The sequence below is a fragment of the Chlorocebus sabaeus genome, chromosome 5 (assembly GCF_047675955.1).
Source record: "Chlorocebus sabaeus isolate Y175 chromosome 5, mChlSab1.0.hap1, whole genome shotgun sequence".
Classification (NCBI taxonomy): Eukaryota; Metazoa; Chordata; class Mammalia; order Primates; family Cercopithecidae; genus Chlorocebus; species Chlorocebus sabaeus.
The window spans coordinates 82542305-82612800 of NC_132908.1; the positions used below are offsets into that span (position 1 = coordinate 82542305).

The window sequence follows — 70496 nt, forward strand, 5'->3', positions numbered from 1 at the left end:
GCTCCATCCCACATCATAGCAAACATATTAAAACACTCTTATATTCTCTAAAGACTCTTAAATAATATGAGTGTTAAAACAATAGTTTTATTTAAAATTATTTGATGATGAGGAACTCACTTTATAATGACTTAAAACTTCCCGGCAATCATGGCATTAGGGAACTCATACCAAGTGATATCTAACTTACAGTTTCAAAATATAATGAAACATTTATCCATCAATACATTACAATTATGAAGTTAACATGTTTTGGGGACCGTCATTTAAACATTGATTAATTCCAGATTTGCAGTGTACTTTTTGTATTGTGCAGCCAATAAAAGTTTCAGTCTCATACATTTTCACAGGTCCTTGAAAAGCTCAATGCAAAAACAGCCCCGATATGTGATTCTCCACGGGGCAATAAAAGCCAGTTACGACCTTCATTTTCCCCCTATTCCAGGGCTTCCTCAGGACGGAACACGGAAACACTTCTTTTTCCGTTTCCAGGGATTTCTTTCTTTTTCCAGGGTTGTTCCCCTTCTCCTCCACTTCATTTTTACAATAAATGTCAGTGCACACCCAGGAGCGGCTGGTCCCACAGGGGACATCTTCTTAACGCCCACCCAGGAGCGGCTGGTCCCACAGGGGACCTCTTCTTAACGCCGACGCTTTCTGGAGAAAAGGATTTATGATGAAAATTTCCCCAGGGGGACCTTCTAGTGGCGAGCACGTTGGATGCTCCTGTTTCAATCGCGGTCTCAGCTGGCAGTGGCCTCCTTTGGAGCTGGGGTTCACCTGCCCCTCCTGGGCAGCGCAGGCCACCGCCGACCCGGGACGGTCTGTAAACGGCCTTCGTGTCCTCGTCCCCGTGGAATAACGCGTGGCGGGAGTCACTGCCCAACATCCAGCGCTCGTGGAGGCGGAGACTGGCGGGGCAGCCAGGTTCTGGTTCTGGATTCTGATTAATGGACCGCGGGCACACGGTCTGCACAGTGGCTCGTTGCTAGGGGCTCGCTCGCTGTCCGCCCGAGCCGGCCTGGGAGGCAGGGGACGCCTCCAGATCGCTCCGCGGGGCCTCCCGAATTCCTGGGAAAGCCCCCCTGCAGCGCCGCCCCCGGACCCCAGGTGTGAGGAGCGCAGCTCTCCCAGAGGCTCCAGAAGAGGCCCGGACCCACGGCCGCGGCCGCCGGGGGAGGAAAGTGATTTCTCGGAAAGCCGAGCGCTTCAAAGAAGGCGGGCCGCTCGAGCCGAGATGACGCCATTGGTCGGTGTGGCTGTCGCTCTGCGCGCCGGGCCCGCCCCCTACTGCCCTTTTTAAAGTCGCGCGCCCGCTGGCGCATCGCCTGGAGCGCGGCAGCAAGCGTGGGAACGCGGGCGGCGAGACGGCGGCAGGGCGGCGGCAGGTAGGCACACTGGGCAGGCAGGGAGCCCGTGTCCTGCGCGTTCGGGTCCCGCGGGGTCCCCGACGCCAGGCGGGGCGTGGGGGTGGAACTACCTACCGTAATGTCCCCAGGCGCTGCTTAGTGGCCGCCCATATCCCTCTCTGCTTTTTGCTTATTTTGCAGCCACCTAAGTCCAATCTGAATGCCCAAGTCGTTGATGATTGTTTGCCTGTTTCCAAAGATTGGTAGATAGTTGCCTTTTAAAAAATATCATTTTTCTTTAAATCTGGTTTACATGGAAAACGTTAGGAGAGCTCATATGAAGGGCAATAGCAACCCCGTATCTTGAAACTCGCTCTATCATTCCACTGAAATTCTACCACGTGGAATAATGCTTGAAGGGTCAGAATTCTGGAACTGCCCAATAACCAGTCATTATCGAGGGTTAGTTTGTGAAGGTGGGAACAGACTGGTTCTAAAATTCTGTTTAATGACTGTCAATTAAGATTTCTGAGTCTGGCTTGAGGTCCTTTGCTTCCATCACAGCCCAGTCGTCCTTGGCAAGAGAGTCTGTATACGGGCCACAGCTCACAAAAATATTTGTTTGAAAAAATTTATTTAAACATTGTTTGTAAGATGAAGCTCAATACATAGGACAGACTTTCCTAAGGTGAGATGTGTTACTTATCCAGAGCTGTGAAAGGCTTTATGAATGGAAACTAGAGACTGAATTTTCCAGAATTTTAAGAAGTCTCCCCAACCAATGGCCCCCCACTTTCTTTTTTAAACCAAAAGTAAGAGCTAGTAGTTAAAATGACAGTTCTAAGTTTGTCCTTTTGGGTTATGGCAGCTTCCTCTATGAAAAGATTTGGGAGTGATTCAGTCACTGAAGAAAAGTTGGTGCCAGAGAGAGAAATGGCTTTGGTGCTTTCTGGTCTAGTGATGAGGGTATGCCAGGCCACAGCGAGTGCCCTGGGGCCCTCTGAGGAAGGGGAGAGGCTGGGTTCTGCTGCTGCCCGCTCAGGTGTGTCCTGTAATTTGGATTAGGTGGGCCCAGGGCAACCTCTTATCACATCCCGCCTGGAAAGTCTGACTGCTGGGTACATTTATAGGACTGCAGATAGGGCTTGGCCAATAGATTACCTCCAAATCAAGAAGAGGAAGTTATAAACATGTGACTAGACTTATTAATTTTTCCTGCCTGGGCATTTGGTGGAATTAATTTGTTAATGTTTAATAAATCATTATGGATCATAATTGTAATAGAATCTCAGGCTTTTGATGTTACTTAGAATCTTGGAGGAGACCACGAAAGACACTCAGACGGGGCTGCACATGCGCAGAGATCTTGTAATGTAACCATGGCTCTTCTCCGCACCATGTGCAAAATAAGCTGCTGCTGGGGTTGGGGCGCCGGCATGGGTTCCAACACAGTCTGCTGATTGCCTTGGTATTTGCCGTGCCTCTCTGGGCCTCAGTTTTTCCTCTGTTAAGTAAAGAGGGGGCTGGATTAGATGATTTCTAAAGTATTTTCCAGCTTTCAGATGCTATGACTCACTCTTCTCTTTTTCCTTTTATTTCTTTTTCCTGTAAATCACCAAGACAGTTGTCCCCAACAGTTTAGATGTTATGAATCCATTAGGAATCCTGATGACAAAGTTTTGACCCTCTTTCTAGAAAAATGCCTGTACTGACAAAATTTTGCTTTTGGTTGCAGGAGGCTCAGGGACTGTGGATTCTAGTTTAAGAAACTTGTAGCAAGGAAATCAGGGGAACTGTCTCATTTAGTTGAAATTCTCAAATGCCAACCCCTCTGTTGTGTTCTGGCCACCTCTATGCAGCTCATTCCTCAGTCTAGGAGAAATTTTTCTACCTTGCCCCGGGAAAGAGCTGCTAACTTTCCGGGGGGGGAGGGGTGCGGTCTTTGGTCATGGTGTTCCAGTTCTCTTCTCAGGTACCCTCTCCTAAGTCTGTCCCTTCTTTATGATAAACACCGTGGCCTGCTTTAGAATTCTGGGTCTCTTGAGATATAGCCTCTCAACTTACAGGTGAGGAAGCCTCAGGGAGAGGCTCAAGTGACATCGCAAGGTCTGGTTAGAGAAAAGTCTTTGCCAGAGTTCTGAGTTTTCAAACCAAGGTCTCATTTGTATGGGCGCAGTGGCTCATACCTGTAATCGCAGCACTTTGGGAGGCTGAGGTGGGAGGATCACTTGAGACCAAGAGTTCAAGACCAGGCTGGGCAACATAGCGAGACCCTGTTTCTAAAATATATATCTGGGTGTGGTGGCACATGTCTGTAGTTCCAGCTACTCAAGAGGCTGAAGCAGGAGAATCGCATAAGCCCAGGAGTTCCAGGCTGCCGCAAGCTGTGATAGCACCACTGCACTCCTGCCTGGATGACAGAGCAAGACCCTGTCTCTAAAGAAAAAAAAATTGAATTCACCCCCTTTTAAATCAATAAATGCCCAACTGAGGTTGTTGGATGGAGAATTTAAGAAATCCCACCTCCTCCTCCCTAGGACCTGGCCCTGTTTCCCATCTCATGGCCACCTGCAGGGTGGCTGGAGTTTCCAGAATGTGTACTTCTTGTGAAGGTTCTGATTGATATTTTGCTTTCTAGACCAGCATGGCTCTACCATATTTTGGGAGGTTATGTCTTGTTACTGCTGATTGTTTCAAACTCGTTTGCCCAAAGAGGTCACATTTTAATCAGAAGAATAAAAATGCTATATATATATAATTTTTTTTTGGGTGGGCGTCTATCCAGCTGTCTTGGGGATTTCCAGCACTGTTCTTGGAAATGTTGGCTCTAAGTCGATAGGTCATGCTAGTTCTCTCTGTCTTTCTCTGTGCTGTTGGGGAAGCTGTCTATTTGGGTAAGAATGTTCTTCCAAAGGATGTCTTTGGGTGCCCTGGGATGGTTAGGTCCCTAGAGTGGGACATCTTCTGGAAGAGGAACCCAGTGAACTTTGCCCTGTTCTGTAGCTGCTGTTTATTCCCTCACGCTTGTCTCTGTCTTTCAGTTGGTCATAGAAGTTGCCCAGGAAGTTTGGATAATAATAATGACATCTGGTGTGTAAGGTCCAGGCCCTGTCTCAGTTGCTTTCTGTATACCATCTGAGTTCTCCCTACACCCAGTACTGGTAGTTTTTCCTGAGTTTCATCTGGGACTGGGTAGCTGATGCCCTGAGATTAAATGCTGATCCAGGGTCTCCCAGCTGAGCCGGGCAGGACTTGAATGAGATTGCGGTTCTGTCTCATTCTTAAACTCCTGCTCTTATCACTGTGAAGGAACAGCTGTTTAGACGGGCTAGCCTGAGGGCCTCCTCTTTCTCAGATGGCACAGACGCTGTATTCTATCAGGGAATATGGGGCCAGCTGGGCATCCAGTAACCCAGTCGGTTCTTAGGCTAATAGGCTGCTCAGTGAAGGGACCTGGTGCTGTAAAAGTGATTTCCCCTTCCCTTCCAGTCTTGTGCTAACACTGGAGCTGTTCCCTGTGGCTGTATCTGCCTGAAAGGAAAGGGCCAGTGAAAGCTGGAAGGAGCACAGCCAGCACAGTGGGAGGGGCCCGCAGGGGGCTGCTGGTGGCTTCAGGTGGCTGCAGGTTTCCCACAGAGCTTTCAGTTTGCATTCAGGGCTGTGAGGTCACGGAGGCCAGCATTGCCTTCTCATGGCAGGTGTCCCGGAGTCCCTGAATCTGTGGGTTTCCCCCAAGCCAGCACCTTTGCTGCAAACCTCTGAGTTTCCTGTTAGCAGTTTTTGGGTTGCTGTGATGAATGAGACAATATCCGTAATATCGCAGCATGTGTTTCTGTCTTTCCAAGGATGTGTGACCGAAATGGTGGTCGGCGGCTTCGACAGTGGCTGATCGAGCAGATTGACAGTAGCATGTATCCAGGACTGATTTGGGAGAATGACGAGAAGAGCATGTTCCGGATCCCTTGGAAACACGCTGGCAAGCAAGATTATAATCAGGAAGTGGATGCCTCCATTTTCAAGGTAAAGACCCCAGCTCGCTTCCTCTCTGTGGGCACAGTGTCTCCTTTCCCTCGTGGACTGGTGGAGATGTTTAGTGACGTCTTTCTCATTTACTTAAAAAGTAACCCAGTTTTTAAAAAAGCAAACATTGGTTCAGGAGTGCAGAATGTGTCTCAAAAATGTACATGAACTGATTTCACGTCTCTTGAGTGACAGAGTCACTTTTGTGGTCACTTGTATTCTGATGAGGGGATCGAAGCCTCTTTTCTTCCCTTTTCTGCCGCTTCCTTTTCCTGATGAGCCAAGTGGGAGAAAAGACTTCTTGGAGACCCTCACGCTAAGACCTTTTCCCCGCGGGCTTCCATTAGAGGTGATGCATATACCAGGGAAGGTTTCAGTCCTTGTTCTTTCAAGCTGATACTTCTGCCTGGCATTGTAGGGCCAGCTCAGGAGGGTGACATGCCATCTGTCATTCCTTTGGGGGCTGGGTCGTGTAGGGGTTGTGAGCCTGCAGCAGATGTCTAAAAATGGTCTCACCTCCCTTGAGAGTAATGAGTTCCCCATGTGTGGAGAGATGTGATGGAGGGTTTGTTCTGTGCCAGGCCTGGCCCACGGCTTGTTTTCTGCTCACACGATCCTGTGTGGTAGATGCTGTTCCCACTCTCATTCTCTAGAGGCGCTGAGAGGAGAAGTGACTTGTTGAGGTCTCACAGTTCTTGTATGATGGAGCCAGCATTCAAATGCAAGATGGCCCGACTGTGAACCCTCGGTCCTAACTCCAGAATAGCTGATCAACAGAGATTTCTTGCCATTACACCTAGATTCAGACAGAGGAACCAGGAATTGGGACAACCCAACTCTGCAGACCAGCTGGGCTATTGAGTTCCTTGTGGGTCATCAGAGTGCTGTGTGGGCATCCCTAAGGCTCCAGATGTCCAGGTTTCACCTCTGGGAGATTCGGAGCCCTAGGTCAAGGTCAGCCTAGACTTCCACGTTTGCAAATGTGGACACTACACGTAGACTGAGTCATAGCCCAGGTTATAAGCCATTGCCATGTGTGCTTCTTCTCTTGCATTTGGGGGCCAGGGATGGGGAGAGGAGAGTGGGTGTGAGAGAGGGGCGAAGGGGGCTGAGTTGTTGGGGGCCAGAATCAGACCTGAGACCACAAACAAGGTGTGGAGGGAGTCAAGGCTGTAGGACCCCATGACAGTGCTGGACTCCCAGCCACAGATGACTGTCCCCTGACACCAGAGAACAAAAATGACAAAAGATCACACCTTAACCCCAGAGTGGACCATAAATAGGTCAAAGGTGGCTTAAGATGCATTTTGGTCCTGCACATCTTTGCCTGACCAATGTTTGCAGCGGGGCTGTGCATTTCAGTAATTCTGTTAAATCTGCAATTTGAGGTTGCTGGTCTTCTTGAGAATCTGATGCCCATTACTGACCACTCCAAGGAATATGGGGACAAGGGAATGCTTTGCACTCACCTTTGAGGGAGTCCCTTGGTGCCCCCACATCTCCAGATTCTTTCTGATCAAGGACCCCAGGTCAGGGAGCCTCAGCACCAGTGAGTTTTGTGATACCACTGCCTGCTTCCTCACCCTTAGTGCTGTTGTGGATTTCTCTCTTGTTTGATTGCAGTTTTTTTTTTTTCTTTTGCCTTTGGCATCATGGTGACCTTCTCTTGGGAAGGACTGCAGATTTAAACAGTATCAGAGTCCCATCCAGTCGATTGGGAACTCTGCATTATAGATTACCCCAAAAGCCGGAATTTCTCTGCTTCGCCACTGTTGATGCCTGGGTCTGGGCAATTCTTTGTTGTAAGGGTTCCCTAGGCCTTGTGGGATGTTTAGTGGCATCCCTGGCCTCTACCCACCAGATGCCAGTAGCATCCCCTCCCCGACTGTCACAATAAAAAATGTCTTGTACATTTCCAAATGTCTCCTGAGGGCCAGAGTCTTCCCCTCCCCATTGAGAACCCTGATAAGAGCTGGCCACTGCCAGGATCAACAGACTTAACCAGAGGTGTTGGGTGTTGAGGGCACAGTTGCAGGTTGGACATCAGTAAAACATCTTTAAGACATGGCACAGGGTGCTGGACTAGGCTGTGTAGCCCTGACATGTGGCTTGCTGACAGAGACTAAGCTTCTCCCTTCACCCCATTCCCTGCTTCAACTTGTGCTCGGGGGGTAATGAAATAAAGCCCCAGATTTATACATCTTATGCAATGTTCTTCATGGCCGTTTCAACAGTGTTGAGAAAAATGTGCAAGATTCCCAATGTTTCCGTTGGTTACGCAGTCGCCTGATGTGGCAATCTGAAATGAGTCTACAATCTCAGCAGGAATGGGGCCAGGAGGGAGATGTGGGTGCCCACTGGAGCAGGGAGGCCGTCGGGAGGTCCACCAGTGCCAGTGGAGACATGGCACCAACAAGAGCCCAGCAGGTGCTTCCTTGAGCTATGCTTGTTCCCATCCGTCCTCTGAGAGGCCTGCCTCTGTGACATTGGCCGGATAGATCTTTGGCTGTTGGATGAAGTCAACCTCGGTCAGATAGAGCCATCTTAGGGATTTTTCGGTTATGTAGACTCTTGTTTGTTTCAACTGTTCAAAGAAAACCTTTCAACAATTTAGGAGTTAAGAAAGAAATTTATGAGTTTGGTTTCTCCATAATAAGTGAGTGGTAAAAGAGGCCACTTATACCAGTGGCCCTGGGATTCGGATTTAGCTACCTAAGATCCCTCATTGTCTGCAGGCGTCATCCTGAGGCCGCCCTCATGGTATAGATCACAGAAGAGAAATTGAAAAAACATTGAACTCATTTTGTACCAGCCCTGAGTACACTGATGAGGCCCTGATATCAGCTCATTTAGTTTTTACAAAGTACTTCACCTCCTTGACATGACGAGAAGGGGGAAGATCTAGTTAAGTGAAGGTTACGATTCATGGTTGTATCAGGCATCGTAACAGGCCTGAATGAGTTAAAACTCACTTAGTAGCACAGTTATTTCTAATTCAGCAGGCCTTGAAGGGAAAAATAGCATTTAATTAAAAAAATACAACATGAAACGATCGTATGAAATTAGGAAGACCTCCTGGTCTGAGTTCAATGCTGTCAGCCTGAGTTGTGCGTCAACAGGAGGAAGAAGTTATGGCGGAGGCTGAATGAGCCATAGTGACTGTTGCTGGCTGGGGGGAGCCTTGAAATCACTCTCGTGTCTAGTTTTTGCTCTAGCTCAAGAAGGATCTTGAGAGATCATCAAGCTAAGTTGACCTTTTAATGCTGGCTAGAGAGGCTGGGAGAGGGCCAGGTGCCTGCTGTGTCACAGAGTTCAGGGCAGGCTGCAAGCCACATACCCAATGGTGGTCCTGGATGCTTCCTGGCCATGGGCCCTGCTGCAATGGATGATGTGGCCTGGCCTTGCTCTTGGGGTGAGTGTGAGCTTGGCATGAACGAGTGAATATGGCAGTGCCTTACAGGCACCGCAGTTGTGTATGTGTACCAGCCGATCACAACGTTGCCATGAAATCTGTGCATTTCAAGGCCCGTTTGGGATGTGGGTTAACTCAGTGGTTCTCAGATGGGGGAGGTATCATGATTTACCCTCCAGGGAACGCTTGGCCATGTTTGGAGACATTTTTGGTTGTCAAAGCTAGGGGAGGGGTGCTGTTGGCATCTGGTGGGTCAAGGCTAGGGATGCCACTGAATATTCTACAATCCACAGGACTACCCCACCACAAAGAAGGGTCCCAGCTGACATGTCAGGCTTGCCACGGTGGGGAAACCCTGATTTAAAGTAATAAAAATTGGAAACTACAGTTCATTTAGTACATGGTTTGCTCTTTTATTTCTTTAAAAATAAACAACAGCAACAAAACCCAAAGTAATGCCTGGTCAGTGAAGCAGTTAATGAAGGAGAACATTAAAGACCGTGTACTTTAAGAAATATTTTTAGCGGGGAGTTTTACATCAGTGTCACATATGGAAACTACCACTTATGCTCACTAATAGGAATGTTCTTCCAGTTTCTTTACCCTAGGTAGAGGTGCAACATTTTGCATCAACAGAGTAGACAGCATTGGCCTTGAGCAGTAAGCATTCTTGTCTTTTTTGAGAGGAAAAACAGTCTGGCTATTTTATTTTATTTTATTTTATTTTATTTTATTTTATTTATTTCTTTTTTTTTTTGAGACGGAGTCTCGCTCTGTCGCCCAGGCTGGAGTGCAGTGGCCGGATCTCAGCTCACTGCAAGCTCCGCCTCCCGGGTTTACGCCATTCTCCTGCCTCAGCCTCCGGAGTAGCTGGGACTACAGGCGCCCGCCACCTCGCCCGGCTAGTTTTTTGTATTTTTAGTAGCGACGGGGTTTCACCGTGTTCGCCAGGATGGTCTCGATCTCCTGACCTTGTGATCCGCCCGTCTCGCCCTCCCAAAGTGCTGGGATTACAGGCTTGAGCCACCGCGCCCGGCCTGGGCTATTTTAAAGGAGCTGTGACTCATGGGGGCATGATGGAGTTTCTGGAAGTGTGGTCTCTTGGGTAGCTAAATCCGAATCCCTGGGATACTGGCTAAAGACAGCTACCTGGGCTGGGTGCGGTGGCTCACGCCTGTAATCCCAGCACTCTGGGAGGTCAAGAGATCAAGATCATCCTGGCCAACATGGTGAAACCTCGTCTTTACTAAAAATACAAAAATTAGCTGGGCATGGTGGTGCGCACCTGTAGTCCCAGCTACTTGGGAGGCTGAGGCAGGAGAATTCGCTTGAACCTGGGAGGTGGAGGTTGCAGTGAGCCAAGATTACGCCACTGCATTGCAGACTGGTGACAGAGTGAGACTCCGTCTCAATAAATAAATAAATAAATAAAAATAAATAAAAAAAGACAGTCACCTAGACCCAACCCCACTTCCCCAGTGAGAATCTTGAGGGGCAAGGCCCAGGAATCTGCATTTTTCACAAGCTTCCCAGGAGCAGGGGGTTGGTATATGCATTAGGCCTGAGAACACTTGCAGTGGTGGAGAAACTGTTGGGTTGGAAGTGGGTACAGCTGGCATTTAATCTCAGACTGGGTGACCGTGCGAACGTTACTTACCTCTTGGAATTGCATTTTCCTGAATGGGATTGGGAATTCCCTACAGATCTCCTATCATGTTAGGCTGGAGGACACTGTCTGATTTTTCCTGGAACCGAAGATAATTCTCATCTGACTGTGGTTTCCTCCTAGTTGGTGTGTCTGTATTCCCGTTTTGCAATCTTAAAATCTGTCCATTCACCTGTCTTGTTTTTTTTTTTAAATCTGTACTGCCCCATTCTACATTATGACTTTAAGATATCTGCTTTGAATTTCTGGTCCTAGTTCAGATCCTAAGGCTTGGAGAAGTCAGAAAACAGACCTGTTTAAAAAACACACACAATGAAGGGAAAATACTTCATTACATTTTAAACAGCACCTGGGGGGAAAAGTCTAGAATAAATGCAAAAATGCAAAACAAAATTTCTATTAAAAGTAACAGGGCGATGGATGACCATTTTGACTTTTTGCAAATGTTCTCTTTTCATGCTAAATTTTAGGGGTTGATCCGAAAAAGCAACAAGTTGTTCTTTGTTTTGAACGCTCTGGTGAAACCATATGCAACTTCCTCTTTGTGCTGTGTAAACCTCAGGTGTCTCCAGCTCTTCAGCCAGGGAAGGGCTTGGCTAAAAGGCACACTCCAGGGTTGGAGGAGCCTTCGGCCTGGGTTTGACTTCTGACTCAGCTGTGTGAACCTGGAGGACCCTCTCCCTGGCTTGGGTCTTTTCACATCTGGTCTCCAGACATCTGATTGGAGTCGCCTTGGGTCCTGAAATTGAATGAGAGTTGATGGTCAACAAAGACTCGTGGGAAGGGAAGGATGTGTGGGGTCCTGGTCATGGTGACAGATACTTGTGATTGGAGTCGGCCATGAATTTAATGTGCTTCTGTTTCTTTCTTCAGGCCTGGGCAGTTTTTAAAGGGAAGTTTAAAGAAGGGGACAAAGCTGAACCAGCCACTTGGAAGACAAGGTTACGCTGTGCTTTGAATAAGAGCCCAGATTTTGAGGAAGTGACGGACCGGTCCCAGCTGGACATTTCCGAGCCATACAAAGTTTACCGAATTGTTCCTGAGGAAGAGCAAAAATGTAACTATCCTTTATGGGTATCAAACCTTTCGGAAGCTGCCCTGGCCTGCAGCCTTCACCACAGAGCTTGGGTCTGGGGTAGACACAGGGTCTGGGGCACATGGTTTCAGTTAAACAAAGTAGTTCTCTCCTTTGCATAAGCAGAGATTGAGATCTCTTTCCAGTGACCTTGGAGGGAAGGGCGGAGGAGACTGGGTGCAGCCCAGCCTGTACCCCACTTGCTGCCAGACCACAGACATGTGTAGGGCCCCCCTGGACAGGAATAAGCACCCTCCAGCAGTTTCTGATGAGGAATCCTTTCATTTTTCAGCAGCTTGCACAGGAGGCTGGGGGAAAATATGGTGGCCACAGAAGGACTGGATCATGAGGGTTGAGAGTAAAGCTGTCAGATGAAGTCGTCAAAGATGGTGCCATGGGCTTCATTGTTGGAGATGGGATATGCCTCAATGTGTTATTAGATCCTGATCATTATTTGGGAACTCTGGGATGTGATCATTCCTGAGGTTTCTTCCAGCTCTCAAATCCCAAGAAAACATTTGTGACAGATTAAAGCAGGACAGCAAAAACATGCCGCACCCTGGTCCTACATCACTAAAATCAGTCCCAAAGTACTGAGCTGGGATCTGGCCTCAGAATCCTTCTCAAAGCCCTGTGCTGTGCCGCTGCTGTGAATTGTAGCTGATTTATGAGATAAAACCTAATTACCAGCGCTGGTTTACAACATGCTTTTAACACACTGATTTTCTGAGCCACTTAATGGGGCTTTTAGAATAACCCACTCTGACTTTCTCCTTTTAAGCTTCTGAGTAGTCCGTGAATGCCTGTAAGAAATAGAAACCCCCAAAACTTCTTGGGGCTGTGCAGAAGTTTGAAGTTTTAACTCTTCCCACTGTGCGGATGTTGACTTAGAACTTTTTTAAAAGTTAAAATTGTGACTCAAACAAATACATAGCGAATCTCTGTCAGAGAGTTGTTTAATCGTTATGAGGGAGGCAGCATGGTGGTAAAGACGGTGGACAGAGAACCCGAGGCGCTGGTGAATGTGGCCCATGAACGAGAAAGCTGAGCCAAACCTGATGCCCGACCCGGACAGTACAACTGCGGTTTGGGGCGTTTGTAGCCTAATCATCCGTAGTTAACACCTAACTCTACTGAGCCTGAACCCTGATCAATACTAAATAGTAAGGCCAACAAACTGACCTTCCCTTGGAGAATCGGGTGCCTCCAGGAGGAAATCTCTACATAATAGTCTGGGGTGGCCCTGAAAGGCTAAGCAGTCATCTTTTTGCCTCATTTCCCAGTTTTGGGCAATTTTTTTTTTGTCACCAAAGAGTAAATTGTGATTTGAAGGAATGGAGAAGTTTCTTTTGGCCCCCACTCCCACCCCCAAGATGAGTCAGGCTTGAACCAGCAGGTGACCCCGACTTGTTTATAGCATGGGGTGTGGCCAGAATCACCTGATAGTGATGTTAAAGAAGCAGCAGGAGGTTCTCAGGGGTGAAGCAACGTAGCATTTGCATAATTGCCTACAGGGGCCCACTCTCCTCTGAACTTCAGTGGTTTGCAGGCTCCATGGTGGGCGCCCCACCTGCTCCCTACTTCCCCATCAGTAGCTTCTCAGTGAATTCTTCAATCTATCGAAATGGAGTCAAAATTCAGCCAGGAGGAAACAGTGGGTAAATTCCGTAGGTCAGTGGGAATAATGAATTTTTGTGTTTGTTGGTTGTGATACGTCTCACACTGGTAAACTTCATAAGGTAAGTTGTCGACTGAGGAAGCGGCATGAGAAGGGAAAGAGCAGAGGCTGGCCCAGCGTGCTCCTGTGGACGCTGTGCACCTTTAGGCGGTTTGTGATTACGGCTGGTGCCCACTGGGCATCAGTGAGGGTGCTGTGGTGCGTGTGTGGGCATGGCTATGTGCACTGATGCACATGTGTATATTTGGAAAGGCCATAAAGAGATTTCCTGCCAACTGGCAATACGAAAAAGACCCCAACCTGCCAACACATTTTGCCAGGAAATCTTTGAGTGTTTTCAAATGCCGTGGCTTATAAATGTAACCTTCTTAGGTTAGCGAATGCTTGCTGTAAAGTATATCTGATACAGATTCCTTTTGGACTTCAGAAAATAGAAGAAAGAGACCAAAATGCTGTCTTTATCCTTTAAAAGTGTTAGCAGAAACAACCACCACCACCGCCACCAACTTCTCTCTTTTGACTTTGCTGATCAGATGACTGAAGCATGGGAAAAAAATTCTGCGTCTTTCCCAAACCAATGAAGACGCTCACTAACTTAACGTTTCCTTAAACTCAGCATTTTCAGAGTGCATCATGGCTTCAGCGAAGGCTGTGATGCCTCCGTGCCGTGTGTCATGGTGTTTGTCTGGTTTTCTATAGGCAAACTAGGTGTGGCGACTGCTGGCTGTGTGAATGAAGTCACGGAGATGGAGTGCGGTCGCTCTGAAATCGACGAGCTGATCAAGGAGGTAAGCAGAGGCAGCGTTTCAGGGGTCTGGCCCTGCCAGGGGGAGTCTCATGTCATCTGTCAGGGACGGGCACTGTTCTTGCTGTATGAAGGCAGCCAGAGCCTCGGGCTCTCTTAGGAAGTGGCATCTCCACCTGTGCAGAGCTGGAACGGAACTGGCTCGGTGCCCCCTCCCCAGGTTGGCCTCTGCTGACAGGTCAGTCCCTCCTTCATCCCTAGGGCTGGGCCTGAGCTGCCTGTTACGTGTTAGTGAAGTTCTTTCCAGCTCCAAACTGTTCAAACATTTTGAACATTTTGGACAGCAGCCTTTTAAATGGCATCGTGAATTCCCTTGCCTTCCTAGCAGGCTGCAGAGAACAAAATGTAAACTTTCCTTGCTGCCTGTGCTTGTCATGGTGGCGTGGTTTGTTGTACCAGCTCTCATGCCTATTTGATTGCTTCCTTTTTAATGTGCAGGTTTTATTCCTTAACGAATTAGAAAACTGGATAACCAAGCATGTTCAAATTGCACATAAACTCCTAATAGGCTACAAGGGAGAGGGTAATTGGGGCCTCCTTAGGCAAGAACACATGGCTTTTGTATGCCCATTTCAGCTATTGGGATGCCCTTTTCTTCTGTCTTTGGCCTCTTAACTATGCTTTTTATGGGTATTACAAGCTGGACATTTGCATAACTAAACTTCACGCAGCCTTTGCAAAAGGTGGTGTGAGTACTGTATAAATTCTTCTTCTTAATAACATAGCAATAATGGAATCCTTAAGAGTAGCTAGGCTGTCAGAGAATAAAGATAACAGAATGTCACCTACCCGAACGGCCTTGCTCTTCTGCAGAGGCAGCTGCCAAGTGTCTGGGTGGTCTTTGGCAGCCGACTGAGTGAATTCTTGGCTTCGTGGCCCTCCACCAATGTCCTGTTTTCTGTAGAAGGCTTTTCTGCTGACTCAGCCGAGAGAGTGAGATAATTGGATTGCTACACCGGGGTCACAAGAAAAGCAATTTCAAAACATTTCATAATTGGATTTATCAGCCTCCTTTAAGGAATGGGCCAGAGATTAAACATCTGCGTGTGGCTCATTGAGTGAGATTCTTGAAAGCATGGCAGCCTTTGGCCCGCATCGCCGTTCATTGGTGTCTCAGAGCTTGTCTGTGTGTCCAGGGCTTTGGGGGCAGTTGGATAACTTGGAACGCTGGGTCTGCAACAGGCAGGTCCTGCAAAGGACCAAGAAACTTATTAGTGGCCCCCAGAGAGCCTAGTAATTTGGCCACATGGTTTGAATGCTAAGCCTGGTAGATTTAAGGCCTAGGGCCTTTCAGGTTGCAAAGTGAAGCTTGACTTTTGTGTCCTGAGATAAAGGTGACAATATGGTTTTAGTTACACATGAACTGTTCATTTTTACAAACACTGGAGCTCCAGGTGGGAGATCAGTGACTGAGCTGCCCTCCTCTCCCTCCCTTGACTGTGCAGCCTTCTGTGGATGATTACATGGGGATGATCAAAAGGAGCCCTTCCCCGCCGGAGGCCTGTCGGAGTCAGCTCCTTCCAGACTGGTGGGCGCAGCAGCCCAGCACAGGTGAGGGTGGGTGGCCCAGAGTTGTCACCAGGCATGGCCTGAAGGAGTTTACGGCATTCCCCCAGCCAGGGATGGAGTGGGGGTGGTTGTTGCCGTCATGATCCATGTCTCATTGAAGGTAGCTGAGCCCTGAGAGGTGAAGAACCATGGCCCTGGTTTCCCACCATGAGGGCAGAGCCCAGCTGTGCCTTTGGCCCTGTTCTCCGCTGCTTCTCAGGAGGGCACAAGCTGCTTGTTCCTTAGATGATGTCCATGCCAGCTCTCCCCACGCTCCTGGGAAAGTCCAGTGGGGAGGGTCTAGTGAACTTGTGTAAGGCTAGAGGGAAGATGCAGCTCTTGGCCACACTGGCGCCCCCTCCCTGGGCGCTCCCTTAGTCGGCCAGTCTGTTAGGACATTAAGGACCCCTCAGAACCAAAGATAGCCCAGGGCATTTGGAGGAGAGGAGAACTCAGACCAGGAATAGGAAGTTTGCTCAGAGCCCTGGATTTGAATCCCATGCTGGGAAGTTGCAGATCTTGAGCCTTAGTTTATTCATCCATAAAACGGAGAAACCAGGACTTGCGCCATGGGGTCACAAGGGTTAAATGAGGCTTTCATCCTTTGATGCTCTTTTGATGAGCCACTCCGAGCCCCTAGCTGCTTGAAATGCCCCCGCCCCCCAGGCCCAGGCTTCTGCAGCCCGTGAATGTGGTTGCTTCCTCCCTCAGCGTCTTCCCCACAGCCCCACATCCCTTGTGGGAGTCTGGGAGGTGGCAGCTGGCCCTGGAGGCCTTGAAGGTTGCCAGGCCGTGGGTGTTGATTGAGAGGCCCCTGGAAAGGCGCCTCTGTCTATGCTGCAGGAACACCTTCTGGAAAGCTAGCTTGCACCCCCAGGCTCTCCCCGAGAGAGAAGCCCTGGGTGGTGGGTGTGCAGTCCAGTGGTATTCTGGGGGCAAGAGCTCGAGGTGGGAAGGAAATGTGGCCCCACAGTGTCACACTGACACATGATCAGAAATCCCACAGCATAGAGGAAGTCCCCCCGACTTGCCACTCTGGTTTTCTGCATTTCTGAAACAATGGCTGTCTGCTCTGGTGGGGAAAAGCACTGAATTCAGCGGAAGCCTGTGCTCCCTGGGGCCTCTGGCCCGCCATGTGCAGCCTTTTAAGGGACTTGGAGAAGGAATGATTGGGGTAGCTCCCTGGGCACCACACCTGGGTGGCTCTGAGCTTGCTTCTCTGTTTCTCCCGCAGGCGTGTCGCTGGTGACGGGGTACACCGCCTACGACGCACACCATTCAGGTACGGGGTGGTCCGGGCTGAGCGGGGCACGGGCACTGTTTGAAGACAAAGCCCAGATGACCCAAGCAGGGTTGCGGGGTTCTGTGGATGAGCAGGACCTGGTGTGGAAGTCGAGGCCCCGATTTCTCCTCCTCACCATTTGGTCAGGAGCAGGCGAGTGGCCTCTTTTGAGCCTTTTCTTGGATTGAACCAGCAAGTAGACAGAGTGCCCTTTGAGGCTGTGACTGTGCAGGAGAGAGAGTGAGGGACAGGCCAGCATCCATGCCAGTGCTGCCCCTCTTTGGGGGCCGCAGGTGGAGTGATGGAGCCTCTCAGTGCCTCATCTCAGGCTCCTGTGCCTGCCACCTCTAGGTGGGGGTGGCTGTTCCTATTTCACGGGCTCAGGAGCCCTGGTCACGTAGCTTTGTGTGCTACAGAGTGGGGGCCTCCCCACAGCTGTCCCGTCCCCACACCTGCCTGCAGTGGGCAGAGGTGGCCTTTGTGTGTAGTCTCAGCAGCTAAGGACCCTGGCTGCACTTCTGCCAGCTGCCCCTGGAACTGACACTCAGGCATGGTGACAGCATCTTCTGAACAAGGAAGCCGGGGCATCTTCCAGCATTGGCTGGTTCTGTGGGAGGCCAGCAGCTGGTCTCATCAGATGGGCCACAGACGTTAGGGCTGGGCCTCTGGGCAGAGGAGGAAATGAGGCCAGGATAGGAGCATGCTGGCCGAGGTCTGCATGGGACAGTTTTTTGGGTTGTGGAGGTTGGTTCTCACCCAGGCAGGAAAACTACTGAGATGACAATGCCCCGTCCATGAAGTTCTTGTCTGTTTCCCGGCAGCCCTTTGAGCTGGGGGGTTGTTTTCACTCCAGCTTCACAGATGAGGAGACTGAGACTGGGAGGTTCAGGGTCTCATCCAGGTCACGCAGGCCTCTAGCTGGAGCCTGTTCTTGAGGCCTCCTTGTGCCTGGCAGCTGCCATGCTCACAGGAGCTCAGTTCTGGGAGGCCTGGGTCATGGGGCTGACTCTGGGCTCACCAGCCACCGGGCTGTGACCTGGGAGTCTGCTGACCGATGCCTTCCAGGGGCTGTGGAGTAGCCAGGCACAGAACTGAGTCGTCTCAGCAAGATGCAGAGACACAATTTGGGGAGAGCATGTCCTTGAATTAGTCCAGCAGAGTCACAGCCACTGCCTCATGCACAGAGCATCCTAAACGTCCTTCTAGAAGCTGTGAGCTTTGTACCTCTGTCCAGCCCCACCCCCACCTCTGTGTAAACCCATGCCTCAGTTTCCTCACCTGGAAAATGGGTATAATCATTAATAATCTACCTTTCAGGGTTAAGTGTGCTGGTAGGTCCCCTGCCCTGGACACAGCACCTGGTGTGTGCTGTGTAGACCGTAGGCTATGATTTATAACTTCAGGAGTCTTGTCTGCGTAGATAAGCATTTGTCCTGTTACCCAGTTTCTTTAACTGGTGCTTACCTGTGCCAAGCACAAATACAAGCTCCGATAATCCTCACAGCAGCCCAGTGAGGTAGATGCTGTTTTATCTACTTTGCTGATGAAAACCTGGGGCAGAGTGGGGAAGCGGCTTGCCCGAGGTCATCCAGCTGGGCAGCGGCTGCGCTGGGACCGCACGTCAGGCAGGTGGGCTGCAGGGTCTGCGCTGTGGGCATCTTTGTTGCTGTCTCTGTGGTCAGGCCGTTCCCCAGCACGGCTGTTCTTGTGGGTTGCAAGGGCAGGGCTGGGTTGCAGTGGGGCCCTTAGTGTTGCAGAAGGCTCACCTGCCTCACCTGGGCAGCCCTTGGTGAGTGGCTTCTCACCTGTCAGGTGCAAGCCTGATAGCTGGAACCTTCTCTCAGCATAAGACGTTCTGTGGCGTGTGGTCACTAAGACACTCCTGCACAGGTGTCTCTGAAGCACTTAGCTGTTCTGGGTGAAGCTGCCAGTTCACATGACTGAGAGGTGCTGGTACCAAGATAAGGCCCCGGAAATGACAGGGCAAAGGGCCAAAGGGGTGACGGAGTTGCCTGAAGTGTTTGATTCATTTGGAACAAAGTTCAAAAGTTGCTTCAGGGCGAAGGAAGGGGAGTGTGTGGAGTCAGCAGGCAGCGCAGAAGTTGCAGACTTGGCGTGGGGGGAAGATGGTGAGCAGGGAAGAGCGAGGCCAGTGGGGAAGATGGTGAGTGAGGAAGAGCGAGGCCAGTGGGGAAGATGGTGAATGAGGAGGAGCGAGGCCAGTGGGGAAGATGGTGAATGAGGAGGAGCGAGGCCAGTGGGGAAGATGGTGAGTGAGGAGGAGCAAGGCCAGGGGGGAAGATGGTGAGTGAGGAGGAGCGAGACCAGCAGGGAGGATGGTGAGCAGGGAAGAGCGAGGCCAGTGGGGAAGATGGTGAGTGAGGAGGAGCGAGGCCAGGGGGGAAGATGGTGAGTGAGGAGGAGCAAGGCCAGTGGGGAGGATGGTGAGCAGGGAAGAGCGAGGCCAGTGGGGAAGATGGTGAATGAGGAGGAGCGAGGCCAGTGGGGAAGATGGTGAATGAGGAGGAGCAAGGCCAGTGGGGAAGATGGTGAGTGAGGAGGAGCAAGGCCAGGGGGGAAGATGGTGAGTGAGGAGGAGCGAGACCAGCAGGGAGGATGGTGAGCAGGGAAGAGCGAGGCCAGTGGGGAAGATGGTGAGTGAGGAGGAGCGAGGCCAGGGGGGAAGATGGTGAGTGAGGAGGAGCGAGGCCAGTGGGGAGGATGGTGAGCAGGGAAGAGCGAGGCCAGCAGGGAGGATGATGAGCAGGGAAGAGCGAGACCAGTGCTGCCATTTCCTTCTGGGTGACCCTCTCTAGGCTTCGGTTTCCTCGAGTGTCAAATCGATGAGGTGGACCAGAGCTCCTGCAGCTCTGGCTTCCTACCCTGCATGATTCTAGAACCTGTGTAACTCCAGCATGGCTGGAAATGGAGCCCGTGAGTGGTGGGTTGTCAAATAAGGCAGGGAGCAGAGCCCAGTGGGAGGGTCCAAGGAGTTCTGAGTGCCCAGCAGTGTCTGCAGGGACCACAGATGGCCTCAAGGCCTCCCCAGATGTGGTGCCTTGCACAACTCTAGGGGGCGCCATGGAGTTAGGCACCTCACAATTTGTGTGGCTCCACACGGCAGCCTTGAACCGGTCTGGGGTACTTAGAAGGAGCTCCGAACTCACTAAGCTCATTGCTAGCGTATGTAATTCTTTTGGTTTAAGGCGATTAAAATGCAGATACCTCCCTGCATTTACATGTTATCTGCATTCCTACCTTAGTTTAGTGTTTTCCAAACTTTAGTCACTTGAGATCCACTGTCACAATTGGTTTTCACAGCCTGGACTGTTATTAACATCATGTTTTTCCTCAAGTCTGAATTTTTAAAGCTTATTTTAAGTGAGAACCCACTATCATTGCCTGTAAAGGAAGACCTGTGCCACCTGGTATAAGTAGGTGACACTGTCTGGCTAGAATTGACTAAGATTGTATTTGGCTTTCATTGAATTTGTCTTGACGTCTGACAATGCCCTGAATTTGGAGCCCTAAGTTCAGTGCCATTATTCAAAAGGGGAGGTTGACAGGTGTTAGGTGTTAGAGAGCTATCAGCACCAAACTGAGGCTTGCTTTTTAAGGCAATCAGAGGTTGGGGGAATATTGAAGATGGAATAATCTTGTGATTACATGTATCACCCCTCCCCCATTATTCTGTGTGCGCCACATTTGGGGAATCCCTGCTTTAGTTTGAGTGTTTTTCAGACTCTTTCCTGAGAACAGATTTGGATGAGGGTTTTGCAGAGATTCTTAATCTGAAATCCAGGAAATACCAAGGGCACTGTGAATTTGTTGAGAAAAAGGTTATGTCTTTATTTTCTTTAACTTCAGGTTTAAATTGAGCATTTCCTTTTGTTATGAATGTAGAAACCAGAGCACAGTGTCCTTAGCAGTGCCTCTGAGACGGAGTATCGTCATAAGAAATGACAATTGTCGAAACATCATTTGCCGTTAGCCTGACTTGTAAATTACAACAGTTACCAGACCTTCTCTAGACATTGTATTTAAAGAGTCAATGAAGAAGAACAGAGAACACTGTTGTAGTTCATAGTTTCTGTCATTGGTTTCCTTAGTCATTCTGTATATTTGTTCATGCGTATAAAAACATTACTTCTACAAGCAGTACACGGATTTTCCCAGAATATCAAAGTGGTTCAAGAAACACAAAGAGTTAGCCATGTGGGTTTGAGACAGACTCCTTGCGCAGGAGGGACCCTGTGTGTCTCCCCACAGCACCCTCATCGTGTCCCTCTCGTCCACAGCGTTCTCCCAGATGGTGATCAGCTTCTACTATGGGGGCAAGCTGGTGGGCCAGGCCACCACCACCTGCCCCGAGGGCTGCCGCCTGTCCCTGAGCCAGCCTGGGCTACCTGGCACCAAGCTGTATGGGCCCGAGGGCCTGGAGCTGGTGCGCTTCCCACCGGCCGACGCCATCCCCAGCGAGCGACAGAGGCAGGTGACGCGGAAGCTGTTCGGGCACCTGGAGCGCGGGGTGCTGCTGCACAGCAGCCGGCAGGGCGTGTTCGTCAAGCGGCTGTGCCAGGGCCGCGTGTTCTGCAGCGGCAACGCCGTGGTGTGCAAGGGCAGGCCCAACAAGCTGGAGCGCGACGAGGTGGTCCAGGTCTTCGACACCAGCCAGTTCTTCCGAGGTCTGTACCGTCGTCACCTTGCTGCCCCCATGTCTTAGAGATCATGCCTCCTATCTGTGTGCCATTTGCAGCTCAGGGTGGCCCTGTGGTCTCACGGAGGGATGTGGAGGAGCGAGGGGTGTGGTGTGGCAAGGAGGGGCTTCTTTCAATGGCACTCTGTCCTCTCCCACTGAGCGATCCTGGGGTGCTTCTCTGTGCTTCAACTTCCCCGTGTGTACAGTGGGGGGTGCAGAATCAGTACCCTCCTCAGGTGATTGTCGGGAGGGTAAAGGAACTTAACCTCATGTTCTTTGGAGTATGTTCTGTGGACAGACCCTGAGTGCTGGCTAGAGATGCAGAGTTTGAGGCCCTGCTCCAACCACAGGATTCAAAACAGTGTCTTAGTAAGGTCTCTGGGGACCTGTGTGCAGGTCATGAGATACGCTGACTTTCCGCACACTAAGTGCTCAGGATGGCAGCTGCATGCACTAAGCGCTGCCATCAGCTTTCATTATTCTGTGAGGAGGATGTGTAGGATCCCAGCCTGGGTGTCTCCTGGAGGGCTAGGATGGCGGCTCCCTTCTCCATGTTCCCATGCTCTCTGCTCCTCTCTCTGCAGCAGCCGGAGCTAGTGTCGGGTCTCAGCTGCCACTGGCCTGAGAACTCCCAGAGGAGGGGCCTGGAAGGGCAGGTGCGGTGGCATGTGTGAGCTCAGGTGCATAAGCCCTGAGGAATCCCTCTAATAAGGGGGTGTGAGGCCGGGGTTATCACCCCTGAGCAGGCAGCACGGCACGGCACGGAGGGGCGTCCTGCCACCTAGATTCCTGGGCCTGCCTCACATCCTCTGATTCCATGGGTCTGAGGCAGGGCCGAAGATTCTGCATTTCTAATGAACTCCCAGGGAAGGCAACTTGTGCTGGTCCACTGGCCCCACTTTGAGACCCTTTCAGTTGGCTATCAGAGAATCGGGTGAGGGCTGCAGCCCTCCCTGGGTGTCATCAGGTCGTGATTGCAAACTCAGTTGCCTCCAGGGGCCAGGCAGGCAAGAGCAATGCACGAATTCTCGAGAGATAAGAGGGAGCATTGAGCAGCTGTGCCCATGGAGAGGCGTTCAACTCAGGCCTTAAAATCCCGGCAACAACCTGGAATGGCCAAACCAACAGCTCCTTGCTTGGAATTTGGCCCAAGGGCCACCAGTTTGAGATCCCATGGTGCCCTGGCCTACATGCTGCAGTACCCCTGCTAAGCCCTGGGCCTCCTGATCCCCCAGCCCTGCTGCTGCGGGAGTTGGAGGTCATCTCGGCCTTGCTTGCAAACACCCTCTGCGTGTGTCATTCCAGAGCTGCAGCAGTTTTATAACAGCCAGGGCCGGCTTCCTGACGGCAGGGTGGTGCTGTGCTTTGGGGAAGAGTTTCCGGATATGGCCCCCTTGCGCTCCAAACTCATTCTCGTGCAGGTAAGTATGGGCAGGTTTTTTTTTTTTTTCCAAGATGGAGTCTTGCTCTGTTGCCCAAGCTGGAGTGCAATGGCATGACCTTGGCTCACTGCAACCTCCACCTCCCAGGTTCAAGCGATTCTCCTGCCTCAGCCTCCTGAGTTGCTGGCACTACAGGCCTGTGCCACCACGCTCAGCTAATTTTTTGTATTTTTAGTTGAGATGGGGTTTCACCAAGTTGGTCGGGATGGTCTCGACCTCGTGATCCGCCTGCCTCGGCCTCCCAAAGTGCTGGGATTACAGGCGTGAGCCACCACTTCCCGGCCGTATGGGCACCTTTGAGCCCTGTGTTCAGGTCTCCTGGCCCCCTCATGTAAGGATCAAGTTTTGGGCTGGAGAAGAGGTCACAAGAATGGAATTTCCACCTGTGTAGGAGGCAGGCCTGGGCAAGACCTTCAATATGGGGGAAACAGATTCTTGCCATCTCCGAGCCATCTTCTGGTGTCTGGGACGTGCATAATCCGTGTGTGTGTGTGTTTTCTGCTTTTCTTTTTTGTTTTTTAAATCTAAGCCTCTTATCCAGAAAGATTCTACCTGTTCAATTGCCTGAAAGTCTAAGTGACAGATTAGGGCACTGCCAGCCCTTATTTCATGTGGTCAAAGGAATTAATCTTTAATGGTGGGATTCCGGGTGCTGGCTGTCCCAGCTGGGACAGTACTGGGGAGTATGGAACAGTGTTGGCAGGAGTACTGCTTACCCTTTCTTGGCATTCTGGCTCATTCACTTGGGACTCACGTGGCACTGGGGTCATCAGAGGACCTGGCTAGGGTCAAAGACAGTGCGCATCCCCTTTGGAGCCTCCGCCTCCACCTCTGACTTTCTGTACCTCCCATCTAGATTGAGCAGCTCTATGTCCGGCAGCTGGCAGAAGAGGCTGGGAAGAGCTGTGGAGCTGGCTCCGTGATGCAGGCCCCCGAGGAGCCGCCGCCAGACCAGGTCTTCCGGATGTTTCCAGATATTTGTGCCTCACACCAGAGACCGTTTTTCAGAGAAAACCAACAGATCACCGTCTAAGTGTGTCGCTTGGGTGCCCCACCCTGGCTGCATCCTGCATCCATCTCCCTATTGCAGTGGCCTGCATCATGATTAAAGGATGTGGATCCCTCTGTCTGGGGTGGGATGCCTTACTTTGCACTTAATTTAGTGAGGGCATTCTCGGAGGAGTAGACGTTTAATACAAAGTGGCGGCGTAGCCCTGCTGAGATGTCAGTGGTGGCCTGGATGCTGTAACCCCAACCTGTGGCTAAACATTTTATTTTCTACATTTTCCCCTTCATTATCATTAGTTGCTGTGATTCTTTCTGCATTTTTGGTTAACTATCATTTCCAAAGACTTGTCATTCAGTAATATTAGCAGATAGCTGCTTTGAGTAAAGGAATTTGGAGTTTAAAAATCAACTCGTGAAAACAAGGTTGTTTTTGTCTTTATCTTTTGTTAGAATTATAGATTTATGATTTCATAGGCTTGATTCTATATGAAATATCTTTTTACTTTTATGCATTTTAATAAGATTTAAAAATATTTAGATACAAACCCCCCTTTAATGAGTGCAAGAAAAACTCTTGACTTGTTAGAAGAAAGTATATTCTTTCTAGAATTCGGTGCAGGAATATGTCTTCATATCCAGGCAAACGGGTGTATTTTTATCTTCAGACAATCCTTCTCCTCTGGGGCTTTGTTGCCAGGAAGATTAGAACTAAATTTATTTTTTTTTCATTTCTGTAATGAAATCATCCCAGATACCTCTTGTCTTCTTTCCAAATGTTTTTCACATATGTTTAAAATATTTCTACTTTGAATTGTCGGATTTTCCATGTCCTTCTTTCTCCTTTGTGCCCAGCCTGAGTCAGCACCATCCCACATTCAGAACCTCCCAGTGAAAGGGCAGGAAGGGGCCTCACCTGTCAGGCTTCATTTTGAGAAGGTGGAAGGTGTTGGGGTTTGGGAGACAGCTCATCCGATCTCCCAAGTCTCATGTGACATGGTGGATTTGTGACCGTGAGAGTTTCCGGTTTAAAATATGAAAAACCAGTTTCGTTTTCCCAGCGCCATGCCTGTGGAGGTGACAGTCAGACCCAGAGGTCCTTTAGATGTGGATGAGCTCACAAGTGAATAGAGGAGAAGACCAGGGGATGTGCCTTTTCCGTTTTGTCCAACAAAGCATTATATTTTTAAGAACGGCAGACCTGTTTGCTGAAGTGTTCGTAAGATAACAATAGGCTTGAATCTCCAATTCAAATGAATGTCAAAGCACATCTTTAATATGCTGAATGAATATTTATTTTTGCATCCATTTACAGTATATTGATCTCTTTTATTCTTTGTGAAAATAAAATGCTCTTTTTTAAAACTGCTGTGTACTGTATTTTTTTCGTCACTGTCAAATACGATGCAATTCTCACCAGATTCTGGGTTCTGTAAAGGGGGAGTTACGACTGCAACGTGCAGGTTTAATTCAGTGCACTGGACTAAAACAATATTGCACTGGGATTTTAAGGAATTTTTTTTTTTTTTTTTTTTTTTTTTTGAGACAATGTCTTGTACCTAGGCTGGAGTGCAGCGGTACGATCTCGGCTCACTGCAACTTCCACTTCCCAGGTTCAAGCGATTCTTTTTTTTTTTTGAGACAGAATCTAGCTCTGTCACCCAGGCTGGAGTGCAGTGGCCTGATCTCAGCTCACTGCAAGCTCCACCTCCCGGGTTCATGCCATTCTCCTGCCTCAGCCTCCTGAGTAGCTGGGACTACAGGCGCCTGCCACCGCGCCCAGCTAGTTTTTGTATTTTTTAGTAGAGACGGGGTTTCACCATGTTAGCCGGGATGGTCTCAATCTCCTGACCTCGTGATCCGCCCATCTTGGCCTCCCAAAGTGCTGGGATTACAGGCTTGAGCCACCGCGCCCTGCCTCAAGCGATTCTTATGCCTCAGCCTCCCAAGTAGCTGGGATTACAGGCATGCGCTACCACATCTGCCTTATATATATATATATTTTAGTTAGAGTTGGGATTTCACCATTTTGCCCAGGCTGGTCTTGAACTTCTGGCCTCATGTGGTCTGCCCCAACCTCTCCCCCGGCCTCCCAAAGTGCTGGGTTTACAGGTGTGAGCCACCTCACCCAACTCCTGTTTTAAGGATTTTTTTTTTTTCCAACATATCCCTAAAACAACAGCAAAAAGATAGGGAGACTTGGACGGATCGTATGGAATAAAAACGTTCTCCAGTGTTTTTATTCTGAATGGAGGCCTGTTTGGGTTTCTGTGAGCTGACGGATGAGTGTGTGGAAGGGTGTGGAGGAGGTGGGGTCTTGTGCTGATTTCACTCTCCTGGAGGCAGCTGGGGGTGATTTGTACGAGGCCTCCCTGGTTGGGTCGGCCACACGTGGCTGGGGTGTGCGTCCTATTTAAGCACATCTCGCTGTGCTAGGCCCTGAGGAGACAGCGAGTACATGAGGGACCAAGGCTGGCAGTCACAGAGATGACTTCCAGCCTAGTGGGGCATTGCCATCCATCAACACAACAAAACCCATCAATTCGGGGAGATGCGGGGCCGGCCAACCCAGGTGGAGAGACGTTCCCCAGCACGTCTCATCTGCAAGGCCATGTCTTGTCTCTCCTCTGCCCTCATACGAGCCCAGTGAGACTGGGCCTGTTCTTCATTTCTAGCTTACAGATGAGGAAACTGAGGCACAGGCTCATGCGTGTCTGACTGAGAGCCATCTATGTCCCAGGAGGACAGCTTAGCCTGAGAGGCTTCATGACCAGATCTTGCTGCCATCCTTGAACTGGGGGGCTTGCTAACACCCCACGCAAAAGGTCAGCAGCTGGGTCCGTCACTCACTGTCTTAGGGGTCTTTGCCATGAGTCACACTCACGTCCGCACACTGCAAGTAGGAATTTTGTTTACAAGCAAGCTCTTCTCCGTCCTGTGGATTCAGGGCCAAATGTGGAAAGTTGATATTGTCTGTTGTCTCCCCAGAGGTCAACGCTGTCGTGCAGACAGTCGACAAATCCTTCCAACTCCACTTCTTGCAGCAAGCTCGGGGAGAGGCGGGAGTGGGGAGCGTTTTCATTTGCAGAGGAGGAAATTTGGGGACAGGATGCTTCTGTAAGAACTGTGGTTTCTAGAGAATGCTGTGAGGGCCCTGGATGTGAACTGACTTGAGATGCTGACCCCGCACTGGCCAGTTAGCTCTGGGCCCTGAAGGGAAGCTGGTGGGGATGGGCTGATGGGACATCCTGAAAAACAAGCCACCTCCACTTTTGGTATTTTAAAAACGTTTTAAGAAGTTAAGATATTTCAACAATCCCTTTCTGAGTGATTGCCACTTAGTTCATTAACTTTTGCAAAATCCCACTTTGGGAGGCCAAGACGGGTGGGTCACTTGAGGTCAGGAGTTCGAAACCAGCCTGGCCAACATGATGAAGCTCTGTCTCTATTTAAAAAAAAAAAAAAAAAAAAAAATTAGCCAGGCATGGTGGCAGGCACCTGTAATCCCAGCTACTTGGGAGGTTGAGACAAGAATCGCTTGAACCCAGCGGGGTGGAGGTTGCAGTGAGCCGAGATCATGCCACTGCACTCCAGCCTGGGTGATAGAGTGAGACTCCGTCTCAAAAAAACATATGCAAAATCCATCTGGGACACAACATTTTTGCTTGCCGTCGTAATGTCCAGAAGCCTGGAAATGATGACCCCTGGGTCCCAGCATCCTCAGGATCCGCTGAGTCCTAGAAATCCTGAGAAAATCCTCCTGAAAGGGCTTCACCGGGCAGCCATCCATGCCTGCCACAGAGACACTTTCTCCCCATAAAGAAGCAACTGTGGGAATCAGGAAGAAATGGCTCCTGTGCGTGATTCAGACTCTCCATAATAGAAAGTTTTGCAATCCAATTACTCAGAAATGTTTAGAAATTCTGAAGAATAATCTATAATTAATGACTGTAATTTTAACAACCCAGTGGGCTGAGAGTGGGGGGTGGCGGTTTCTCCGTGGAAAATCTAGCTGCTTTTACTACACGTAGGAGGAGAACAACAAATGTCCTGGCCCCAGGGCACACCTGATCTCAGGCATTCCCTTCAAGCACACCATTCATTAACCTGTTAAAAGGCCTTGCTCATGGTAAGAAGCCCGTTTAACCCAGCATTTCCCAAACTTATTTGACTCGATGTTTTGCCTTGCAGTGTGTCTGTGGACGAGAGGTGCCCACAAGTGTTCAGTCTTTTATCACAATCCAACTGGAACATCTCAGGAGTTGAGAAGAGTGTGGACATTATTTCTTTCCTATTTTCTCTGGGCTACTTTTCAGTCTGGATGGAGTCTGCCAGGGATGGGGATGGGCTTCAGTCTTCTCTTTTTATGTAATAAACTATTCCTAAACTTAGTGGTATAAAAAGCACTTTATTTTGTGGGTCAAAATTTAGACGGGGTACAGTGGTGTTTGGCTTTGCTCTGCTCTGCAATGTCTGGAATCTTAGCTGGGAACAGCCGAGAGTGACTTGAAGGCCTGCGGATAGAACCACCTAGAAGCTTTTTCATTCACATGTCTGGTGCTTGCTCTGGAAGGAGGTGAGGCTGGGCACAGTTGGGATACTGATGAGAATGTTGACTTGTGGCTTCTCTATGGAGCCTGGGCTTCCTCACAGTATGGCAGTGTCAGAGCAGTCCCATGGACAAAGGGGAAGCTGAACGGCTGTTTGTGACCCAGCCATCGCTGAACTGGACGAACAAGCCCTCCCAGGTTCAAGAGGAATGGGCAGAAACACCACCTCTTGAGGAAGAAGCGTCCAGGAATTTGCAGCCATGCTTTCAACCTGCCATGGGAGCCCCGAAGCTTCTCCTTTGCTGCCATCCCACCTGCCTTTTATCCCCCTGGCCTCTCCTTGGGCATCCTGGCTCCTTTCTGCCCCTATTCCTTGAGTCCCAGGCAGATGGGCCTTTTCCGCACTTTGTCTTGGGAGTATGGCAGTGGACTTTGCCTACTTGAGAAGGGAGGCTTTTACTTGTCCATTTTGATGACCTCTCAGAGCAGGACTCTGACATGTTACTGGGTTCCAAAGACACCTCCCTGCCAGGGCCAGCATGCAACACAGGGTGCTTTTGAGTTCCAGTGAATTGGCTGCTGTGGCTGGAGCCTAGTGTGAAGTTTCCCCTTATCTGCCCATTCCTCATCCCTCAGGGCACACAGGTCACCTTTCCTCACCTTCTGCCTTCTCGTCCCCACCTCTAAGGCTCAGCCAAAGTTTCTTCATAAGAGCAAGAAAGATAATGAAAGAGCCCACCGTGGGTTGTGGTTTTTGTGGGGCCAGGAATGCCCAGTTTGAACCTCCAGTTCCACCACCTGTAGCCGAGTGAAAGAGGCTGGGTTATTCAGACGCCCCAAGCCTCAGTTTCCCCACTTGTTGTGAGGCTTGAGTGCTCTAACACATCAAGGCATCCCAGAACAGTGCTTGGCAGAGCCTCACAGTTTATCAGTGTGAGCTGTCGTTATTGGACAGTGGGGTGGATTCGGGTTTGGATTCCCCCAGGAACAGAGACAGAAACAAAAGGATTCATGGTAAGTGACGTAGGGGAGGTGATCTCAGAAGTGCTGGGAGGGGAAGGGGACCTGCGGCTCTAATGATGCCCCTGTGCTACAGGAGGCCTGGGATTTCTGAGGAATGCTGAGGCCCAAGCCCTGCAGAGCCAGCCCCAGGTTGTTAATGACCTGGCACTTTCCTCTTGCCTTGTGTGCAGGGGTGGGCTCAGGCGACGGAGAAGTCTCAGACACTGCGGCAGGTGCTGGCAGGGGGAGTCACAGCTGCATAAACTGGGTTGGGGTGGGTGGGGTGGGGCGGGTGAGGGGTTGTGTTTGCTGTGGAGAGGGCTTGTCAGGACTTTCAAGGAAAACGTGTGTAGTGGCCAGAACCACAAATGATCCAGGGTTTGCGTTCCAGCTCAGGGATCATTAGCTGTGTGTTTTACTTTTTTTTTTTTTTTGAGACGGAGTCTCGCTCTGACGCCCAGGCTGGAGTGCAGTAGCGCAATCTTGGCTCACTGCAAGCTCCGCCTCCCGGGTTTACGCCATTCTCCTGCCTCAGCCTCCCGAGTAGCTGGGACTACAGGCACCCGCCACCTCGCCCGGCTAGTTTTTTTGGTATTTTTTAGGAGAGACGGGGTTTCTCCGTGTTAGCCAGGATGGTCTCGATCTCCTGACCTTGTGATCCGCCCGTCTCGGCCTCCCAAAGTGCTGGAATTACAGGCGTGAGCCACCATGCCTGGCCAGCTGTGTGTGTTACTTAAACGTTCTGTTCCTCAGTTTCTTTATCTGTAAAAAAGGGGCAATAATGTTACCTCTTGGGAGGATTAAATGACTTAATAAGCATGGGGAGCTTAGAACAGTGCCTGGCACGCAGTACATACGAAGAAAGTGGATTTGCACGTATCATTAATGCCTCCCTCCCTTTCTTTCTTCATTGTTTATTTATTATTAAATAGTTATAAGTATAATTACAATAATTTATGTCAATGGACTATAATGTCAACAATTAAACAACTATAGGTAAGTATTTAATAATTAGCAATTATAAAATAATGTGATGCTAAATTAACTATAGAATTATATAGTGATAGAGTTGTTTGGTTATCTTTAATTATAAATGTAGTTATTTAATTTCACAGTTACGTGAATTATGGAAGTGAGGGTCTGATGGTATAACCATACAATTATTAGTCAACTTACCATAGTGGTATACATGTTTATCACACAGTTATTAAATAATTACAATGGAATGACTTATTTGCTCTCTGTGCGTGTGCAACGGCAAGGATGGCCACATCCCAACTCTATCCAGTCCCTGGCCCAGCGCCTGGGATTTGGTGGTGCTCTGTACACGCTTGCAGAGTGAGCAGCGGTGAGTGGACGCAGCGGGGTCGGGCTCTGGCAGTGAAGGTGGCCATGAACAGGAAGGGCTATAAGAGCACACAGACGTGAATGACATGGGGCTCCAGGAGGGGCAGGAAGGACTACAGAAGCAGTATTCCCCAAGTTACCTGCCACAGAAGAAGTGCTACAGAAATGGGACTTCCCTTCCCATCCTCTTCTCCTGATAAAAAACGGAAAACATAAGAGCGAGATCATGGGGCTTCTGTGAGGTCAAATGAGCGAACAAAGTCTTGCAGGAGAAGTCACTGTGAGAATCTCCCTCCTCTGTCTTCCAAGAGAACGTGGTTGTGAGCCTGCTCCTCCCTTCCTGGAGGGGTTGCTTCCTGCTGGGGAGAGGCTAAGTTGAACTCTAGGATCAAGAAAGGGAAAGAGGCAGAGAAAGGTGAGAAGGTGCTCCCATGGAGCGTCCGGGCAGTACCCGGCTGGCCCGAAGGAGGTGCAGATGTTTACAGATGTGGTGGCTTCTCCATGTGCATTCACCTCCTGGGTCTGAACTCGTGCAGATGGAGGGTCTGAGTTCATCTGAGGTTACACTTGTTTGCTGAGCTATGCTTTTTCAAGAGGCCATCCCTCTGAGACTGAGCCCCACGGCTCCTGGCTTTATATGAGTTACAAGCATCTACCAAGGCCTAGTACCTGATAGTTATCTCCCTCTCCTTTTTTCTAAATAATAAGGGCCAGGGGGAGTTAGAAACAAAAAGGAAACCTGAAAACAAAAATCTCTCAGAAGGGATTCTGGCTGTTTGTTTTTTTTTTAATTTTTAATGTTTTATTAATGCTCATCTTCCCTGAAGAGGCTGTTTTCTTGGCGAGCTTCTGGAGAGGAAAATCACAGTGCGTGTGAGCAGCTCCAGATGTGAGCTCCTCATTCAGCGTTTCCCTTCCTGTAGCATCTGTGGAGCCTTCCTTCTGGCCTCTCTGCCCTCCGCGTCTAAAAGGAGACATTGAGCAATCCAGGCCAGTTCGAAATCCTAAGCCCAGAAATAAAGTGACTGTTGCTTTTGTGTCCTTGCACGTTTGCCCCGGCTCTCAGCAGAGGCAGAAGGTGATGTTTGGAGGAAGCAGATGGCCCGGTCTACTGTACATTTCAGAACATTTCAACTGCAAGGCTGGCTGGGGCTATTGCATCACTGAGCCAGATAGGGCTGCAGGGGAGAGGCAGGGACCCCTGGGGGTGGAACTGCTGGGTGGCAGGACGGGGTGGGGGAGCCGAGGGTGGTGTTTGGAGAGGAGGGGGAGAAGCGGGAGACAGTTTGGGGAATGTGCCTGAATTCCCACCCAGGTTCCGTGTGGGCTGTTGCAAAGGGTGCACACGGGCTGAGAAGTCGGCTAGACCTGGGTTCCAATCCCGACTCCTTACTGACGAGCTGTGTGACCTTGGAAAATGACTTCTCTGTGAATTTCAGTATCCTTGACTATACATGATGGATTCTTCCCACATCACATGGATGTTGTGGGGACTCATTGTCCTGACCTCCTGGGGTGTTTGTGAGGATTAAATGAGACCATGCATGTGACATGCTTAGACAAGCGCCCTGCACACCGTAAGCCCTGGGTGCGTGTTCGCTGCTGGGAGGATTCTCATGACCGTGATGATGGGAGAACTCAGCACAGCCCTGGACGAGGAGTGTCGGTTCTCAACAACTGTGGCCGTTCGGGGTTGTTGGCTTGTACTCCCTCTTTGTAGAGGCCCCTCGCTGCTGGCTCAGGGCTGCTCCCGGGTGCAGTTTCGGTGGCAAGGCATTCAATCGTGTGGGCTGACTCGGGCGTGGTGAAAGCCAGCGGGCCCTCTGGACCCCGGCCTTGGTCCTCAGCCCTATTGGTTGTCCCCTCTGCCCCGGGATTGGTTGGCCCATGGGGAGGGGCTCTTTGCTAAGGATGGTCTCCCTAGCTCAGCAACAGAGGGACGCTTAACCACGCCACCACCTTCGTTTGACTGCCAGCATACCTGAGTGTTTGAGTCAGCCTCTCCTTGTGCCCCAGTGACATGGGCAGCAAATGTGGGAGGCTGCCCAGTGGGTGGGGATTCGATCAGACGGGGCAAAGAGATTTTTCGAAGGCCCTCTTCACTGACGTAGCTTACGACAGTGCTGGAGCGCCTGCCTGAGCAGACTGTGCTCTTAGCTTGTTTTGCCGAACACCTTCCTATCGTCCCAACATCCACCTGCTCTCCCAGGGAGACTGACCTCTTCTAGGGACCATGAGCAGCTTCCCCAACAGGTGCCCAGCGGGAGACCAGAGGGAGGGAGGAGAGAGAGGCCAGAGCACCTACTCCCCTGTTTTCTACCTGAGTCTCTCTGAGTCAACAATGCTCCCCCAGAGGCACCGGCCCCCACACCGCCCTCCTCCTGGGCTCCGGCAGCCATGCTCTCGCCTGGCCCCTCTAGGTCCCCTGACTTTGGTGACAGCTCCTCCTTGTTCCTGCTCTGTCTCCTTTGGTTCCCTTAGACCAGGCCTCAGCAAATCTGGCTTGCAGACCAAATCTGGCCATGGAGCTGCAACGACAGAATTCAGCGACTGCAGCAGAGGCCATGCGACCCTCCAGGCCAAAGATACTCACTATCTGCCTCTTTCCAGCTTTTCAGAGAAAGTCTGTGACCTCTGTGTGAGGCCCACCCACACCCATGAGCTTAGTCCCTTTGCAAATCCCTTCCTTGAATTAACCTCGGTCGAGTATGCCAATGGCTGTCCGGGACCTACCCGGCACACATTCCATTACATTCTTGCTCTCTCCATTTTGCAGATGGGGAAGTGGAGGCACAGAGAGGCTAAATAACTTAGATGAGATTAGCCATACAAACAGCAGGGGGAGGTCAGTTCCAGAGTCAAAGGCATGTGCCACCAGCACCCCCTGGCACCTCCTGGCCTGAGCTGCTCTTGTTCACTCTCGGGACGGTCATGCCAAGGAAGTCCCGGTCCACAGCCAGGACGCCCGGGGCAGTGCTCGCGGCAGCAGGGGCAGCACTCGAATCAGCGTTGCTACTTCACTTCTGTGCCCGGGTCCCCCTTGATTGACACATGTCCTGTCATCTATTCTGGTCTCTGAAGGGCTTTGGTGTGCCTCTTCTGTGCTGCATGAGGCACTGATTTTTATGGCCTGTCCTTTGCAGAGGAAGCTTCTCTCATGAATTTCTCAATTTTTGTGGCAAAGAGGGTCCCTGAAGCCTGGACATGTCAACGACACTCCTCTCTTTACCAAACCTCTCTATGCATCGCCACCAGGAAACGGGGCAGCAGGCTGAGGCTGGGACCCTCTCTGCCCCTTATAATGTGAGCAAGGGAAAGTCCCAGAGCAGATCCCAGAGCACTGCTGGGCCCTTCCCTCATCTGTAAAAGAGCTCGTCCCTCCCAGGGCCAGAGGGGCTGGCATGCAGTAAGTGTCTAGCAGGTGTAATGATATATTCTTCTTGTGATCATTTAATGCTCTCACGAAGGATGCTGTGCAGCTGTGTCCACCAGTAGGCGGTTCTCAGCCAGGGGTGGTTTGGCCCTTGGGACATCTGGCCATATCTGGAGACATATTTGGTTGCCATGATGGAAAGCAGGTGCTACTGGCATCTAGCGGGTCAAGGCCAGGGACGCCGCTCGACACCCCGTAGTGCAAAGGATGACCCTCACCTGCCCAGCTAGAAGGATCCAAGCCCGAAAGTCAGAAGTGCTGGGTTGGAGGAAGGCTGGAGTGGCCGTCTGTCTTTGTGGAGGGAGGGTCTGTGTCTGTCTTGCTCACTGTCACATCTCCAACACGCAGGACGGGTTCCATAAATGGTTCCTGACACATGGGCGTGTGCTGGCTGCCCACCGGAGCTGGTCAACATGGTTCCCACTTCCAAGGCAAGCAGTGACCTGTGCTGGACCTGACACGGGCTTCAGGGGCTCAGAGGATGAGGGCTCCATAGAGTGGGGGATCAGCTCGTCCCTGATAGATGAGGAGGGTGCAGGTGTGGCCACCTGGGGCTGGGGCTGGGACATTGGGTTTGGGGTCGGTGGGAGATGGGGGTGTTCAGTGCCTCCAGGGTGGCAGATGGAGCTACTCTGAAGGTCTCCAGATGCTAATGGAGGCTTTTACGCAGCCTCTAGGAAAACAGTGACTCCAGACAGCTGTGTCTGCTCAGCCCAGGCAAGGCCGCGAGACTCAGCTGAGGAGCAGCTTCACTCAGGCCCGGGTGAAGGTGGGGACTTCGCTCAGGCTGCTCTTTCAAAGGCCTGGGTGAAGGTGGGGACTTGGGCCTTTCTGAAACCTAAGGTCGTTCCTTCAGGGGTTCCTTTCATTTCCTGATTCTGATGTCGGCTGAGATCCTTTCTCTTCCTCACGGACAGGAAAACCTGTAGGGCCCAGAGGTCAACAACAACTGCCCTCTGGGATGGCTGCCCCCTGCCCCAGCCTGGAGCGGGAAGGGCAGCAGCACCGGGAGGCGGGAGACAGGCAGTGGGTTTGGGTGAGGGAGCTCTGCCCGCCTTTGGTGTGCCTGTGCTGCTTCAGGCAAGTCCCTTCACCTCCCTGAGTCTCAGTTTCCTTGTCTGGCAAATAGGGTGGAAGACACAATGTGATGTTTTCTTGCTAAAGGGCCTCAGCTGCTGCCTGGGGAAAACACCTCCTCCCGCATCTTCCGCTTGGCAGGGCTGGCGCCTAAGGCTCGCTTCTCTCCCACCCAGAGGAGACGCTGGTGGGAAGGCAGTCTGACCTTGCTGACATCAGCCCAATCTTGACTTCTAGGGTAAGCACCCCTGCTTTTCTCTGCACTCTTACTGCCAACTATTCCCTAAACACGTGCCTGTTATCTTGAGTGTTATATCAACAGGAGTAGACAGTACACGCTCCTTTGTGTCTGAGTTCCTTTGCTCAGCTCTAGGCGGGGAGAGCCCCCCATTGCTGCGTGTAGCCGGAGTTGCTTCTTCGCTGTCACTGCTGCATTCTATGGTGGGACTGTGCCATGACTGACGCACTCTCCCATGGAGGGGCACCTGCTTGGTGTCCAGATTTTGGCTGTCACTGTGGGACCTGCAGTGAGTGGTCGTGTACAGGTGCACTTGTTTCAGAGCGGGATTTCTGAGTCACAGGTGTGTGCACATTCAGCGTGATGACCTGCTGACCTGCTGACAACCTGGGTTTTGTAGAAGTGTCATCCTCTTGCAGAGACTCTTAGAGAGCTCAAGGAAACAACCTGTGACTATGTGACATTTCATGGCACGAAGGGCGTTACAGATGTGACCTTGAGCTGGGGAGAGTAGCCTAGATTATTCGGGTTGGCCCTGTCAATCAAGAGGGCCTGTCTCCTGTGGGTCGCCCTGGTGCACATGGTCATGGGCAACACGAGGGTTTCCGTGGCTCTGCATCCTCACTAACGCTTGGTACTTTCAGTCATTTATGTTTTAGTCATCCTAGCAGCTGTAGTGGTGCTCATTTCGGTTTAAATTTGCACTTCTCCGATGACTGGTGGGGTTGGGCTGCTTGTCTGTTTCTTAGTGAAGTGCTGCTTTAGGCTGTCCAGCTTCTCCACTGCATTTCATCGTTCCCTGGCGGACACGTGGGTGTTCTTGGGGATTGGGAAGGGAGCCCACACCGTGCTGCAGAGCTGGCATCTGCTCGAGTGGCTGGTGCCTGCAGCTAAGTATTTTGAACATCCCCCTGCCTACTCTGTGTGGGCCCTCTTGGTAAATAGAAGCTATGGTGGAAACTAGGAGAAGGTCTAAGTCTCAGACATGACAGCGGGTCCTACATGGGACTCCAAAGGATTCCACGAGGGAACCCGGCCATCCCTTAGCCTGGCACTGATTCCCGCTGCTCCCCCCAGGTCTTCCTGGCGGTTTCTAACACCAGCTCAGGCTCCTCACCACATAGGCCCATCCCTGCCCAGCCTGGACTGAGGTTCCTGCCATCCCCTCCTCATCCAGCTGCAGTCATGGTTCGCTGCATCTGTGCTCCCTAGATGAGGGAGCCTTGTTTGGGAGGCTGGGTAGTGCTGATCCCAGAGCCGTACTCTTCCCAGAGTGATTTCACAGAAACATGATATTTCACGTGCTTGTGTGGGGCTCTTGGGTGAGTGCTGACACCTGACTCACACGTGGCTCTCGATGAATTCTCAATAAATTCTTTGACTACGTCGGGGCAGGGGCTGGAGGGGCAGGGGTATGTTCTGGAGATGTCCTGGCAGTGTGTGGCGGACGGGTGAGATAAAGGAGAGACTAGGGCTGGGAACATATGGGAACTCTGAGTGTCCAGGCCACCCGCTAAAAGGTCAGGGAACCCAGGCTCAGAGCTGGGATGCAGGGCCCACAGCGGGTGCTCCTGCATTTGCCCTCCCCAGCTCATGGTCTAGGAAAAGGAAACAGGGGAGGGCTCCTTATCCAATCTCAGGGCCACAGAGGGATTTGGATGGAGGGCAGGTAGGGTTTGATCCAGGACTCAAAGAACTGCGAGGAGCTAGGATGACAGGGAGGGAGTGGGCATGGCAGAGTGAAAAGGACCAAGGTCAGAGAGCACGTGGTATGAGGGGAACGATGAGGGGCAGAGGACACCGGGCCACTATGGTGACGGTCTTGATCTTTCCTTCCTGGACTTTGTCTTAATTCAGCAACTCAGATGGCATCGCAAAACTCACTGGTGGCACCTCAGTAAGCTCCGTGCCACTTGGCAATCACGAATAAAGCTGCTGTGAACATCTGTGTGCAGGTTTTGGTGTGGACATATGCGTTCAACTCATTTGGGTAAACACTTGGGAGCACGGTTGCCGGATCGTATGGGAAGAGTGTGTTTAGTTTTCAAGAAACTGACAGGCTATCTTTTAAAATGGCGGTGCCAGCTTGCATCCTCATCCAGGAGCAACGGATGACAGCTCCTGTTGCTAAGAGGCATTACGTTCAACCCTGGATCTGTTTTGATTCAGTCAGGTGAAGCTAGTCTTGCCTCTGACACCAGGGTGGCAGGATATTGACGTGGCCGAGAGCTCGCGCTTCGCTGTTTGCTGCCGTGTGAACGTGAACTAGTCATTCGGTGCGCCCACCCCAAGCCTTGTTTTCCCATCTGTGGACAGAACATGAGCATGGGATTTAACTCGTGGGGATGCTGGTAGAACACATGGGTCATGGAGCGGCAGCTGGGGGAGAGGAAGCCTTGGATGAACATTAGCCACCATTGTAACTGATAGTGGGTTTCGTAGAAGGGTCATCCTCTCACAGAGACTCTTACCGAGTTCAAGGAAACAACCTGTGACTGTGACCTTTCATGGCATGAAGGACGTTACAGATGTGACCTTGAGTCGAGGAGAGTAGCCTAGATTATCTGGGTTGGTCCTGTCAATTGAGAAAAAGGACAAGTCTCTGTCACTTTCGGAGGTTAATTTGACAAAGTTAAGGAGGTGCATCCGTGACACAGCCTCAGGAAGTCCTGACAACATTGCCCAAGGTGGTCGGGCACAGCCTGGTTTTATACATTTTAGGGAGACATGAGACATCAATCCATATATGTAAGAAGGACACCAGTTCCATCCAGAAAGGCGTGGGCAGCTCGCAGCAGGAAAGGGGCTTCCAGGTCACAGGTAGCTGAGACAACGGTTGCATTCTTTTGAGTTTCTGATAAGCGAGGCAATCAGAATACGCATTGAATAGAAAGGAAGGGAGATTTGCCCTGAGCAGTTCCCAGTTTGAAGGGGTCCAAGAGATTTTCCTTTCACAGCCCCACTTCGTAGTAGTCGTAGTCATCGTAGTCATCGTAGTCATCGTAGTCATCATCATCGCAGAAGTCCTTATGAGAGGGAGGCAGGAGGGTCAGCGTCAGCGAGGAGATGGTTGATGGAGGCAGAGGTCAGGGCGATGCGACTGCTGGCTTTGAAGATGGCTGTGAGCCAGGGACTGCAGGTGGCCTCCAAAGGCTGGAGAAGCGAGGAAACAGATTCTCCCCTAAAGCCTCCAGAAAGGAACCGTTCTGCCCACACTTTGACTTCTCAAAACTGTAAAAGAATAAATGTGTGTTGTTTCAAGCCACTAAATTTGTGGTCATTTGTTACAGCCACCATAGGAATCTCACACAGAACCTCAGTGAGCAGGTGAGAAAACAGAGGCCCAGAGCGTGGGTGCCCGGAGCCCAAGGCTCCACTGAGGGCGTGTGCCACCCCCGCATCCCCTAACTCTCCTTCTTCTCAGCTGGCTTCTCTTTTGTCCTTCCCATCAGTCCAGAGCACCGACTTTCTCAAAGGGGAGCTGTACTCTGCCCCAAGCACTTTGGGGACCCTGGGGTGAAAACCCCAAGGCTGAAAATAGCTCTGCACCTTGCTTGGTTACGTTTCTGCTTCTCCCCCTCTGTGAGGTCGATGGCTCACAAAGCCACTTCCTCCTGACTCGCTTCTGCCACCCTCGTCTTGCCTGGCATCTGCCTTCCTCCCGTGGCTGCCTCATGGGTTCTCTCTCCGTTTTCCCAAGCTCTCAGCCATCCTGGGGTTGTCCTTGAGGTCTCTTTCTTTGGAAAAGTTCCCAACACGTTCCCAGGCTGGGCAGCGGTTAGGGATTTCTGGGGTAGACGTGTTTTGTCTTTCTTTTTTTCTTTTCACTATTATGATCTTCCTCGTTTTGAGGTTAAAGTCGGCGTTTCCTTTCTCTGGGTGTGAGATTCGACCATGATGCTGTCACAGCCAAGACGATATTTCCTCTCAAACCACTGTGAGTGCAGGGGTTTCACAAGAAATTTTCCTTCCCGTCCATCGTGTTTTTGGGCTTGAACGAAAGGTTATTTGTAGTTGGAAAGTCTGAACGACATCATCAGACACGTTGTCTTCAGTTGTGTGGGAAGAAAAGAATTAGTTCAAACGAGGCTTACAATTTCGGTTGCATTTCAAATGGGATTGCTTTAAAAATGCCAAGCACAGAAGAAGAGCCTGTGCCTAGAAACCCAAATGGAGTGGATGCTGACCGCGTGTCCAGCCCATTCCCGGGCACAGAGCAGGCACGTGAGCGATGTTTGTCAAATAAACAACCAAATGGGTGAATGCGTGAGTGGGTGAGCCACACATTCTGAAGTGACTGGAATGTTCTGGAACTGATCACCATCTTCCCCTAATGCTGACTCGTGTTCTGACTTTGAACCGTTCATCAGGTGAGAGCTAATTACCTTGAGGGGCTCCTGGTGACCATAACTCTTGCTGAATGGGGACCAAGAGGTGCTTCAGTGTAATTAGTTCCAGTTCCATAACCCCAAGGTCCCTGGGTGGTGGCACGTTTCCAACACAGGGCCTGCTCCAGGTCTTGAAGAAATAGACACAGGCACCACTAATGCTTTGGCTCATGGATTATGCCAGTGATCAAAAGGCTGTGTGGAGGATCTGGTGTAAAGGGAAGATAAATGTGTTTATTCTGTCTCATGCCCCTTCTTGAGCCAATCACTGTCAAGGGGGATGGGGGACCTTAGAGAGTGATGGGGAGTCATAGCTGGGTGTGAGGATGGGGACCCCTCCCCTCAAGTCATATAGAGAAGGACTGGACATCCGCACAAAATCAGGGCTCTGTGAGCAAGGAGCAAACGGGGAATGTCCTAGTGACAACTGAGCGTCTTCCTAATTAGGACAGCAACTCAAGGTTGTTGAGAACCTGTGAACACACCATGCCACCTAACCCTCCCAACATCTTGCAAGAGCATCATTCCCACTGTTTAGATAAAGAAACTGAGGCCGGGCACAGTGGCTCAATGCCTGTAATCCCAACACTTTGGGAGGCCAAGGTGGGTGGATCACTTGGGCCCAGGAGTTCAAGACCAGCCTGGGCAACCTAGGGAGACCTCATCCCCACAAAAAAATTTTAAAAAATTAGCCAGACATGGTGGTGTGCACCTGTAATTCCAGCTACTTGGGAGGCTGAGGCAGGAGGATCGCTTGAGCCCTGGAGTTCAAGGCTGCAGTGAGCTGTGATTGCACCATTGCACTTCAGCCTGGATGATACAGGGAGACCCTGTCAAAAAAAAAAAAAAAAAAAAAAAAAAGAAGAGAAGAGAAGAAAAGAAAAGAAAAGAAAACAGAGACTCAGGGACCAGGCTCAGGTGGCAGTCCAGGATTCTCTTAGAAGTTGGCCACTGATGGGAACACTGTTGCTTCACCTCCGACATGCATTCTCCCTTTCTTCCTTGCTCATAGAGCCCTAATCTTGTTCAGCTATCGAGTCCTCCTCTGTATGGTTCGGGGGGGGGGTCCCCATCCTCACTACCAGCTATGAATCTTTTATCCCTCTCTAAGGTCCCCCATCCTCTTGACAGTGATTGGCTCAGGAAGGGGCATGGGACTGAATAACAGCCAATGAGCTGAGAGGAAAAAGACCTGCTGGGGCTTCCAGGAAGGTCCCTCCTTCCTTGCCACGTGGCGTGTCCAGAGGATGGGATGGAAATGAGGCCCCCATTTTGCTGCCAGCCAAGGATGGCACTGACAAGTGGAGATGGGAGTGGCAGAGCCTGAAGTGCCAGCCCTAGGCTGCCTTGATTTAGGACTCTCTGTTTGTGGGGCAGACATTCCTTTGAGTTGGAGTCAAGGAATCTGACTCTACTCCTTGCAGCCCGAGGCGTCCTGAGGGACATTATCGGACTTCTCTTCCTCACCTCTTTCCCACCCCTTCCTTGCCAATTAGAAAAGCTTGAGGACTCTAGAACCTTCTGTTCCCACCCTGGCCCCATCATTTACGGAAATGACCCCACCCCTCTGTTCCTCCACTTGTTCAGCTATAAAATGGGACTCTCCTGCCTTGCTTACTTGGCCGTGTTGCTGGAGTGAAAACGAGGTATCACATGAAAAGTAAGGCACTTTCAGAATGCCACTGGGCTAGAAAGAGTAAGAGAGGGTGAGCCACCTTTCCTATCATGCCATTTCTGGTGTTGCCACAGAACCCAGCACCCCACAGAGAATGGCACCTTGATGGATGGGCAGTGCTGTTTGCTCTTGGGTGTCTTCCTAATTCTCCTTTGACTGGTCTGCGTAGTTTTTGTGCTGGTTAATTGTATTCGGTGATGATAATGCCAAGCCTTCCTTAATCCTCCTGGGGAGAGGGATGACCAGAGCCGGTGGGCCATTTGCAGAACACTCCTTTTGTGACAGCATTGCAGGGCCTGGCATGCATTGTCCCAACCCTGAATCAGTTAGAGGTGTTTGTTGTAAACAGCAAATGCCAACTGTGGTTAAGGAGCATGGGACCTCATAGAAGGATGTGGGGTGGGTAGACGCCAGGCCCTGCTCCCTTGCTTCTTGGGTACTAGTTACAGAGCTAACACCAGGTGTGGGGCACCTGGGGAGCCTGGGTCACATGACTGCACTCTAGCTGCAAAGGAGGCTGGAAACACAAGTGTCTGGCATGTCCTACTCCCCTCTCACGGGAGAGAAAATCCTGTAAACAGCAGAGGAGCTCTGAGGCTGGGGTGCCCACATTAGTGACAAATATCCACTACAGTGTAGCGATGGACACTGACTGAGTAAATGAAAATGGCCCATAATTCACCCCCCTCCCCCTGACATCTTTGTTCAGTTGTTTCAGTGGCCTATCCAGTGTCTGAGAGTGTACGGGTCGGAAGGGGACTGAGAGCAAGGACTTTCAGCATTTTTCTCTTGGTAACCTGCTTTTAAACACTGAAATTTGTGGCCAATCATCTGAAAGATTATATGCCTGAAAATAACAGCAAATAAATCAGTGAGAAGAGCGTTGAGTGATGACTACAGTTTGACAGTCGCTCCCTATGTCCAAAAGAATGCTTAGAGCCCTTGTCACCTTTCGTCCCTGTCACTGGCTGAGCAGGTGTCTCTGGCCCTCGCTGTAGGCTCTTGCACGCTCCTTGTATTGGCTTCCCATAGCTGCTGTAATAAATAAGCACAAATTGTGAATAATACACATTTAGTCTCTTTCACCACTGGAGGCCAGAAGTGCAATGTCAGTCCTAGTGGGCTCAGATCAAGATGTGGGCTTTGTTCCTCCTGGAGGCTCCAGGGGAGAATCTGTTTCCTTGCTTCTTCCACCTTCTACAAGCCACCTGCACTCCTTGGCTTGTGGGCCCTCCCTCTACTTTCAAAGCCAGCAATGCCAGGTGAGTCCCTCCCACATCCCACCTCTCTGACTCTCTTCTGCCTCTTCTCCACTTATAAAGACCCTGTGATGACAGTGGGTCCACCCAGATAATCCAGGATAAACTCCCTCTTTTAAGGTTGGCAACCTTGATTCCATCTGCAACCTTAATTCCCCCTTGCTGTGTAACCTAACCTGTCTATAAGTTCCGGGGTTAGGACATGGAGGTCTTGAGGATGGGACATCATTATTTTGCCTGCTACAGGCCACAAGGCAAATGTTTCCCAAGTTCTAGGACGTACAGAGTCTTTCCTTCCATCCTGCGTCTTGTAGCTACCTATGCCTTGTTCCACTACAGAATGTTCAGCTCATTGTTTTGTCTTATAATACTTGGTTAATTATTTAACAATTCCACGGATGTTTGCTAACCACCCACATGCCAAGCTTGGGTCCACATCAATGAGTAAAACATGGAGTTTCTGTCCAGCCCTGCTCCCTGTCTCCTGGGTAACAGTGACCACTTTTGGAGCACTGCCTGGATCATCTCTTTTAGTTGCAAACAGTGCTGTGAGGTCATCATTATTGTCATTCCCATTTTACAGATGAGGAAGCAGAGGCACAGAGAGGTTAAGCAGCTTGCTACTCACCAGCACAGTCCAAATCCAGGGCTCCTGAGCATAACCATCATTCCTAGACACTATGCTCACTGCAGAACTTATTGCTCTTACAGGACAACATTGACCTCGACAGTGGTCAAGATTCGGTAGACCTCCACCAAAGGGGAGCTGTGGGTTAGCCTGGCACACTGCTCTCTCGGGGGAAGACAGCTCTCAGCAACCAGTCCTGGCCTCTGTCTATGGAGATTTGGAAACTGGAGTCCAGAAGGTTGCTAAGTTAAAGGACACATAGCTTGAGCTAGAATCCAAGTGTCCAGAATCTGGTAGCTTTTTCCTTCTGGAGCCATGGAATCCTGTGGTTGACAGTGACCTCAGAGCATCAAGCTCAGTTTTCCCACCCAGAGTAGGAACCCCAGCCACAGCACCGTCCCACAGCACCGTCGACTCATGGTCACTCAGCGTCCTTAAGTGCCCAGTGTGGCTTAACTCAGGCTGGTTGTGGACCCAACCCAGAGTGACTGCAGCACAGCAGCCCTTCCTGCTATGGCCGCACCACCCATGTCCACAGCGAAGCTCGGCCACTTGCCCCTGGCCACGCATTAGGGAGCTTCAAAAAAGATCAGTGCCTGCACCAACCCAGGCTGGAATTTGAATCTCTAGAGATGAGACCTGGGTATCCGGATTTTTTAAAGCATATAGACCTTGTTTTTTAGCACTGTTTTACAGAAAAATTGAGAAAATAATACAAATGGTTCCCATCTACCAGCCTTCAGTTACCCTGTTATTAACATCTTACATTAACATGGTGCATTCGTTCTAATTAATTAACCAATAATGATACATGATCATTAACTGAAATCCACACTTAATTCCAATTCCCTCAGATTTCTCCTCCTGTCTGTTTCTGTCCCAGGATCCCATCCAGGATTCCACGTGATAGTCATTGGGTTTCCGTGGGCTCCTCTTGGCTGACAGTTTCTGGGACTTTGCCTGTCTGTGATGATGCTGATGGTTTTGAGGATTGCTCAGGTAGAATATTTTGCAAAAGATCCCTCAGTTTGAGCTTTTCTGATGTTTTTCTCATGGTTAAACTGGGGTTACCGGTTTTTGGGAGGTAAATCTCAGATTAAAGTGCTATTCTCATCACTTCCTATCCATGGTCCATGCCGTCCGTGTAACTTACCAAGGTGGACGTTGGCTGTTGGGTTCTCCACTGGAAGTTTACTCTCTTCCCCCTTCCCATACTGCACTCTGGAAGAAAACCAAAGCCCAGACTCACTAAAGCCATTAAAGGACTTTCCTGAGGTAACAGCCGGGGAATAGTGAGTGACTCAAGCCCTGACCTCTCTCCCTTGGGAAACTGTGCTCTGCGGACCATCTGGTCTATCCAGGAGAGAAGCAGCTGAGGCAGCCTCTGTGGCCCTTCAAGCCCTGGCCTTCAAGGAGTTTTGACACAGCCAAGGTGCCCTTCATCTAGCAGCTATGCAAGACGTTCGCTAGAAAGTGGATCTGCACCATCTTTTCAAAAGCCAAGGAGCGTGGGTTGTGTGCTCTGTAAAGGTCTGCATGGGCTGGCCCTGCTCACCCACCCCATCCCCTGAGCCCTGGCTGTCTCTTGCTTCCCCTTGCTCTCCTGGCTCCAGGCACACTGGCTTTCTTCCACTTTCTCCAGCATGTCACGTCCCCTTCCATCTACCCGGGAGCCTTTGCACGTGCCATTTCCTCTGCCTGGAATCCACTCTCTTTCCTCCTGTACTGGCTAACTCCTGCTTCCTTCAGAGTCTACCTGAAGTAGGGTCTACCACTTTAGGAAAACCTTTCCTGACCACCCTCCAGATTAGGGCTGCCCCCATTGCATATGCACAGGGCTCGCCACCTCAGCATGCATACGCTTCTGTGTGGGAGCTTTTCCTTTTTTTTTTTTTTTTTGAGATGGAGTCTCGCTCTGTCACCCAGGCTGGAGTGCAGTGGCGCGATCCTAGCTCACTGCAACCTCTGTCCCCTGGGTTCAAGCCATTCTTCTGCCTCAACTTCCCGAGTAGCTGGGACTACAGGTGTGTACCATCACACCAGGCTAATTTTTATATTTTTGGTAGAGATGGGGTTTCACCATACTGGCCAGGCTGGTCTCCAACTCCTGACCTCATGATCTGCCTGCCTCAGCCTCCCATGGTGCTGGGATTACAAGCTTGTGCCATGGCGCCTGGCAGGAGCTTTTCTTTTCTTTTATTCCTTTTATTTTTTTAGAGACAGGGTGTTTCTCTGTCACTTAGGCTGGAGTGCAGTGGTGATCACAGCTCACTGCAGCCTCAAACTCCTGGCCTCAAGCAATCCTCCTGCCACAGCCTCCCAAGTAGCTGAGACTACAGGTATGCACCACCATGCCTGTTATTTTTTGTTTGTTATGTTTGTAGAGATGGGATCTCACTATGTTGCCCAGGCTGGTCTTGAACTCCTGGCCTCAAGCGATTCTCCCACCATGGCCTCCCAAACTGCCGGGATTGCTGGTGTAAGCCATGCTTGAACAAGTTTTTCTTTTTAATTAGCATGTTTCCTCTATAAGGCAATAAGTTCAAGAAGGATCAGATTTTGTCTGTCTGTGTTTACTGCTGTATCCCTAGAGCCTATGTCTTAGAGCACCTGGAACATAGGAGGTGCTCAGCTCAGTAGATGTCTGTTGAGTAAAACAAGTGAATGAGGAAGACCTTCTATAGCCCTGGACGCTATAAAAGAATAATCTTCACCATCAGAATTCATATTATCTTGTCTTTTAATTTTTTCCATTTTTCCTTCCTTTAGGGGGCATTTAGGAGTACATTTCAATGGGGATGAAATGAAATTTTTAAGTCAATTAATTTGGGATTTTTAATCTTATACCCATGTCTTAGCCTCATGGATCTGGGTTTTATCAAGCCAGATTGAGAGTTAAAGTAGAAGGGCCTGACCCTTGTTGATTTTGGAGCTCTATGACTCAGAGTCACAGTGTCTCAGAGACGACATATGGTCCATGGCTCTTTAGGCAGAAGAGTTAGTGTGTCAGTTCTCTATTGCTGTGAAACCAACTGCCCCAAGCTCTGTGGCATAAATGACAACCACTTTATTCTATCTCATAGCTTTGTGGTCAGCAGTTTAGGCAGGGTTTACCTGGCTGGTTGTTCTGCTTCCCTGGCATTGACAGGGGTCCCTCAGTGGGACTCAGCTGGTTGATGGCCTGCTCTGGATGGACCAAGGTGGCTTCACTGATGGGGATGATGGGAAGGCTGTCAGCTCTCTGTCTCCACATCACCTTGGGTCTCTCCACGTGCTCTCTCCAGCAGCATAAATGGACTTCTTCCATGGTGGCTCAGGATACCAAGAGAACATGTTCTAGGAGGCAGGAAGAAGCAGCTGGCAGATTCTTAAGTCTCAGGCCTGGAAATGGACACAGCAGCACTTCTACCTATGCTGCTGGTCAAAGCAGGCACAGAGCCCACTGGATTGAAGAAAGAGACATAGACCCCCACCTTTAATGGGCTGAGTATCAGAGAACTTGTGGCCAACATTAATCCGCCACAACTGGTCATTTGTGGGCTTGAATTATTGAAGGATGGGGGAGTTCTATTGTACACAGAGCTCCTTTTCCCATTGCAGAGAGACTTGGAAGGTGAAAAGTTCATCTTTTCTGTGGAGTGGTTTCCTGCCTCCCTTTAATCCACAAATTTGTCTGGGTCTGAACAGCTATTTGGAGTCTTGCCTCCCCTGAGAACTTTGTTGGCAAACTACAATCTCTTTCTTGGGTTGAATGCAGGACCCCTGTGCTCTTAGGCTGCACACTTTAGCTCCACTTTGTGGGCTACTGGGATCAGCAGGTCCATCCTGTGGGTGAGCCCTGTCCAAAGGTCCCCGGCCACCAAGGGCAGAGCCAGGACTCAAAGGTGACTGTGAGTCTGTGTGAGTCCCAAACTGCAATGATAAGCATTTGGGGCTGTGTTTCCTCTCACACTGGTTGTTAGCTGTCAAGTGATATGTTTTTTAGAAACACAGTTCACTCATTATTCACTCACTCACTCACTCACTCACTTATATTCATTCATCCACCCACACATTCATCATCCATCCATCCACCTACTCAACCATCCATCCACTCATCTACCCATTCATCAGCTCCCCACTTCCCCATGCATCCTCCATCCATGTATGGAGCCAAGCACCTACAGGCTCAGGGCACAGGGTCAAAGGAGCCCACTGTCTTGGTGACCCCTCACGATTCTTGCCCATCTCCCATTTGGAGACTCTGGTCTTTAGGAGTTGGCTGTCCCTCTCCCGATCTCTCTGTGGCTGCCCTGGGCTGGGGGCAGATGATGGCTCAAGGTTGGATCCTCACATTTGCATTTTCTACCCTTTTGGTCTCAGTGTTGCAGTGGAAACTTTTCTGGAAGTCTTAAAAAAACTGAAGAAGAAAAACCATACAGGAAATTGTGTCTTGTGTTCTTTGTAGCGAATCTTGTGCTAATTTTGAACCCAGCTTTATTTTTCTTTATTTTTTTAACACCAAATCTTGAGTGTGAAGATAGAAGCTTCCTCCAGTGAAGCAGCAGCCCCAGTGCTGGGCCTGCAGTGGAGACCGGGGACGAGAGAAGCCCCTGGAGTGGGCTGGCGAGGATACAGTGCATGGAGAGCACCTGGGGCAGGGCCGGTGCCAACAGCATAACACATGCTGCTGCTCCTCTCCCGCGGGGCCCACGGATATGGCTGGAAGCAGCCCAACGTCAGGGCAGGTGAATGGCATGAGCACGCTGCTGGGCATAGCCGGGTACAACTACGAGGAGGCATGACCAGCTATAAGTGCCACTTGGTGACAGGTGGCCTGGCTGGAATCCTGGCTCTGCCACCCACAAGCTGTGGGACTGTGGGCCAGTGGCCCCATCTCTCTGTGCCCCACCTTATTCATCTGTACAGCAGGATGATACTGACAGTACCTGCTTCTCAGGGCTGTTATGAAGGTGAAAGGAACACATCCAAGGGCTGTTGCCAGAGGCTGTGGATTCTTTGCTACTTTTGGCTGCTGCCCAGGCAGCAAAGGAGATGCAGGTAGTCAGAGAAGGCTGCCAGGTGAGAACAGGCAGGGTATCCAGCTGGCACTGGGTGGGGGGTTAAAGATGGGGAGGATGGGTGGCCAGCAGCAACTGAGATAGCACCCCCAAGTCCAAGAGTGCCCGTGTGTGCTCAGATGTGTTGGTGGCATCGCCAGGAGGGAATTTCAGGTCACTTTCTGTCATCTCCTTGGGCTGTGCAGGTCCATTCTGGGTCTTCTCATGGGACCACATCTACTCCCACGATGTAGCTGCCACCCTTGGCTGACAACTTCCAAGTCCATGTCTTTAGCACCAGTACAATGAATTCTAGAACCATCTAAGGAATACCCTCTGAACTGCTCTGCCCAGACAGCCTGCAGGCACCTCACACTCAAAACGTCTTAACCCAAATTCATCCTTGCAACCCTCTCCCCTCACCCCAAAGCTCCTCCGCCTCCTCCTGGCTCCTAGTTCTCCAGTGAGGGCAGCTATGAAGTTAGGAACCCACATGCTGCCTAGCTGCCCTGCTCCCTCCGGGCCACCACCATCTCTCCCCTGGGTTATTCCCATAGTAGGGTAACTGGTTTCCCTGCAAACATTCAGCCACCCTTCTTGGCTGCTTCCTACACCTCTGACAGAGCTATCTTCAGCCACGCGGGGAGATCACATCATAGCCCCCAACTTAATGTTCTCTTATCCCCAATATTGTGGCCATGAGCCCCATGTGGCTAATTAAGTTTAAATTAATTAAAATGAAATCATGACAGCTTCCCAGCTGGCCTCCAGGTCTTCAGGCTGGCTGCCGTGCTCCATTATCCACCTGAGAGCCACAGGGAACATCCTAGAACCTGGCTTTTGTGGGGCCAGTACCCACCTCTCACCCTCAGTGGCCTCAGCGCGCCATGGTTCGTAGGGGCACTCACCTACCAGGGCAGCCTCCTCCTGCCTCCCTTCTGCATGCCTCCCTCTCAGCCCTGCTCCTGCCCCCTCCCTTCCCTTGCACTGCCTGCCTCCATGCTGGCCTCCTCCCTCCTCCCCGTGCTGGTCCACACCTGCTCCCCTCCAAGGCCCCAGGGTGACATATTGCTGACTGCTTTAGGAAAACAGCTTCCTCCTCTGCACGCATCAGGTCTTTGCGCTTTGTGTTGAGGTCATGGTGCTGGGCTCACCCAGGCTTGGGGAACCTGGCAGGACTGCAGATGGATCACCAGGCTAATGAAGCTGGAACTCCAGGTCTCCCTTCTTGCCTGCTTCCTTACAGGGCACGTGCGGCACATTTTGTGCTTTTATCCTGAAGAGGGACCCATTTAGGTTGTTTAAGCAGCAAGCTCACAAACTTACACCCACTCTGGGCTGGACGTGGCCCTGATGATGCCAGTCTTCTCATCTGTGAAATAGGAGTAAGAAGACAGCCTTGCAGGATGGCTCTGACTAGCAAAGAAGGACACGGCCAGCCCGTTCTCAGCGAAATGCCCAGCCCGTGGTGGGGAAACACCTCAATGTTGCATAATATTGTTTGATTGACAGAGAAAACAGGTGTTCAGTAAATCTTAGTTATTATGACTAATGTCCTAATACCCATTGATGGGCATGCTGGCTTCACCCTCTCCAGCCTGGTGAGGTGGGCATTAATGCCCCATTTTACAGACGAAACTGAGGCTGACAGAGGAGAAATGATTTTGCGTGTCAGGTAGCTGCTGCCCACGGGTGGAGCCACGTCCGGGTGGCTCAGGAAACTGCGTCCCTTTCTGGGATGGTGCTGTCCCCCTAGTGAGACCATCCAGAGTGCACTCTGCATGTAGAACATTCCCGTCTCACACGGAGACGCGCGCCTGTGGCCTGCTCTGGCTCCTGTCCCTGGCTCTTCTCGTTTCTATTTCAGCTCTTTTCATTCCTACTTTCGTTTCATCTCAGATCCCTACCTTGACACTCACTTAAGAGAAGAGTGAAGTTTCGGGGACTCCGCACCTCAAGGTAGTTCCACCGCGCGAGGTGCTGCATTCGCAGTATTACTCATGCACCTTTCTGATAAGAAAAGTGAAAACGCGAAGTTGAAAACTGAAGACGCCCAGCAACTTCCTGAATCCAGCTCTCCACGTCCTACCCTATGGGACAGACAACTCCCAAAGAGGAATCGTTGGTGGAAGTCCCATGTTTCGTTGGCGTTGGAAGGGGGAACTGGTCAAGGCAGGTTCGGTTTCAGGATCTCACCTCACCTGGGAGCGGGGAGGTGACGGTCCCCCAGCAGGGCAGTCACGCCGCCTGGGTCTGGAGGCCGGAATCCACGCTGCGCTTGGCCAGGGTGGTCCATCCCTGTCTCCGCCACCTGTGTCGGGCAGCCTGACGCCGTGTCTTCCTGAGCAGCTGTCGGTGTTGCCGTGTGGTAGCCACGCTGTTGCAACAGGCGCCGCTGAGGTTTCTGAGGCCCCTCCGGCCAGAAGCTGGCCCAGGTGCTGTGGGCAAGACATGTGCGAGCGACTGAATTAGACTCCTTGGGAAAACAAAAAAAAAAAAAACCAAAAAACAAAAAACAAAAAACCACGCACACAAACACCATCCTGCCCTTTTTTATTTTCAGGGCTCATCTCTGGACCCACACCCCATAACCAACATGGAAGCCTGGATTTGGCCCTGGGTCAGGCTGGCTCCACAGGGAAGGGTCCCGTCTCTCCGGGGAGACATCCCGACTTCGGGTCCTGCTTTCTCTACTATAAATGGAGGCCAGCCATGCCCCTCGGTGGGCCTCAGTTTCCTCACCTGTACAGTGGGGAAATCCATAGGACCTACGTCCCGGGAGGGCACTGAGGACCGAGGGAATGAATGCCTGTCCAGTGCTCACGATCGTGACAAGCACGGCGTGGAATAAATCCGGAATAAATGCTTACTGGGTGAGGGAGGACAGGGAAGATTTCTAAAATCCACCTGACTTAAGATCTGATTCACCCATTTAAAAAACCGTACTGGTAAATAATTTGAAATGTAGAGGAAAGTTATAAGGAATCGCACAAAGAATACTCCTAAATGTTTTGCCCAGATTCACCTGTTTTCTGTGACAACTTTGAGATAGAATTCACACACCATACAATTGACCCATCTCAAGTATACAATTCAATGGCTTTTCATAGTCAGAGTTGTGCAACTGTCACCAGAGTCAATTTTAGAATGTTTTCATCACTCTCCTCCCACAAAAAAACCCTCACATCCCTTGGCTGTCACTCTGCACTTATTAATATTTTTTTAAATGTTGAGACTTTTTTTTTTTTTTTTTTTGAGATGGAGTCTCACTTTGTTGTCCAGGCTGGAGTGCAGTGGCATAATCTCGGCTCACAGCAACCTCCGCCTCCTGGGTTCAAGCGATTCTCCTGACTCAGCCTCCCGAGTAGCTGGGATTATAGGTGCCTGCCATCATGCCCAGCTAATTTTTGTATTTTTAGTAGAGACAGGGTGTCACCTGTTGGTCAGGCTGGTCTCGAACTCCTGACCTCGTGATCCACCCGCCTTGGCCTCCCAAAGTGCTGGGATTACAGGCATGAGCCACCGCACCCAGCAAATGTGAAGACTTGTATGCATCTTCTTGACCTGTGGTCTTCAGCATTTGAGTCTTAGGGGCCCTTTAAAATATTGAGATAGGCCAGGCACAGCGGCTCATGCCTGAAATCGCACAACTTTAGGAGGCTGAGGTGAAAGGATTGCTTGAGGCCAGGAGTTTGGGACCAGCCTGGGCAACATAGTGAGACCTCCATCTCAGCAAAAAAGTAAAAATAAAAAATATTAGCCAGGCATAGAGGTGAGCATCTGTAGTTCTAGCTACCTGGGAGGCTGAGGCAGGAGGATCCCTTGAGCCCAAGAGTTCAAGGGTATAGTGAGTTATGATTGTGCCACGGCACTCCAGCCTGAGCGATAGAGTGATACCCTGTTTCTAAAAAATAAAATCCATATTAACATACTGTGCAAAGACCTCATATTCATTTATTCATTCAACAAATGTTTGTTGAGCACCTGTTTTATGCCAAGTCCAATACTAGGAGCTGTGGTTGCAACAGAGCGCAAAACAGACCTGGCCCTGCCAGTCACCCGGGGCAGGGAATCCCCCCACCCCACTCCCTGCAATAATCAGGTGTAGAGAAGAATTAGCAAATCACAACTGGGAAGGGGCTGCTGGAAAACGCAGCAGAGGCCTTGACCTTGCCTGGTGAGCGCAGGCAGGCTTCCTGGCAGAGGGGCGTCTGTGGCTGAGGGAGCAGGTAGGACCTAGGACCGGCTGGTCAGAGGCGACGGCACACGGGGAGCTGCTGAGCAGGCAGGAGCGTGCTCCATGGAGGAGCTAGGAGGAGGCCAGTTCTTAACTGGAGGGTGGAGAAGGAGGGCCAACGACGAGCACACAGAGGCCGAGGGGTGTGCAGCGTCGGTCAGCACACACGGGGCTTTTCCTCCCTCTCTGTGGACTAGGAACCTCCTTAGTTATCACACGCCGTGCTGAGTTCTCTAACACGCTTTGGCCAACAATGTGTCCCTAATCACAGCAGCTTCTCATTTAGAATGTGTTCTCGTTTAGGATGTGTTCAGACCACATCTGGGTGTATGTGTTCGACCCTCTGTGATGTGAACTCCACGTGAGGACTCCCCGGGTGCCTCAGGAACCCATGTCCTACCAGTTAGATGCCCTTGTTTTAGACCCCTTATGACAGCATTTCATAAACTCTGTTCCGAAGGATACTGACCCATTTGCAACTCAGCCAAAAAAATGAAAGTTATGTAACCAAACAAGCTTAGAAAATACCCCATTTCTTTCTGGACAATGCACAGGAGCATATTAAAGGCTCTGATAAGTCCTGCAGCAAAGAACCCAGTGCTTCCCAAATGCGGTAGTTCAGGGAACCTTTTTGTTCCATTACTCCCATGAAGTTTACAGAACTAGTGCTATGTGGAAAATGCTTTGAAAAACATGGATAATTCCCCAGGTGATCTGCCTGAGTGTGGTATGCAGATATCCAGCCAGAGTCTGTAACTTCAGACACGGTGTGGAAGGCCAGTGTGAAAAGGAGGAATGGTAGAATGGCTTTAAAACGGTTCCCTCTAATTACTCTTGGGGAGGAAAGTAGGAGCCACTGACACCTGGGAACTGTCCTGGAGCTCCTGGCCGGGCTGGATCATTCTCCTGTTTGATATAAACCATCTCCCAGAACACCAGCTGCACAGAAGGTCATTCTGGGATCACAGTAGTGAGACGAAGACAGGCCACGGTGTCACCCACAAACACCAATTATTCCCCTTTCCCCACTCAAATGAAGAATGGCTGTTTCTTGACCAATCTCAGCTTTATGCTGGTGCAGGTCTCCCCTGTCTTAGAGGTGACAGTGATTGAGGTACCCACCCAGAGAATCGCCCCCTTTCTTTCGCCTCCTGCTCTACTGAGCCCCACTTCCCTAGACCCTCCCCTTCCCACCACCCATCCAAACCTCGAGCCCTGCAGGGCTCTTCCCAACACCCTCTCACCGAAAAGTTCCTATGGGGAGTGTCCACCCTCATTGCAGGGAGGAATAAACCTGGCCCTTCAACCAAAGGCCTCCAGGGGAGCTTGGCTGGAGGGCACGACACTCTCAAAAATATATAATTCTCTGAACAAAACATACTTCTGTTTCTTTACGAATGAAGCATCTTTTTGAAAGTGTGTGGCACTTATTTTGCAAAGATATTCATTATGATAAGGCTTGATTCCAGGTAACTCTTTTCAAAGTGAGTCGCAGACCAGGAAGTCCTATGTAACGAGTGATGGGAAGATGTATTTTACACCTTGCCCCTCAAGTCCAAACTTGAACCTAGGTCTCTCTGAACCAGAGTGGAGCTTCCTTCCATTATAGGCCCATATCTGCTGTGAGGGAGCTAGGGGACCTGGGAGAGTGGCCACCCTGCACACTGTGTGTTACTGGGTGAGGATTCACACGTTTGTGGCTGAGGGGAAGACGTTCACGTTGGATGGTTGTAATTTCCAATCCAGGCCCCACCCCTCTATCACTGAGTGACTGTGAGTGAGTTTCTCTGCATTCCTGAACCTCAATTTTCTCATCTATGAAGTGGGGGTGCCAATAGTACCTACAAATCAGGTTTAAGGATTTAAGTAGATAACATATGTAAAGTGTTTAGCCAGTACTCCATCAGCAAATGGTGGCCGCCACTGTCACTGTTGTCACTGGTATTGTAGAGGTCAAGGTCAGCACATCAACCTTTGGTCAGTGTTCTTTCTAGGTTAGAGGACTTTTGACCCCGGGTGTCCATTAGGATCACCTGGGGGACTCAAAAACAGTGGACTCCTGGACTGGCCCCAAGATTAGGGAACAACTGGTCCTGGCTGGCAGGGCTGAGAGCTGCTGCTCCAGACCTGGTGCTGGGGAAAAGGAGGCGACTTCCCCACTGTGTGAATCTACACCTCTGCCCAGTGAGCAAGGGAGAAATGGCTCTGATGACTGCCTGCTGACCCAGGCCCAGTCTTACTGACCAGGGCCATCGTGAGAGGTTCGCCAGGCCGCTGCTGCCATAGCTGCTTGAAGCCTGGGGACTGGACATCAGGGAAGCGGTGGGTCGGCACCAACCCCCACATCATTCTCTCAGAGATAAAAGTAGCTGCCATCTGTAGGGTGCTTCCAACGTGCCAGACACTGCTGAGCACTGTGTATGCATGCGTTCATTTCACACCCACAACCCCGGCAGGCGCACGAGCCATCTTCCAACTGCTGCAGCAACAAATTGCTGAAACTCGGTGTCTTTGTGATATTTATTTATTTATTTCTTTATTTAGAGACAGAGTCTCTGTTGGTCAGGCTGGAGTGCAGTGGTGCAGTCTCAGCTCACTGCAACCTCCACCTCCTGGATTCAAGTGATTCTCCTGTGTCAGCCGTCTGAGTAGCTGGGATTACAGGCGTGTGCCACTGCGCCCAGCTAAATTTTGTATTTTTTCGTAAAGACAGGGTTTCACCATGTTGCCCAGGCTGGTCTCGAATCCTGACCTCAAGTGATCCACCCACCTTGGCCTCTCAAAGTGCTGGGATTACAGGCCACAGCAAGTGAGCCACCGTGCCTGGCCAAAACTTGGTGTCTTAGAATAACACAAAGGCATCTTAGAGTGCTGGAGGTCATGTCTAACGTGGGTCTCACTGGGCTAAAATCCAAGCGTGGGCAGTGCTGGTTCCTTCTGGAGGCTCCAGAGGAGAACTCACTTTCTTGCCTTTTCCAGCTTCCAGAGGCCACCTGCACTCCTTGGCCCCGTCCCCTTCTTCCATCTGTCAGCTGGTTGAGTCCTGACATGGCCCTCCAGCCCTCTCCTCTCTTACTTCAAAGGGGCTTTCATTGGGTCCACTTGAAAAGTCCAGGATAATTTATTTTAAAATCTGCTGATTAGCTGCCTTCATTCCACCCTCAACTGTCGTTCCCCACTGCCAGGTCACCCGACATAGTCACAGGCTCTGGGAGTTGGGCTGTGGACATTTGGGGGACTAATGCCTCCACATCTGTTCTCATTGTTTCCATTTCACAGAGTAAGACACCGAGGCTCAGAGTGATTAAATAGTGGCTTGACTAAGACCCCACAGTGAGCGAGGGCTCCAGTAAGATCCAGGGTCCCCTTGAGTGCAGGTCTGAGGACCACCCACCCCTTCCTCTGCTCATTCTCTGCAGCCCTCCTTTGGACTCTCCACTTCCACATTCTCATTCTCCATGACACCAGAGCTCATCCTATTCCTGTAGCCTGAGCAGATGCAGAAACCACACCCGAAGCTGAGGGGGGGCCCGCCCCGCCCGCTCCCCGCTCCTCACCGGGTTCCCAGGCCCTCGCCTGGCAGATGGGCTTCGGCCCCACCCCTCACCGCACCCTTTCCCAGCCAGTTTCTGTTCATTTAATGGGACCTGTTGTGCATTGAGCCGAGCCCAGCTGGGAATACAGTGAGAGATAAATATCAGAAACTAGAAACTGTAAGACTCCGGAACCCAACTGGAATGGTTCTTGATGTCTTTCATTTTTAACAGAAGAGATTACCTAATGAGATGCCCTCACACTCTTGATGGCTGGTGTTCTGCCTGTAGTGCCATGTAGGGTGGGTTTGTTTTGGGTGAGTTGTAAGATACAGAAGGAGCAAGCTATTTTATTATAGAATAAAATCTTTAGGCCAGGCATGGTGGCTCATGCCAGCAATCCCAGCACTTTGGGAGGTCAAGGCAGGAGGATCACTTGAGGCCAGAAGTTTTGAGACCAGCCTGGGCAACATAGTGAGACCCTGTCCCTACAAAAAATTTAAAAATTAGTCGGGTGAGGTGATGCAAGCCTGTAGTCCTAGTCACTCAGGAGGCTGAGGCAGGAGGATCGCTTGAGCCCAGGAGTTTGAGTGCAGGGAGCTATGCTTGCCCCACTGCACTATAGCCTGGGTGACAGAGTGAGACCTTATCTAAAAAAAAAAAGTAAAACCTTTAATGAGGTGTTGTTTTCATTGAAGGTGACATGTCTTTGTATGAGCCCGTCTTAGAATCAGGAAAATAATAACTAGAATAGAATCTACAGTGCCTGCCTGCCTCTGTAGTAAGGACACACAGGGCTGAAGGGATGAGGCATTTTTCAGGTGTCCTGCAAGAATATCTCCCCCGCCGCCATCCCCGCCGCCACTGCCTGCTCTAGATGTCCAGCGAGCCTTTGGGCGAGAAGGCTGTTTAGGGAGCAGGAGTCTCCCATTCCCGAGAATCCATGTGGCCCATCTGGTACTGGACAAGAGGAGTGGGACCCTCCTTGCCCGGGCATAGTACTCCCTGGGCTGGCTGGGTTCCAGCAAACAGTGGTGAGAAAACCCGAAACCCTGGTGGGGTGTATCAGGAGGAAGGGAAACTGATCTTTTTCGTTGCCTCCCCTCACTCAGCCATTGGTTTGGTTTGAACACATTTTCTGCCTTCATTTTTTTTAAATCATAAAAATAATACAGCAACCGCATTATATAAAATTTGAAAAAGGGAAAAAAGAACTGCTCCCCACATTCCTCCCACACTAACCCAACAGCTCTCGGTCTTCATTCAGGTGCCAGAACATATTTTGAACTTATTATATCATGCCCGTTTTCCTCATTGCTACAAAATCTGGTAACTGTCATTCAGCGGGCTTGGGGAGCAGAGCGCCATTGCCCACGAAACAGCCCCGTGTGGATGGCCACTCAGGCCGCTTGTAAATGTCTGGTTTTCAGGACCAATGCTGCCAGTGCCTGAGTGTGGATTTCTGCTTCTGTTTAATCCCTCTGTTAGGATAATGCCCAGGAGTGGCGTTACGGAGTGGCCAATACGATTTGGCCCCTGATCACCTCTCCAGCGCCTCCCCCTATCCCTTGCACCCCCCACTCCACTACAACCATAGGGCTCCTTGTTGTCCACAAACATGTTAAGTGTGGTCCTACCTCAGGCCTTTGTACTGCGCCCCCTTCCTCCCAGAACACTTCCATTTATTCACACCACTTTCCCTTTGCTTTGTCCAGGGATCTGCTCAAACATCACCTCCTCAGAGAGGGCTCCCCTCTCTTTCTCTGGCGTGTCTGACTCTTTTCTTGAGAGTACTTGTCATTGCTTGACACTGATATAGCTCGTGGCCCCTTGCGGGTGGTGAGCACCATGCGGGCAGGGTCTATGCCTTGCACACTGGTGCATCTCCAGCTCCCATGTGTGCCTGGCATAGAGGGCATGCTCAGTAAACACCTGCATGTGCCCAGAACACAGAACGTGCTCAGTAAGTACCTGCATGTGCCCAGCACACAGAACGTGCTCAGTAAGTACTTGCTGAGTGACTATTTAAATGCATAGGGTGTTATGGCCATTTCAGGTCTCTGCATATGGATCACTAACTTGGTGATGGGAGCTGTGGCCACATCCCAACGTTTGTCAGTGCCTAGCTCCTACAAGGGTACCAGGGATGCAGGGGTGATTTCAGTTGGGGATTTCCCCCGGAGAGTCGTTTTGATGCATTCATGCCTCCCAAATCACCCCCATAAGCACCTCTGCATGTCCAGGGTGATGTGGATGACCAGGCGAAGGAAATGTGACTTTATCCCTGCTGACAATTGGCACAGTCTCTTAGAGACTGTGGGTGTTTCCACCTCTGCTGACCAGGGGTACAAGTGCCGGTCCTGACTGGTGTCTCGGCTGGGCATGAGACTCTGATGAAGACTCGTGTGTGAAGGGCACGAGGGCAGCACAAGTGCAAGGTGGGGCAGGGGCTACTCATGGTGGAGCCAACGCTTTCTAACCAGGGGTGTCTGATTTAATTCATGCACCATTCCCATGGAGTTAGTGAACATCATCATCCCCATCTTATAGCTGGGGAAACTGAGGCTCAAAGGGGCGGAGGGCCTTGCACAGTTAGGCCATGGTGAGTGGTGGAGCAGATGGCAGGGAACACCCCTGCATTCTCCTGATGCTCCTGGAACAGCCCACCCGCCGCTGCTCGGCTCGTCACCCAAGCAGAGATTGTATATCCGAACTTAAAATAATACCCAAGCCTTGTCCCCAGGGCTTCCAACTCTGTAGGTCTCAGCCAGGTCCTGAAGTCTGTAGCTTCATAAACTCAACAGGTGATCCTGACGCACGTGGCCAGAAGAGCCTTGGAGAAACCACCGTGCTAGAAGAATCAAACCTCCCCTTGGCCTCATCTTCCCCAAATTCTAACCACATGGTGAAGACATCTGACGGTGAATGTACCGGCACCTGTGTAAGCTGCAGTTCCTTCCCCACACGAGTAGGAACCGGTACCAGGAAATCCTACTTTCGCTGGCGCTAATTAAAGAAAGGAGACAAAAGCCCTATGGAATCTTAGATCTGGAAGGACACCTGGAAATCATTCCGTGCTCTTTTTTTTTTTTTTTTTTTAACAATTTTTAATATAGATGTTATTTTTTCAGGTCAGTTTCAGCTTCACAGCAAGATTGAACAGAAAGCACAGAGGGTTCCCGCCCACCCACACATGCAGCCTCCCCCACCAACCACGTCCCACACCAGAGTGGGACACTGATTACAATGGATGAACTTACATAGACACTTCATTATCACCCAGGGTCCGCCATGGACATTCGGGCTCACTTTTGGTGTTGGGCATTCTGTAGGTTTGGATGAATGTGTAATGGCACTCACCCACCATCGCAGTCTCAGACAGAAAGAATCGTTCCACTCCTCCACATGCTCTCTGCCCACCTGTTCATCCCTCCCTCCCCAGGGCTCTGTTTTTTAAACTAGGAAACCCAGTTGCAGTAAGATGTAACAAGGCGCAGGATAAACATGGCAGCCTCTTGGAGCATCCATTTTAATAAAAGATTGCAGTCATATAATTGGTCATTAAAATGTTTTTTTACTAAAATTAAAAGTCAAGTTTTTCAAAGTGCAGAATATACGGGAATTTTCTTTTTTTTAAACTTTGGCCCCAAAATATGATTTTATTTGAAATATAGAGGTATAACCATGGCAAAATACATGGTCTTTAAGAATTTTTGGATGAATAATTGGGAAAATTTTTAACATTAGTTATTAGAGGATCTTAGGGATTACTGTCATTTTTAAATCTCCTATTTTACATTCAGGGATTCACGTGCAGGTTTGTTACACAGGCAAACTTGCGTCATGAGGGTCTGTTGTACAGATTAAATTGTCACCCAAGTACTAAGCCTAGTACCCACTAGTTCCTTTTCCTGATCCCCCACCCTCAGGCCCCATTGCGTGTTGTTTCCCTCTATGGGTCCATGTGTTCTCATCATTTAGCTCCCACTTATAAGTGAGAACATGTGGTATTTGGTTTTCTGTTCCTACATTAATTTGCTAAGGATGATGGCCTCCAGCTCCATCCATGTTCCTGCAAAGAAACGATCTTGTTCTGTTTATGGCTGCATAGTATTCCATGGTATATGCCGAGATTTTAAACAGAAGACCAGAAACTTCAAAGAAATTTGGGCCTTTTAGAGGGGTATGCTGGTAGAAATTTAACAACTGGCTCTCCAGAAAAAAAAAAACACTTGTCAATTTCCATCTCATAAATATTCCCACAGCGGCTGATTTCAAGCCACTATCGTGATGTCATTGAACGTGGAAGGTGCCCTGTGAAGGTCTGGACACAATCAGCTCTCACAGTTGGCGAAGCTGCCTCTAGCACATCACGACCTTGCTGACTTCTGGGGGCAGCGACTTTAGATTTCTCTGTAGAATATAAAAAGCTTGGGTCTGGAGAGTTCTGGAGAGGTGGGAAAATCAGTTATGGGTCTCTCAGGGAATCGGTAATAGGCCAGTACTAGAATCGGGCTCCTTAACTGCAGAGAAGTGAGTTCTTTGTCCACATGCTGAGTCCTAAATTGTAAATAGTGACTGAAAAACTTACCTGTCCATATAATAATAAGTAAAAATAGTTATAAATAAAATGACACCATGGGCTCCACGGCCACACAGATCGTAACAGTAAACAAGCTCTCTCTTCAAGCAATTTGACCTGCTAATGAATTCCCTCATTCATTCACTCATTCAGTTACTTGTGAGCTAATTAAGAAAATGTTTACTGAGCACCAACGTTAGGTCAGGCATTGCTTTAGGCACTGGGGATGAGGAAGCCAGCGAGATGGTTCCCTGAGTGGGGGTCCTACGTGCTCATGGCTTCAAGAGAACATTAAAGGAAGCTGCACTGCAAAGCAAGAGCTGAATGCAGCTTTCTGGGCATTTCTGCAGGCCTCTCTCAGGCTCTTCTTGGGTTGTATCAGTTGTCTGGTGACCCCGCCCAGGCAGGGAGCGTCTCAGGGCAGGACTGGGCCTTGTTTCCTAACTACACACCCAGAGCAGGAATCTGCACAGAACCATGCACAGTGGATGCTGGAGTCAAAGAGGGTGGTGCCCCCTCGCCAGAGGGGATTCTAATTTGCTTTCTACGCAGTGAGGATAGATTTACATGAACACATCTACCCTCGGGTCTGGTTTTCTTTCTATCAACAACATCACACAGTTTTACATTGAATGACCAACGGAAACGTCCAACGGTAAAGTCTGGTTACTGGCAAAGAAGCTAAGGTGGCCACTGGAAGGTTTGAACCAAAGGCAACATCAGGGTAAAACATGGAGTTTGGAATCTGACCAACGTGGGTTCAAATCCCATCGCTGCCACTCACTCACTGTGTGGCCTGTGGCAATCCCCTCTCTGAGCCTCAGTTTCCCCATCTGTGTAATGGGGATAAAATGGTTTACCTCTCAAAGTTGCTGTGAGGATTGGAAATGAGGTATTTAAGTACCTAGCCTCTGTCTGGCACTGAGAGGCACACAGTAAATATTAAACAGGTAATTAAGGCTGTAGACATCAAGTCTAGCAGGAAATCTCAGCATGCTGCAGGAAAAGGGACCCTGGAGATGAGGAAACTGGGAATAGAAAGTGGAAGTAACTTGCCAGAGTCACCCAGCATGGGAACATCCACACTGAAACCTAACCTGGGGCGGATGACCATCGTTTTCAAGGAGCTGTGCTGGGGAGGCGTGGAGGGCATTACCTGAACTTCTGCTTCAGGATGGTTTACTCCCCTTCACAAACAGAGCAACGGCCCCGCAGGGTGATGACGTGACAGCCAAGAAAGTGCTTTGCAAAACGTCAAGTGCTGTGCATTCCTATCACGAGTCACGTGCCCATGCCAGGGAGCGAGCTCAGTGCTTTGGGTACATTGTCTCATTTGGTCCTGCCAAAAGTCCTGAGAGGGACCTATTGTTATCATCCCCATTTTGCAGACAGGACCAGAGAGGTGAAGTCATTTGCCAAAGGACACACAGCTGGAAATGGTCAGAGCTGATACCTGAACCTGGATCCAGCCGACCCCAAGTTCCGATCTTTGTTTATCACACTGAGCTGCCTCTTTGGAGTGTCCTGGCTCCGTGAGCTGGGAGGTCAGCAAATGTTTGTGGCTGGATAAGGTGGCTGGTGGGTGTGTTCACCAAGGCCGCTGCTGTTCCTGGTTGCCATGCTGAGTGGTCCAGCCATCTGGGTCTTCTGGAAGTTTCAGCAGGGCTCTCCAGTGTGCTCTGGCCGTGCAAGTCAGCCCAGGTCAGAAAATGAAACTGGCCAGCTTCCCTTTCAAATATGAGACAGAAGTTGAGTTTTGGCCACCTCTTGCAAGGAGCCCCAGGGGTCAAAGGCAAAATACTCTCCTGGCTCTTGAACTCCATCCTGTCCCACATCCCCTGGGCCCCACCAACGCCCCCTCACTTCCCAAGTCATTGAGCTTGAGTGGTCCTGTGGGAGGACAACAGGGCAGAGTTTTGGATCCACTTTGGAAACACGTGGGTCCTGAGGGCATTTCGTGGAAAACTCATATCCACCCACCTCCAGGTCTTCAGCAGAGTTAAGAACAGACAGGGTCTCTCAGAGCCTTAATTTTCCTCCCAGCACCCTTGGGTTGGGGGCCGATGGGCAGAGGAGCAGGTCAGAGGAGTTCACGCTGCAGCCGCGTCTTCAGGATTTCCATCAAGGGTTGCTCAGGGATCATTCCGGTGGGAAAAAAAGAGGGTGTGGTTTGAAGTTGCATTTAAATTGCACTTTGAGTAAAAATCAAGGAAACGTGAATTGTATTTTGTGATAGTACATGGAGGGTGCTGATTGAGGTGGAGGGTGGGGGCTACACCCACCGCTTGGCACCTCCCTGAGCTTCTCAAAGGCCAGAGTCATGCAGAAACCGAGGGACTGAGCTCTCTTTCTCTCTGTAGATGCGCCAGCCTGGCAGGTGCGACCCGGGAGTTTCGCCAGATGCGCTGTGTGACGTGGCCATGTGGGATATTCACCAGAAGGGGTTCCTGGTGTGGGGATCAAGTTGAGCTGGAAGCCAGCTGTGCTGCTCTTCCAGACATGGGTGTCGTCCTGGAGGAAGGGCCCCCCTTCCTAAGTCAGGCATAGGCAACGCATGAGGTTCAGCTTCTGTCTCCTGTGCCAGAGACAGAAATAGGACCAAACAGACTTCCAGGATGAGGGCGTTTATCATTTCACACAACACGAAGTTTGGGCAGGCTTCACCGTTGCCGCCTCCACGGCTCAGAGACGTCCTCCAGGGCCCAGGTTCTTGCCGTCTCTCTGCTCTGCCATCCTTGACGTTAGCCTTGTCCTTAATCTGACCACAAGCTGGTGGCAGCAGCTCTAGGGATTACATTTGGGCAACAGAACTTGGAGGAAGAAGAGAGACCACCCCACCCGGGCATCCTTCTGGAGGGAAGAGACGTCCCAGAAGCCCCCCCGCCCCACGCAAACCCGGCAACTGTCTCACATTTCATTGGTCAGGACTGGGTCACATGTCCGTTCCTGAACCAATCACATGCAAAGAATGGGATCACATGATTGGTTCAGCTTAAGAGCCGCGAGTGGACCGGAAGCGGAGCGTCAGGCTGCTTGTCCTCTGGCCTGAAAGACCGGCATTCTATGGGCCTTGCTGGACTCTCGCCTTCAAAAACCGAGGCCTCCTAATTCTCCCCAGAAACAGCTGCATTGGAGACCCCAAGTCTCGGGACCCCACCCCTGCTCCCTGCGCTGTGACTGGTCAGTCTTTAACCTGTGCCTCGGCGGCCGCTGGCTTTGCGGTGCTTCCTCTACAGGTACTGCCTCCGAACACCCAGTCTGTCATTGTCCCGGGGGCGTCCTGGCTTTGGTTCTGTTAACACCGCAGTGCTGAGAAGGCACCTTAGCCCTGGCTTTCTCTCCCTGTCCCATTCTCTCTCTTGGGCCCCCTGCCTGGAGGCCCAGGTTTTATATCTTTGCTCCCATAAACCTCTGGTCCCTGAAGCTTTCCTTCCAACCTCAGCGGGTCCCCACCTCTCCACCAAGGTCAGGTTCAGTCTTGGGGACATGGTGAGTAGAACTGTTTGCTTCCTCTAACCATCTGTCTTTTCTCCCGACCCCACCACTTTTTATTTTGAAAACTTCCAAATTGGAGAGAAGAATGACGATGAACGATTTACTAACTACCCACGTTTGACAGCTGTTACCATTTCACCATATTTGCTTTTAGTATCTATGCTGAAATATTTGTTGGGGCAGGCACGGTGACTCACGCCTGCCTGTAATCCCAGTACTTTGGGAGGCTGAAGCTGGCAGATTGCTTGAGCTCAGGAGTTCAAGCCCAGCCTGGGCAACATATTGAGACTGTCTCTATAAATTTTTTCTTTTTTTAATAGCCAGGCGTGATGGCTCACATCTGTGGTTTCAGCTATTCGGGAGGCCAAAGCAGGATGATAACAAGGCAGGATGAGCCCAGGAGGTCAAGGGGTCAAGGCTGTAGTGAGCCATGATCATGCCACTGCACTCCAACCTGGGGATAGAGCAAAACCCTATCTCTAAAAAAATAAATAAATACATTAAAAAAATTTGGTGACTCACTTGAAGGTAAATGGCAGGCGTGTAGATAGACCACATACAGGCCTTAGCAGTGTCTGCTAAGAAGAAAAGCTTTCTCCACAATCCCAATGGTATTGTCACGCAAAAGAAATGTAATATCATCTTTAATATCCAGTCCCTGTGAAAATCCCCCAATGATACTCCTGTCATTGGGATTCATTTGAATCTGAAAAGAAAGTTAATTTCTTGTAGCCTCTGAGGGGTTAATAAGGTTGCTCTAAAATGACCAAAAAATACACTGACAAACACATGCAGTTGTCACAGCCAGAAGCCTTTTCCGCATTCTCTTCTCTGTCCCCACTTACATCTCTCAAAGTGGGTTTTTTTCCCCCTTAGGTCATACTCAGGGTAGAAACCAGATGACATTTTAATCTGCAACTCAAGCGCCTCATCCTGGGAAGGCTCCCGGTTCTTGGCATGGGATTCTGTGTCTCTGGGCGCCCAGCAGCAGCTCGAGAGTGGGCTCCGCTCCTCCTCCTCCACGTTAACTGGCTCAACTTCTCTTGACTTTTAATAATACCCTGCTGACTGGCTGCCTTCTGCCTTGTCTGTGCACGGACGCTGGATCCACAGTTCCTCTGAGCTAGGCTTCTTGGTGAGTCGTGTGGACTAACCCTTTTCAGGAAAGTGGTTGCTGGGTCTGTGGCTACAAAAAAGTGGAGGCCTCAGAGAGCAGACACATCTGTTTCCAAGCAAATGTTTGAGGGAGTGACCGTTCTCCTTTCTAGGCTCATAAACTAAGCAACAACAGTGACAGCAACAACAATTTTGTTTTTCTTATGCTCATGAGGTCCTGTGGTACAATGTTGAATAATTGTTAAGACAGCTAATGTTTATCAGGCACTTGCTGTGAACCAAGTGTGATTTAATCTGCCTCGATGGGATAGTGTGGGAGACTGACTAATGACCTAATGTCTCCTCTAAGATTCATGTCCTGATCCTTGGACCCTGTGAATATGACCTTAGGTGGCAGGAAAAAAAAAAAAAAGTCTTTGCAGATGTGGTTAAATTTAGGACTTTGACATGGGGAAATTCTCGTGGATTATTTGGGTAGGCTCTAAATGCAATCTCAAGTGGGCAACATAGTGAGACTCTGTCTCTACAAAAAATTACCGGGGTGTGGTGGCACACCCCTGTAGTCACATCTACCTGGGAGGCCAAGGTGGGAGGATTACCTGAGCCCAGGAGATTGAGGCTACAGTGAGCTGTGATTGTGTCACTGTACTGCAGCCTGGGCAACAGAGCAAGACCCTGTCTCAAAAAAAAAAAAAAAAAAAAGGGAGGGAGGGGGAGATTTTACACAGAAAAGAGGTAAAGGCGATGTGGCCACAGTGGTGGAGATTGGAGTAACAAAGCTGTGAGCCAAGTAAGGCCGGCAGCCAGCAGAAACTGGAGGGGCAAGAAAGTGGATTCCCTCCTAGAGCCTCTGCAGGAAGCATGGCGTCACTGACACCTGCATTTTGGCCCAGCAGAATTGCTTTCAGCCTTCTGGCTTCTAGAACTGTGAGAGAATGCATTTCTGTTGTAAGCCAGTAAATTTTGTAATTTGTAACAACAGCCACAGGAAACGAAGATAGGTAGGTACAGTGAACGCCTCCCCATTTTTCAGAAAAAGAAACAGGCCTTTCCAGTGAGTGGTAGGGTGGCCTGATGTTGGAGCCCAGGCTTTAGCTCTCTTGTCTTCTATCTTCTGTCTCAACCCTAATGGAAAAGAAGACCTTGCATTGCCAGCCATGAGGGGCTGCGGGAAGCCGAGTGATGCTCTGTCTTCTCATTTAGCGGGGCAGGGGGCAGGGATGAGGTGCTCGGTTGTCTCTCAGTAGAGAATGGAGAAGAGCTGATCTTTATGTAAATTCCCTTATGCAAATATCCCTGAGGGAGTTTGCTTACCAGTCGGTTCCTTCACACTGTAGAGCAGATTGCTTGAGAACAAGAAAGTCGGTTAGGTACCCCTCAGGGGGTTTGAGGTAGAAAGAAGGGGGACAGGAAGAAGACCACCAAAGACAGATTTTAAGTACTTTACAATTTTTTCCTTACATGGAGACAGAGTCGAGCCCTTCCAAATAAATGAAAGCTGATTGGTGAACAGGTCCATTCACTCAACAAAGTAGGACAGTCCGTGATTAGGATTCAGAATAGGTCGGGTGCAGTGGCTCACGCCTGTAATCTCAGCACTTTGGGAGCCCTAGGCAGGTAGATCACTTGAGGTTAGGAGTTCGAGACCAGCCTGGCCAACATGGGGAAACCCAGTCTCTACTAAAAATACAAAAAGTAGCCAGACGTGGTGGCACGTGCCGGTAATCCCAGCTACTTGGGAGGCTGAGGCAGGAGAGTCGCTTGAACCCAAGAGGTGGAGGTTGCAGTGGACCAAGATCATGCCACTACTCTCCAGCCTGGGCGACAGAGTGAGACTCCATCTCAAAGAAAAAAAAAAAAGGATTCAGAATAAAGCAAGGAGTTAGGAAATGTGATCATTGCCGCTATTCTTATTTGTGTGAGTTAGGTTAGGCTGAGGGATGCTGCGGGAGTGAATCTCAAAGGTTAACACAGCAGGAGTTCATGGACTACACAAGCTGCATGTGATAATAGTGGGCTGGAGAGGGTGGGAGGCAGTGGAGGGGGCTCTCCTTCACCATCGGGAGCTCACAGCCCCCTCAGCTGATACAGCCGAGAGGACAGAGGCTGGAGAATCACACGTGACCTTTTTATTGCCTCCTTCTGAAAGAGACGCCTGTCAACTCTTCTCCCATTTTATCAACCAGATCTAGCCACACACTCCCTGTCTAGCAGCTTGGGGCCCGGGAAGCCTAAGGGAGCAAAGGGAATATGTGGTGAGTGTTTCTGTGTCTGCCACTTTATGACTAATAAATATTTGTTGAATCTATTGCGGTACAGAGTAATTTCAGTTACATTTCTTTTTTCAATAGTAAATAGAGAAGAAAGCCATTTCTGCTCCAAGGAGCTCTTGGTGCAGTGGGGAGACAGCACTTTAACATTAGAACACTGTGCGAAGCTGTTGCGAATTTCCAGGTATAGATGTCTTTTCTGTCAGTCAGTGAATCTCAGTTTTGCTTCTTGAGCAGAGTTCATCACCATAGATAGACCCAGCAGTTCCCAGATTAAACAGTGAGGCATCCTAGCAGTAAACTTGACCTGTGAGGGAAGAAAAGGATATGAACAAGGGTAGGCTCAGTTTGGCTCTTGCCTGTCCATCAAGTTCCCAAGCAGACTGGGGCCAAGTACTCTAGACTATAAGTGCCATGTGGGCAGGGGTTCTGCTTTCATACTTCTCTGTAGACCATGGTTCTTGGCATGGTCAGCTTTCTAGATGTCACTGTAGGTTCCAGTGTTGATCCAGTAATCTCTGCTACAGTGTGTTGGACTTTTAGGATTGGAATGGTTCAACCGATTGACTCAATCAATCAAGCATCTGTCTATTTATCCATCACTTCATCTGTTCATTCATTTATTCAGATATTGATTCACTTGTCTATCCATTCCTTACTCCTCCTTTACTTCTTTAACTATCCATCTGTTATTTGTCCACCCATCCACCCATTCATCCATCTACTTATGCAGTTACCAACCTACCCATCCATCCATCCATCCATCCATCCATCCATCCATCCATCCATCCATCCTCATATCCATCAAAAAACATTTGTTGAGCATAAGTCTGGGATATAGTTTGGGGTTTAGGAGAGGGGAACACAGACACAGCTGCAATGGCAGGGGGCAGGGGAAATCCAGGTTAGGGGGCCAGAGTCTCTGCATGGAAGGTCACTACAGGTCAAAGCCCAGTCCGGCATGGGGAAGTCAAGACTGAGCAAAGCTAAGAGGAATTTAGGAACAGGGGAAGGTTGAATGTCTGTGCTGGCAGCTGCTCAGTGCAGAAGCTCTGATAGCAGAGGTAGGCTTTAGTACATCAGGGAACAGCTACACTTCCATGTGAGTGGGGTGCCCATGAACTAGGTAAGAAGCAGAAAGCAGAGCCCCAGACAAGGGGACTAGCTATAACGAGTAATAAAGAAACTAAAGTCACCATTAATTAGAGCATGAAGTGGAGAAAAAGGCTCAGGAACAAGGTAGAAGGAAGCCCAGGAAACCAAGGTCATAGCTAGTGCCCAAGGTCAATCTGATGAGTAGCCCAGACACCAATGCTGAGAGTCCAGAGGCCTGGGCTGAATGGAGCCCAAGTCCTGGGAGAAGCAGCCAGGATGGCTCTGCCAAGAGGGTCAAATGCCACCCCAGCTGTGAGCAGGCAAGAGCAAAGAGGTTGAGGACCAGGCTGGGCATAACAGGGCTGGGCAAGATTGTGAACGAGCAGGAATGGGTACCAGGTGCTTATAATTCCACTTGGCCATTTTAATTCAATCACACACATACTTGATGAGTCCTTGTTATGTGCTGGGCACTTGAGACACAACTGCAGATAGAACACAGTCCCTGACTTCCGGGAGCTTACAGTCCAGTGGTGAGGCAGATAAACAGAAAATTACGGTTAGGTGGCTAAGAGTTGGGCGCTGTGGGACATCAGTGGGGGCATCTGACCCAGGAGGAGGGGCTGGAAGGGCTCTGGTGGAGGCAGCCTGGGGAAGGGACGTGGGGGTGGGTAGGAGGAGACTTGTCTACAGAGGACAAAGCAGGTGCAAACTGGAGATTCAAAACACTCTTGTGCAAATGCATAAATAAACTTCGGTGTAAGGCAATGCCTCTCTTGCGCTGCGACTTGCACTTGGGTACCCTGGGGGTTTTTGGAAAGTGCAGGTTCTGATTCAGCAGAACTAGGGTAGAGCCTGGGATTCTGCGTTTCCAACCAGCTCTTGGGGAATCCCGATGGTGCTGGTTGCAGACCACACTTTGAGTACTAAGGGTGTGAAATAGTCTTGTTACAACTTGATATGGAATTACATTGGAAGTTTTGCATGGGCTTTAAAAACAGACCAAGAATAAAGTGGTTCCTGAGGTTGGCTGGTCCCCTGATGCAGGAAAGATGAAAAGCAAACCTGAGATGATGGGCAGGTAGCCACCAGGGGTCCTGATTTGGATACAGGACTGACCTTGCATGTTCTCACGCCTACCATGCGCCTGGCTGTGCAGCACAGGTTGCTATGATGCCACTTTAAAATGATATCTGGGTTCTTCTTACACATTCAACAGTATTCTACTGGGGGATTTATGGTTCAAAAATGATGTAATAATTAGGCAAGGCACAGTAGCTTACACCTGTAATCTCAGCACTTTGAGGGGCTGAGGTGGGAGGACTGCTTGAGCCCAGGAGTTCGAGAACAGCCTGGGCAATATAGTGAGACCTTGTCTCTATAAAAAATTTTAAAAATTAGCCGGACACGTTGGTGGTGCGCCTGTGGTTCTAGCTAGTCAGGAGGCTAAGGCGGGAGGATAGCTTGAGCTGGGAGGCAGAGGTTGCAGTGAGCCATGACTGAGCCACTGCATGTCAGTCTGGGCAACAGAGTGAGACCCTGTCTCAAATA

The 70496-nt window shown here is 50.3% G+C and overlaps 1 protein-coding gene across 2 annotated transcripts; it reads left to right on the forward strand.

The window, feature by feature from the left end:
* Positions 1-1301: 1301 nt before the first annotated feature.
* Positions 1302-25333, forward strand: IRF8 (interferon regulatory factor 8). 2 transcript variants are annotated; one of them, XM_007994269.3, is made up of 9 exons: positions 1302-1388; positions 5195-5369; positions 11321-11504; positions 13900-13988; positions 15451-15556; positions 16788-16835; positions 21134-21520; positions 22840-22955; positions 23833-25333. In XM_007994269.3, the coding sequence occupies exons 2-9, from the start codon at positions 5196-5198 to the stop codon at positions 24007-24009; spliced, it is 1281 nt and encodes a 426-aa protein (XP_007992460.1). In that variant the 5' UTR covers positions 1302-1388; position 5195; the 3' UTR covers positions 24010-25333. The 2 variants fall into 2 exon arrangements, with proteins under 2 accessions (XP_007992460.1, XP_037864122.1); XM_038008194.2 differs by lacking the exons at positions 1302-1388; positions 5195-5369; positions 11321-11504 and adding an exon at positions 13107-13193 and having other exon boundaries at positions 23833-24168.
* Positions 25334-70496: the final 45163 nt, after the last annotated feature.

Excerpts from the sequence above, each read along its gene's own strand:
- IRF8 (XM_007994269.3), top strand. The coding sequence starts at position 5,196 with ATGTGTGACCGAAATGGTGGTCGGCGGCTTCGACAGTGGCTGATCGAG. Across the intron at positions 5,370-11,320 it reads TGGATGCCTCCATTTTCAAG|GCCTGGGCAGTTTTTAAAGG; the intron begins GTAAAGACCCCA and ends TTCTTTCTTCAG. Across the intron at positions 22,956-23,832 it reads CCAAACTCATTCTCGTGCAG|ATTGAGCAGCTCTATGTCCG; the intron begins GTAAGTATGGGC and ends CCTCCCATCTAG.